Source organism: Diplotaxodon limnothrissa, linkage group LG20 (genome assembly GCF_057381915.1).
Source record: "Diplotaxodon limnothrissa isolate DT_005_m linkage group LG20, D_limnothrissa_male_GT1.1, whole genome shotgun sequence".
Classification (NCBI taxonomy): Eukaryota; Metazoa; Chordata; class Actinopteri; order Cichliformes; family Cichlidae; genus Diplotaxodon; species Diplotaxodon limnothrissa.
The window spans coordinates 31277140-31349228 of record NC_140615.1 but is presented as its reverse complement, the minus strand read 5'-3'; the positions used below and the strand labels follow the sequence as shown (position 1 = coordinate 31349228).

General features: G+C 39.2%; 4 protein-coding genes across 4 annotated transcripts; 2 read left to right on the top strand and 2 right to left on the bottom strand.

The window, feature by feature from the left end:
- Positions 1-6921: 6921 nt before the first annotated feature.
- Positions 6922-10322, bottom strand: LOC146611208 (uncharacterized). Its single transcript, XM_085345217.1, has 5 exons — positions 10282-10322; positions 9981-10134; positions 9805-9897; positions 8851-9012; positions 6922-7099 (listed from the first exon to the last, which is right to left on the bottom strand). Exons 1-5 carry the CDS (start codon positions 10320-10322, stop codon positions 6932-6934), a joined length of 618 nt encoding a protein of 205 aa, XP_085201343.1. The 3' UTR covers positions 6922-6931.
- An 11830-nt stretch (positions 10323-22152) lies between these two features.
- LOC146611207 (uncharacterized) lies at positions 22153-25933 on the top strand. Its single transcript, XM_085345215.1, has 6 exons — positions 22153-22192; positions 23649-24008; positions 24304-24408; positions 24960-25058; positions 25696-25733; positions 25814-25933. Exons 1-6 carry the CDS (start codon positions 22153-22155, stop codon positions 25931-25933), a joined length of 762 nt encoding a protein of 253 aa, XP_085201341.1.
- A 23616-nt stretch (positions 25934-49549) lies between these two features.
- On the top strand, positions 49550-59095 carry LOC146611206 (scavenger receptor cysteine-rich domain-containing protein DMBT1-like). Its single transcript, XM_085345592.1, has 12 exons — positions 49550-49553; positions 50214-50648; positions 50956-51289; positions 51392-51774; positions 52806-53141; positions 53458-53778; positions 54095-54415; positions 55355-55774; positions 56091-56411; positions 57295-57521; positions 57616-57714; positions 59048-59095. The coding sequence occupies exons 1-12, from the start codon at positions 49550-49552 to the stop codon at positions 59093-59095; spliced, it is 3249 nt and encodes a 1082-aa protein (XP_085201718.1).
- A 3261-nt stretch (positions 59096-62356) lies between these two features.
- Positions 62357-70705, bottom strand: LOC146611205 (rhamnose-binding lectin-like). Its single transcript, XM_085345591.1, has 15 exons — positions 70663-70705; positions 70287-70364; positions 69218-69262; positions 68989-69127; positions 68788-68886; positions 67822-67877; positions 67596-67734; positions 67396-67499; positions 67145-67189; positions 66918-67056; positions 66614-66809; positions 65052-65097; positions 64825-64963; positions 64520-64715; positions 62357-62470 (listed from the first exon to the last, which is right to left on the bottom strand). Exons 1-15 carry the CDS (start codon positions 70703-70705, stop codon positions 62357-62359), a joined length of 1578 nt encoding a protein of 525 aa, XP_085201717.1.
- Positions 70706-72089: the final 1384 nt, after the last annotated feature.

Here is a 72089-nt window from a genome sequence, read left to right as displayed (position 1 = left end):
ACCTTGTAACGCTAATGAGTCACATGACATTAGGGAAGGAAAAGGGCTATTTGGGCACAATTTGGACATTTTCCCTTAGGGCTGTACTCACTTTTGTTGCCAGGGTTTTAAGCAATAATGGCCATATGTTGAGTTATTTTGAGGTAACATCAAATTGACACTGTTATACAAGCTGTACACTGACTACTTTACATTGTATCAAAGTGTCATATCTTCAGTGTTGTCCCATGAAAAGTTATAACAAAATATTTACAAAAATGTATGGGCTGTACTCACTTTTGTGAGATACTGTAACTCATTCAAATAGTCAGGTGGCCCAGTAGTGCAGTGGTCAGCACTGTCACCTCAAAGGAAGTGATGCTCTTTCTACTGTCCTCATGACTGTGAAGTTATATTTAACTGATGTTTTTTCTATAGGTCAGAACAGACGGAGAAACCCCGACCACAACCAGACTGAGGCGAGCCATCTTCATTTCTTCTTCTTCTTCTTTTGTTTTTAGAAGAGCTTTATTTCTGATTTTGTATCAAATCCCTACTTCACCTTTAATTAAAGTTGCAGTAATCAGATTTTCTTTTAATTAATGGTGTATCAAATAGCTTTGTGTTGTGTTGACAATTATGAATCTTTTAGTACAATTTCATTTTTCTTTTTGTTTGTTTGCTGATGTGCCTTTTGAAACATGCTGGGAGTAGCTGTAAGGTGAAACTTGTGCTTTGAATGTGAAGATCTCAGTTTCCAGTGTGCATCACACATATTTCAGGTTTCACTACTTGTTACAGACAAATCCGGGTCTTCTTTGTAAACCACAACAGTGGCAATATGTTATCGATGAAAGGAATCACAAATCACATTTCTTTTTAAATCAAGATTGATTGTATTGTCTCTGTGACTCAGTGACTGTTACTGCATACAAGAGTTTATGATTTTGGAACTGAGAATAAAGTATCTCTGAGTCTGGATGCGGATTTTTTAGCAGTCCTGTTGTGCCTGCCTGATGCCAGCAGCTAGGACTGATTATGGCCAGGGTGTAAGGGATTCTTTATGATGTTCCTGGCTCTACTGAGGGAGTGGGATGTGGTAATGTCATCCTTTGTGGGTAGTGATAAGCCAATGATCTTTGCAGCAGATCGGATGTCGCCATGTAGGGTGTTTTTTGCCTGTGTGAAAAAAAGCATGGGTCATTACCACCAGAGGTTTGGGGTGAAACCACTGTGTGATATTGCCTCAGCTTATCATGGGATTTATTGAGGTGATGCGAGATGTGAGTAGAGGTTGAGGTGCCTGGGAAGGGATCTCAAGACTGACAATTGATGTCGTAAGCCACCCCCTCTGTTTAATAATGGTTCATCTGTGATCAGTGATGATGGACATAAATGGTCTCTTTCACTGCTCTTTCAAACCATTTGTCTTCTTGGACCAAAATGTGAACACTTGCATCCTTGAAAATCTGACCGTTTGTCTTTAGATGCAGATGTACAGCTGAGTCTTGTCCTGTCGAGGTGGCTTGTCTTTGTTGTGCCGTGCATTTATGGGCTCGCTGTTTGGTTTCTACAGGAAGTAAGGCAGTGGGCTTGGTTTCGAGGAGCAGTGGTGCAGAGTGACATGGAAAAAATTGGGGATGGAGTCTAACTCTCTATGTCTAGTTAGCTAAGTATTTTACCAACATGCAGATGATGGTGGTGAGGTCCGGATGCATTGTGCTGGTGAAAATGTCTGGGAGGATGGTGGTGAATTCTGCAATTTTCCTCAATTACTTAAAGCTAAGGCATGTCATCAGTTTCTGTTTGAATGTGTCACAGTTTTATCAAATCTGTATATTTTCCCCTAGGTTACACTTTATGAGAATTGTTCTCCAGTCCCGACGCCAGACGATCCGATCTATCAGAGCCTTGATCCAGCCAGCAGGGACCTGGATCAAATCTACTCTTCACTCACACATAACAACACAAATGATACTGTCCACATCTGAATATGGATTTTATACCATAAAGGTTGATTTTGCAACCAGAGAAACAAAAACTCATACTATGGATTGTGACTTCAAACTCATCCTTTTTCTTTCCTTTAATGAAAAAAATATATAAAGATTTGAATGTGCCAGTGAGTTTCTTTTGTTTTTTTCTTGTAATGTACAAAATCCTCAGTTAACCTAAAAGCACCACCTGGTGGTGATGCAACAGTACTCACAAATATTGTGTTGTATGCTTTCAAACTGAACTCTTATGTTTCAAAGTATTGATGAACAGCAATTTGTTTGTCTTCAGCAGTGATGGTTCGATACTTTGGTGTCACAGTTCAATATTTTTTCGATACAAAAAAATGTTCATGCCTTTTAATTTTGTCATCTATTAAAATTATAAATATATATTTTAATTCAAAAGTACAGTTTTTAAATTAAATGTTGCTGAAACAACAAAATAATAAAAATAAATAAATAAATCTTTCTGATCAAGAAATCACTCATCTTTGGGAACGAGAGTTTATTACAGAGAAATGGCTCTTTCCAAAATAAAAGCTATACTATACGCTTCTTCTGGGATATATTCCCAGCAGCATATTAAACATATCAGGTCCCCATAAGGAGAATCACGTGCTAACGGCTGTCTAAATGACTCGGGTAAAGTTTGTAGCATGCTTGCTTGTTGTTTTTGTCTGCTTCCACTTGTCTTTGCACTAGGATGATGTCGGCGTAAATGTGCAGTCATATTCGTTGTGTTCCCACTAGTGCTGTCAGCGTTAATCTTGTTAAAATGACGCGGAAAATCTCCGTTAACAAGTTACCTCGGATCACTCCGTGCGTGGGGCGTCAACACGTTAACGAGCTAACTGCGCTAACGCACTAGTTCCCACCAATTGAGCATTGTGTGGCACATCCGACATACTGTTTTACTTTTGTCCATGACGCGCTTACCATCAGGGTCATGTTTCACATGAAAACCAAGATGGTTCCAAACCCCAGATCTGAATGAGGGTGGGGGAGGTTCAATTTCGGGTATCGTTGAGGCAGTTGCCATGTTGCAACGAGCTTAACTTCTTCTTCTTCTTCTTTTTTTTTTTTTAAAAAGAAGCTTAACTTCTGTCTTGCTAGCTTGTGCTGCGCTCAGTGGATCTGCACTCGACAGTGCAGCCTAGGCGGAGTAGTCGAACGCAGATCCACTGAGCGCTCAACACAGACAGAAGAAAAATTGATAAAATAAATTAAAAATTGTGTATTGCTCAATACATATGTGTACCGAACCGAAAGCACTGTATCGAATGGTTCAATATCGATACGAGTATTGTTGCACCCCTAGTAATCACGATCACTTTCTAGCACGACACCTGGAGCTAAGGGGTCAAAACAATCGCATGAGTGCTGCTGTTTGACTGAGGAAGAATAAAGTAGTGGTGGTAAGCCAATCACATGACCACTTAAAGACAAAGCAACAAGGTGATATATACCAGTTTTTAAATTGTGTTGATAGGCTACGTAAAACCAGAGTCATGATAAACAATATATAGGCAGCATTTTTTTCCTGAATAGTTTAGTCATGTTTACTGTCTAAGGACAGCGCTAGCAAGCACTCTCTGCTCATGAGTAACCCCCCCCCCCCCCAAAAAAAAACAACAAAAAAACCCGGGAAGTTTTAGGAGTGAGAGAGAGAGAGAGAGAGAGAGCAGAAAAAGAGAGAGAGAGGGAGTTTTGAGATGTGAGAGATTTGTGACGTCTAGCGTGTTTGGAGTGTGTACACTCAAAAAAATAAGTCATTGGATGAACTCAATTGGACTGATGGCAGGTTTTCCACGTAATACATCTATTTTGGTCCAACCTAATCTACATACATCATGACAATTCAATTAAATTGAGTCAGTAGAACACAATTTCGTAAATACTGCTAAAATGAAAAAAAGTACATTAAAATGATGTGAAAGGTTTTGGTTGGTCCAACTCAATACAATGTCATTCACTTGAGCTAGATTTTCATTGCATTGAAATCATTATTTTGAGTTCAACTAAATCATAATTTTCATTACCAGAAAACTAATTTAATTATTAAAATAATGACAAAATGAATTTGTTTTTACAACTCAGGTTTATTCACTTGAATTAAAAGCAGAAACAGAATATTTTGTAAATAAACATACATGTCACATGGTCAAATCAACCTTAACAAAAATCAAAGTGCTCACAAAAAAGTGCTGACGTACATTTGTAATGAATGTCAAATCTGAATAGCACACACCTCTGTACTACTAGGCAATACTGAAAACAAACTGGAATCTGTAAAATCAGATTTCACTTCAGAATCATTGTATATATTTATAGTGACACTTGCAAATTCACAATGATAACCTACTAAACATTGCAATTCACACCATAGTATGGCAGTCACTGAAGATTTGAAACAACCCAACAATACATAAATACACACATATATACATATACATATATATATATATATATATATATATATATATATATATATATATTAGGGGTGCAACGATACACAAAATTCACGGTTCGGTTCGGTTCGATACTTTGGTGTCATGGTTCGATATTTTTTCGATACAAAAAAAAATGTTCATGCCTTTTTAATTTGTCATTTATTAAAATTATAAATATATATTTTAACACAAAAGTACAGTTTTTAAATTTAACCCTAACCCTTGTGCGTGTTGTTTTTTAGCTCGTCATATTGCAGCCACAGAAATTCTTTTGTCCATGAAACCATAAAGCTGCACTTTCTTTTTGCCTTATAGTCTGATTTGTCATAACTTCTCCGTTTTGTGGTAAGCTTTTCTTTGGCTGTCACTTCTTCACCCTGACCTGTCTTATTTGGCTCAGCAGAACTAAAATATATATCTGTCTGTGAAGGTTCTCAATCATCCAGGTCATCGTAGTGAAATATATATCCTGCCGCACTCACATAAGCTCAGCGATTCTCTGCGCGATCAACCTCTCACATGTTTAAGCTGCAGGAGATTTCACTTGTCATGTTTGCATAGTAAGCTAACAATTAATAAGACGATGTCAGAGGAATTGGTGCACAAATTATCATCACTCACAGATCAGTGCTGTCGCTCTCTATACACAGTTCGCGCGATTGCAAAGTGAAAGCAAAAAAACAAGCGCAAATTCAAACACGATTTCAATATGTCACATATTGACAGTGGCTCACCCAATGACATAATTACCCAGCTACATTTCTGAAAGAATGCAAAAGCATTGACATATATTTTTCCTTCCTACAATAGCCCGACAGGCAGGGGAGAGATAGCCCCGGGACGTCGGGCTAGCGATATTGCGAGCCCTGTATCTGATTGAGGAATCACTCATCTTTGGAAAAGAGAGTTTATTACAGAGAAATGTCTCTTTCCAAAATAAAAGCTATACTATCCGTTTCTTCTGGGCTATATTCTCAGCAGCATATTAAACATATCAGGTCTCCATAAGGAGAATCCTGTGCTAACAGCTGTCTAAATGACTCGGCTAAAGTTTGTAGCATGCATGCTTGTTTTTGTCTTTGCACTAGGATGATGTCGGTGTAAATGTGCAGTCATATTCGTTGTGTTCCCACTAGTGCTTTCAGGTTAATCTCGTTGAAATAACCTTAACGGCACAACACGGCAAATCTCCGTTAACGAGCTACCCTATACAGAGGGGCTAGACGGCCAACACGTTAACGAGCTAACTGCGCTAACACACTAGCTCCCACCCATGTAATTGAGCATTGCATGGCACATCCAACATACTGTTTTACTTTAGTCCATGACTCGCTTACCTTCAGGGTCATACGTCACATGAAAACCAAAATAATTCCAAACGCCAGATCTGAATGAGGGTGGGGAGGTCCACTTCTGTCTCGCTAGCTTGCCCTGCGCTCTTCCTTCTGACCATCCTGTCTGTGTTGAGTGCTCAGTGAATCTGCGTTCGACTACTCCGCCTAGGCTGCACTCTCGAGCCTAGGCGGAGTAGTCAAATGCAGATTCACTGAGCGCTCAACACAGACAGCATCGTCAGAAGGAAAGTTGATAAAATAAATTACAAATTTTGTATTGTTCTTTTTTTTTCTCCCCTTTGGTTTTCTTTCTTTCTCTCCCCCTCTTTCTTTCATTCTTTCCCCCTGTCCTATCCCACAGTCATGTCTGTCCCGTTTGCAACTGAAAATAAAATAAATTCATAATTATAATAAAGGTCAATCAAATGGACCAATATGATGATCCACTTAAAATAAATCCTCTTGGCATCTTTCTTGGCCTCAAGACAACAATTCTGATGGCTATAGATCCAAACGGGACACAAAAAAAAAAAAAAAAAAAAAAAAATTGAAAAAACAAAAATTGAAAAAAATTGTATTGTTCGATACATATGCGTACCGAACCGAAAGCACTGTATCGAACGGTTCAATATCGATACGAATATCGTTGCACCCCTAATATATATATATATATATATATATATATATATATATATATATATATATATATATGTGTGTGTGTGTGTGTGTGTGTGTGTGTGTGTGTGTGTGTTTTCATGACGAACATTTTTCTGTTACCAAGGGGGAGGTATTTTAATAAAAAAAAAAATCTTTCAACTTTACTTCTCCAATGTTTACATGTAAACATTTACAAGCTTATAAGAACGGGAAGACCAACTTTAAAACACTGGAAGACACAAAACTTGTCAACATTTTTCTATTACCTTTGCAAATCCCAAAATCAATCAAAAAGAAAATGGTGGTTACAACCATGAAACTTTTTCTGAGCTAAATCCCCAGTCCTTTCATCCATCTATAGTAGTACAGATTAAAGGTCACATCACTCACAACCGAACAGCAGACAAAAATAGACAACTTCCATTTGGCCAAAAAAAAGAAAGAAAAAAAGGTCACAGTTTGAACAAAAGATATAAAAAGGCCAAAATCAACTTTTGTGCTGGGTCTTGTTTGCCTAAGCAAACATCTTCATTTTCATTTGCTGCATCTTTGTACTGAGCCTTTGTCCATCCAGATTCATCAAAATCTTCTGACAGAACTCAAAAGTGTACTTGTAGTCATTTGGATAGCTCAGATCAAGTGCAGAAATCAGTCCAAAGAGGACGATGAATAGGGTTGCCAACTCCCTGAAAAATAAATAAGGGACACCTCGTGGCCAGGGCCGGGCGACCCAATTGTCTTCACCCTTCCCAGTGTGGTGAATTTTCTAGCTCTTTTTTTGTGTGTGAAATTATTTTTTTAACCATTTGACTTGAATTTGATTTAAGTAGATGTGTATTCTTTGTGATATGAACACATGTGAAACAAATGATCATTTAGCCATTTATTTTTAGCTCAAAATGACAACATTAACACGATAAAACAGGTCTCCTTCTTAAACAGAAGCCTGTCATGCTTAACTTTTGAGAATATAAGTAAATCTTTCTTTAAAAGAACTCTGTCCTGCTTAACTTAAAATAATAGAAAACAATAGAAAGAAAAACATTCTTGTAACAGTGCACATTTAGTGCATTTAGTACAATTGGCTTCAGTTGAGGTATTATTTCAGCTTTTCTAATGCTAATCAGCTGCTCCTGTTTGTAAACCCACTTGCTCCCATGATTACGCATCATAACTCATCATCATTATTCATCTATGTATTACTTTTATGTATTAGTCATCTATTTGTTGTAATCATCTATTCTTGCAGTTGTTTATTACACAAAATAAGTTATATTATCACACTTCTGGCCACATAGCGCTGATATTCACTGCACATGCCCATATTAACTTTTTCCAGCCAGGTGTTTTCCTTTTCCCATTCTTCCCTTTCTCTGAGGGGAACAAACATTGCTGCTCTAATGCTGGGCTTACACTGTGCAGTTTTAGGCCCATTTTGAGCCGATTTTTGAGTGATCGGACCGATTTTGGCCTTCATCGTGCATCGTGTAGTATACGTGGGGTAAAGAGACGTGATTAACACCTCACGACCAGCTCCCGATCATCAATCGCTTGTGAGGGTCTCACCACAGCCGCTCACACTGCTCGCGCGCAAACACGTAAACGTTGGTGTAAAAGATGGAGCAGCACGGCTGTGCAGCCTGTGATCTGGACACAAGCGATGGAGGCACAACTTGTAGAACTTTGGAAAGCTCATCCGAGCCTTTTCGATGTGGCATCACAAAATTATCACGACCACAACAACCGTGAAAATAGTTGGATTTACATTGCTGCTCAGTCACAGCTGCCCGATCAATGTTTTTCATTAGCAATTTAGCAAAGTTGATGGTGGTGGTGTGTGTGTCTGTGTGAGTGTAAGACGGAGAGAGAGAGCGACAGATTTTCTGTTATAACCTTCATTTTATGGAGGCACAGTGTGAGCACTCAGGTCGCATCAGAGCATCGGGCGGTATAGTGTGAGACCTGCATCGTGACCTACCAACTGCGAGTCAATCGTGCAGTTTGAGCAGGAGCTGAATAACGTGACTGAAAAAAATTGCACAGTGTCTGCCCAGCTTTAGGTTTACTGTCGTCCGAGACTTGCACCGCAGTGTCGGCGTTTGTTTCCCTGTTGGCCATGCTTCTTGTTGTGGTCATTTGTTGTCTTCCGGTATTTTCTCCGTAAGCGACCTTTCCTCGACCAATGAGATGAGTGGTAATCTGAATTGTCATACTCGTAAGTGTGCTGTCAGCTCATTGGTCACAAAGCAGGAGAGGGGCTGGGAATTATGTTTTCAAACAAAGCGTTAATTCCATTAAAAGTTATAGACTACTTTTGATTCTCACTGTATTACGGGACAAAGTGCGTCCCTTATTAGCTCAATACGGGACGTGTACTTTTGTTTCGAAATACGGGACGATTCCGTATTTTAAGGGACGGTTGGCAACCCTAACGATGAATGCCATGATGACACTACCGAGGTTGTTCATAACTGTAGTACCTTCAATGACAACTCCAACATCCTCTGGCTCCTGAATCCCTTCTCTTCTGATGGTGTAAATGCCCATGACAGTTGCTGCAGTGGACCTCAACCGTTCATCCTCAGTGGAGGAGGTCTGAAAAACAGGTTGTTTCAGGTTTAAGGGCTCTGTCACTTGGTAGGGGACATATTATGCAAAACTCAGCTTTTGTATCCTTTTGTGCTGAAACATAGGTCTCTACCGCCTCTATAAACACTCCAAACATAAATAAAACCCGTCAATCTGTTTCCTATCAATAGTTTGGGTTCAGGTATTATGTACCTCCCTTTGGGAGGGGCTTGATATAGAGCAGCAGCTCCTCCAGTGTCTATCAGTGTGTGTGTGTGTGTGTGTGGGCTGGGTCAATTTCCCTTATTTCATCACAATTGGGAACCTTTTGAAACAGCTTGTTTTATGCACATTATTCCTGAAACCAGGAGATTGCTGTAATGGCAGTGACACTAGTTAGTGTCTTGATGCAATCTGCTGTGTTCCTTATAATGAAGACTTTTTACTAATTGGCATAATAAACTGAACTCCATTGGAGTGTTTACTTTCTGAAGTGCCTTGAGATGACTGTTGTTGTGATATACCGCTATATAAATAAACTGAATTGAAACACTGACAGAAAATGGATGAATGTTTTGTCCACATTTACTGTGTTTATAGAGGCAGTAGATACCTACATGGCAGCACCAAAAGAATGAACAATTGAATTTTTGCTGAAACTGTCCCCTTAAAAAGTGCTCTCCAGTGCAAGTTTCAACAATGACTATTAAGAATAATACATATTTCACAATTATATTGTCTCTTTTGAATATATGAGGATTTTGTGTGCGATGAACCTAACTCAAATTGAATCTAGAAAAGAAAGTGTGATAAGCGTACCAGATACTCCTTGAACAGTAGGTCTGGATCTTCATTAAAGTAGATCACCAGGCTTTTAAGAGTATGCTCCCTCTTTATGTCGATGTCATCATACTAATGCAAGGGTGGAAAAAAAGGGTGAAAAAAATGGAATTGATTGATTGCATTTAATTGATGGGTTTATCATTAGTACCAACCAAACTACTGATCGCCATGATATCCTTGATCTTTTGGCCCTTTGCTCCTTTGCTCCCCTGAAAAATTTGCATCAGCTTGTCTGTTAAATTGTCCAGCTGAGCCAAGAACTTCGCCTGCAGGGGTTTTGTAGTGATCTGCAGGAACTCTGCACCTGGAAATAAAACATACATAAATATAATAAACTAGAAGTTTAAATACAGACTGCTGAATCAACACACTGAAAGTTGCTAAACATTTGAACCATCAGTGAAGTTTGTCAAGACCTAAACTGTTTTTAGCTGAGTTTAGGAATATATCGCCACCTGTTGCTTTGGCATGTTCCTAGCAGCATTTTCCTTCATTTTTGCGTTTACCTGTGGACGGGATTATTTTTTAAAACGAAAACGGAAAATCTCAGTTTTCAAAAATACCTGTGTAAGTGTGGACGTAGCCGAAATCTTTTATAATAATAAATAGGTTTGAACGTCATGGGAGTGCGCATTGTGCTGCCTGCAGTTACTCTTCCGGCCACATGGTTCGCTTTTGGTAGCACCCTCAGTAAACTATGTAGTGCTTTTAAAGACACCTCAAAACGATACTTTCTACTAGAAAATGGCATATAATAATAAACACAGAATACCATATTTTTATGTGGCCCGGTCATGGGGAAAAGGACAGGACACAGGAAATACTCTTTTGTGGGCTTTTTTATTCTCCGACTGTACTCGGAGGAGCACAGTTTTAATTCTGTAGTTTTGAGTGAAACGGCAAAATTTAACTATTCCACTGGCTCAGCCTAAACTGCCTTTCAGGGTCTGAGACAACAGTAACTATCATATGTACATGTTAAATCCAAACAGTATAGACAACAGTAGTGACCTGTCAAGAAACAAATACAACAAAAAAAGAGAAAACAAAACAAATAAACACATTGTTTACATCCCACAACTTCGCAGGTCAACTGGCAATAAAGTGCACTGTAAACTCTCTTTTAAACATACATTTCTATGGGAGAACATCATGAACTCACTTCGGTTTCTCCACACAGCTACTGTGCTAGGACAAGTACACACGCAGGAATCACACAGCAAGTAATCTCCCCTCTGAATCAAACAGAAACATACAGAGTTATGCAAAGTGAGTAAAAGTACAAACTTAACAACTTTGAAATCTGTTAGGACACTGTAACTACTCACGCCAACCCGCTCTTCAGTCCCTTTCACAGCACGTGACCATTAAACATGCACCCGTCGCGCGTTAAGAACTGTACAGAAATGGTCACAAACATGGAGTCATTGCTAAAGAAACTTAGCTAATTACAGTCTACTACAACACTGGTGACAATATTTTGCAGTATGCTACACTTTTTAGCACATTTACCTCGTGTGTAGCTAGCCACAGAATCTTTTGCAGTCTCTAACTCTCCAGTGCTCCCGCTCACAGCGCTCAGTGTGACACAAACTTGAGTGCATGCGTGCTCTGGCTTACGGCGGCTCTTAAAGGGACAGTATACCCCCAAAACGCGAGGTCTAGTCATCACCATGACAACCCTACAACAGACCTCCGGTAGACAGGCAACCAGTCAAAAACACAATTCCCTCTTTTTAAACCCTTTCCATGCGTAGTATTAGTTCACTTGGCTACATTCTCCCCTGCTACGAGTCAACGTCCTCGGTGACCCCCTGCTCATCCACCATTCCCCTGAGTTTGGTGGTGTAGAGAACCATACCGGCTAACACCTGGGAGAGTACATCTGGACTGAAGGATACTGCATTGCATGCTGACCTAGGTAGATTAAATGGGTTTGTGTGGACCCCTGCAGTTTCTCTCCTACTCCTGCGTGTAGCAGGTGTGGGTGGACCGGCCTCCGCTTTCTCTTTCTTTCCTTTCCTAGGAGCTGGAACAGGTTTTGCCACCGGTTCTTCACTGGAGAATCCAATGCTTCCTGGCCCAGGTGGAAGGTAAGCTGCTGGCTCCACCTCGAGGTCATCAGGGTTGTCGCTGCTCTCTTGCCCTAGCAGATCCTCACCCATATTTTCAGTTCCATTCTCCAATTGGTTTCCAGGCTCGTTGACCGTCGGAACCAAGTTCCCAGGTCCCTGAGCCACTGGCAGCTCCATTGGGTACTGGACCTCCTCCATCAAGGCAAACTCTGGATGCTCAAGCTCCGTATCAGACACTTGGTGCTCATCTGCAGAACTGACTTCCTGGTCACGTAGCCTTGGGTTGGGTGCAGGTATAGACCCCACGCATGGCCTCAAGTTAGATCTGTGGACTCTTTTCACCGGCCCTCCTTCCAGTGGCACTACTGTGTATGTTGTCCCTTGGATATCAACCACTTTGTACACAGGGGCTGCCCAGGCATCTTGAATTTTATTCCTTCCTGGTGGTCGGTAACGGAGATACACAAACTGTCCGATGTCAACAGGTGGACAGAACACCTTTCCTTGCTGCTGAACCACTCTCTCTGCAGCCTTCCGTTCGGCAAATTCTCTGGCTCTGGCATGTGCATCCTGGAGACGCTCCTGGTGCACTGCTAACCAGTCCAGTTTGTCATCCTTCACTTCCTCCCGGCCCAACAATGCATCAACGGGTAGATGTGGGTGGACCCCAAACAGCAGGTAATGGGGAGAATACCCTGTCGTTGAGTGCGGCGTGACATTGTAAGCATACACCAGCTCTGACAGATGCTCGGGCCAGCGCCGCTTCTTCTCAGGGGGAAGCGTACGCAAGAGGTTGTGTAAAGTCCTGTTGAACCTCTCACAATGTGGGTTACCCTGAGGGTGGTGGGGTGTTGTACGCGTTTTCTTCACTCCATACAGTTTGCATAGCTCAGCAATCACTGCGCTTTCAAAATTCCTGCCCTGGTCTGAGTGCAGGCGCTCTGGTACCCCATACTTCAGGAACCACTCTTTCAGGATAACCTTAGCTGTGGTATCTGCTTTTTGATCTCGTGTGGCAAATGCCTGACTGAACTTGGTGAACACGTCAGTCATTACAAGAACGTTTTCACGACCATCTGTAGCCCGCTCAAGGGTGGTATAATCAACAGCAACAACTTCAAGTGGGCGGGTAGCCAAAAATGGAGCGTGGGGTGCCTGAACTTTGGGTTGAGGCATCTTTGTTAACACACACCTCTGACATTTCTTCACCCAGTGCTCAACATCTTCAAACATGCCTCCCCAGAAACATCTTTGTTTCAACAATCCCAGTGTGCGTTCGATTCCCTGGTGTCCCATGTGATCATGCACACTCCTGAGCACTTTTTCTTTAAGACAGGCAGGTAGTAGCAGCTGATGGCACTGTCCAAGGTGAGCATCTTCAATTACACGGTATAGCAGTCCATCCTTTTCTCTGATCCGAGGCCACTGCTTCAGTAGAGAACGTACCGGTTTAGACAGACCCCCTCTCTCTCTGTAGGTGGGTCTCTTCTGTCTGCTCCAAAACTCTCTCAAGACACCAATTGTTGGGTCTGACACTTGGAAGCGATAGAGTTCTGCATTGGAATAACCAGGCATCGTTGGGGTGTTGCCCAGCACAGCCTCACTGACTGCTTCCCCATCTGGTTCGGAGGCCTGCAGCAGTCTGATCCTACAAGCCTCAACTCCAGCCATGACAAGATCTGAGCCTAGACTTGTACCTGCCCTTAGCACATTACATATGGCTATAGAGCCATCATATTCTGCATCCTCACTGTCAGGTTCTGCCGTGTCAACTGTTGGTTGCCGAGAGAGGGCATCAGCGGCAGTGTTGCAATGGCCAGGGCGATACTTAACATCGAAGTCAAACACAGACAGCTGAGCTACCCACCTCTGTTGAATGGCTCCTAAATTAGCAGTGGGCAGGTGGCACAAGGGATTGTTATCCGTTATGATTGTGAACTTGGACCCCAGCAGATAACTCCTAAATTTTTCGGTGACTGCCCACTTTAACGCTAGGAGTTCGAGCTTCATGCTGCTAAAGTTTTGATCATTCTTCTCAGCCCCTCTGAGCCTCCTACTAGCATAAGCTATGACTTTATTCCTTCCCCCCTGCTTCTGAGACAGGACAGCGCCTAATCCAAGACTGCTAGCATCCGTTTCCAGCGTGAAAGGGAGACTGAAGTCAGCATAGCCTAGAACAGGGGCACTAGTCAACTTTCCCTTAAGCAACTCAAAAGCTTGTAAGCATTGCGGTGTCCAGGCTGAAGCAAAAAGCTGTTTAGCCCTGACAGGACTTATCTCCTTAACACAGACATTCACCACATCATGGAGTGGCCCCGCAGTTTGGGAAAAGCCCTCAATGAATCTCCTATAGTAGCTGCAAAATCCTAAAAAGGACCTTAGCTCTTTCACAGTACTAGGGATGGGCCATTTTGCCACAGCGCTTATCTTGTCAGGATCTGTGCTTATTCCCTGAGCCGACACTTCATGACCGAGAAACTTGACCTTGGGCTGGAGGAAATGGCACTTCTCAACCTTAACCTTCAGCCCCGTATCCCTCAGCCTTTTGAAAACAGTCTCCAGTCTCACAATGTGATCCTGGAATGTTGATGAAAACACAAGCAGATCATCCAAGTAGATCAATACAATCTGAAAGACCAAATCACTCATTGTGGCCTGCATAAGACGTTGAAACGTCGCGGGGGCATTACATAACCCAAAAGGCATCCTTAAGTATTCATACAGGCCAAATGGTGTGGTAAAGGCTGTTTTGTCTCTGTCTTTCTCATGTACCGCTACCTGATGGTAGCCACTGGCAAGATCTATGGTTGAGAAGAACTCTGCACCACTCAAGGCATCCAGGCTCTCCTCAATGCGAGGGAGTGGAAACGCATCACGCCTGGTCTTCGCGTTTAGTCTGCGGTAGTCTACACACAGTCTAAGACTCCCATCTGACTTGCGTACCAGAACAACTGGTGAAGCACAGGAACTCGAACTCTCCTGAATCACCCCCTTTCTCAACAGTTCAGAAATGTGCTCCCTGACCTCTTTGTACTGATTTGGTGGAATGCGCCTGTATGGCTGAGAAACAGGGGCTTCATCTACAACAGGAATTTCATGCTTCACACGATCAGTGTACCCCAAATCCTCATCATGAAGTGCAAAAACATCCGCATACCTTTTCAAAAGAGTTCTGACCTCGGCCTGTTGTCCTGGTGTGCCACCTATGTGTAATCTTCCCAATAAGTCCTGTACGCAGCTGTTGGCCCCCTGACAGTCCTTTTGGTTAAGAGTCACCTCCTCGTGGTTGGCAGATATGCGCTCAAATTTCACCTCGCATGGGTCACCCTCAATGCAGCGGCCAGGACTAATAATGCCTAGTCTAGCCTTAGGTGGAAGCCAGACATCCTCTTGTGAGATGTTCATCACCTGTACTGGGAATACCAGGCTGTTAGTTGACACTAGAGTTGGGATCACCAATAAGCCACCTGGGAGCTGAACATTCCCTGGTTCAACCAATGCGCTACCAAACTGCTTGCCATGGCCCCTTGCATAGACAGTGGTCAGGGATGAGGCAGGCACCCGCACTTTGTGTTTGCTTGCAACACGGGCAGTAGACACCTTTTCCACAAGCTCAGCAGCTTGTACGCAGTGGCAGGCCTTCCTCCAGCTGGACTCCAGCTCTCCCCCTAGAGTGGTGTCAAACTCTGAGAGTACTAACTGTCTACATCGTTTTGCAATGTTCATCCCTATAATGCCATGGGGTGACAAATCCAACCATTTGGGATTGTCTCTTTCTGTTTTATCATCTTTGATTATAAGAAAACCACATTCAGGTATAGTGAGCCCCATGACCTGTACATCTAACTCTACATAGCCTAAATAGGGCAGCGGCAACTGGTTGGCTGCTGTGATTTTAAGCCACTTGGCAGTACAGTGCATATCTTCATCCTCTCCCTGGAGATGATTTCTGAAAAAGCTTTCTGTCAAAGTGCTTACATTACTTCCTGTGTCAAGCAGACATCTAAGGGATACACCACCTATCTGGATATCTACTTCAGGGCACTGACCAACAGCATGTTCTAGAAAATGTTCCTTGGTTAGAGCTTCCTTTGAGCCTTCTGATTTGCCTCGCATTGCCCGGCTCATAGCAATGGAGGGTTCCCGTTTCCCGTTAGCGAGGAACTGGACATGGTTGCAGACTGGCTCGTAGGTTGTTGGGGTGCATTACAGTGTCTGGCCATATGTCCCACCCCTTCACATCGGAGACAAATAGGCTGACCCTCTCTAGTGTACTTAGGCTTGGGCTTAGCTTTAACACCTCTACTGTCTTCAGAACTGGCAGTCTGTGTTGTGAGCTCCCTCACTGCATTAGTTAACTCCCCTATGGCTTTACCCTGTTGTGTGATTATTTTAACCATCTCTTGCAGAGCCATGGTAAAGTCTGTCTGTACATCACTGGTGGAGGTTGTCTTTTCACAGCTTTCATCTGGCCTGTCACTCACTATATTTCTATGTCTGGCTACATTAGTGCTGCGTGGACGATCTTCCATAGTCCACATGATTGCCTCCTCTCTAACATCAAAGAGACTACACTCAGGCTTGTCCCTAGTGAGCCTACGTAGTTCACGCCGAAGATTTGGGGCATGCACACCTTCAATGAATTGATCCCGAAGTGCCAGCTGTGTGTTGGGTACTACATTAGGGGACTGCTGTATTGCAGCATTGAGCAACTGAGAGAGTGCATGTGAATAATCTCGCAGGTCTTCCCCATCTAGTTGGCGGCGTGCATAGAAAGCATGCAAGAGCTGTGGTGTGGTGCGCTTCTCTCTAAATGCCTCCCTCAAATATGAAAAGAGATCACTCGGTTGCTTCACCTGGCCTGCCATACGTAACTTAACTTCCTCTAGGGCAGACCCTTTCAGCTGTGAGAGGATAAAGTCGGTTTGATCCTCTCCACGCAGACCCCTAGTTCTTATTGCTCTTTCCACCTCTTCTATGAATTCATCAACAGTGTAAGCATCTTTAGCTGGTTCCCCACTAAAAGGTACAATCACCTTTTCTCTTGGAATGTACACGACAGATCTGGTTGGAACATTACCCATGTTAGCAATACTAGACATAACAGCATCATGTTTCCTACTCAGTTCGTTAATCTTTGTTTGTAGCTCCACCAACGGGTTACCTGCACTGTCAAACAACGAGGCAGCTTGACTGTCTTCAGTGGGGATAGCTCCGGCCCCTGAAGGACCTTCCCCTTCGTCCTCTTGCGACATACTGCAATGTCTCTGAGTCTTTACTGCAGCAGATTCCCACAGTCACTTGTAGATGAGATTCAACAGTCCAAAATCTGTGTCAGGCGCCCTCCTCGTCCAATGGCTGAAGCAGGCTCCTGTTGTACCAACTGCCACTGCACCGAACCACCCCAGGACGTCCACACTGCGATTGCCGCCCTCTGGGAAGGACTGGGATCTTCTAAGCCACTACTGTTGTCTATAAAGCCCCACTCACTGTGTCTCTCTATACTGAAACTCAAAACTAACCTGAGAATCCCACTTCTGACACCAAACTATGTGGCCCGGTCATGGGGAAAAGGACAGGACACAGGAAATACTCTTTTGTGGGCTTTTTTATTCTCCGACTGTACTCGGAGGAGCACAGTTTTAATTCTGTAGTTTTGAGTGAAACGGCAAAATTTAACTATTCCACTGGCTCAGCCTAAACTGCCTTTCAGGGTCTGAGACAACAGTAACTATCATATGTACATGTTAAATCCAAACAGTATAGACAACAGTAGTGACCTGTCAAGAAACAAATACAACAAAAAAAGAGAAAACAAAACAAATAAACACATTGTTTACATCCCACAACTTCGCAGGTCAACTGGCAATAAAGTGCACTGTAAACTCTCTTTTAAACATACATTTCTATGGGAGAACATCATGAACTCACTTCGGTTTCTCCACACAGCTACTGTGCTAGGACAAGTACACACGCAGGAATCACACAGCAAGTAATCTCCCCTCTGAATCAAACAGAAACATACAGAGTTATGCAAAGTGAGTAAAAGTACAAACTTAACAACTTTGAAATCTGTTAGGACACTGTAACTACTCACGCCAACCCGCTCTTCAGTCCCTTTCACAGCACGTGACCATTAAACATGCACCCGTCGCGCGTTAAGAACTGTACAGAAATGGTCACAAACATGGAGTCATTGCTAAAGAAACTTAGCTAATTACAGTCTACTACAACACTGGTGACAATATTTTGCAGTATGCTACACTTTTTAGCACATTTACCTCGTGTGTAGCTAGCCACAGAATCTTTTGCAGTCTCTAACTCTCCAGTGCTCCCGCTCACAGCGCTCAGTGTGACACAAACTTGAGTGCATGCGTGCTCTGGCTTACGGCGGCTCTTAAAGGGACAGTATACCCCCAAAACGCGAGGTCTAGTCATCACCATGACAACCCTACAACAGACCTCCGGTAGACAGGCAACCAGTCAAAAACACAATTCCCTCTTTTTAAACCCTTTCCATGCGTAGTATTAGTTCACTTGGCTACATTTAGATTATAAAAAGAAAACAGTAAGAAAGAAGTTAGCTATAGGACATCATCTTTCATTGAGCACAATGGCTAGCTGCTAATAAGCTAGCACACGCTCCGACTTAAAAGTTGGCAGCTACACAATTTCTCCTCTAAAACAAGGCACTTTTGAAAAGACCTGGCTATATTGTCAAAAAAAATAGTATTCAAGCAGAGAAGAGAATGGTAGCACCACCAAAAGTTCAAAAAACAACTGTTACTTCTATGATAAATAGCATTGCCATAGATTTAGCTGATAAAGAAATACACAATTGGATATATGAAAAATATATGTAGTTTTATCCAAAAAGTACAGAGAGGCCAAGAGCAGCTGCATTCATTTAGGTGATCCTGAAAGAGCGCAAAATTTTCAAAGAAGGCGGACCATTGTGTAACTCAGTAACTTTGTGTTCTTGTGACAAAGACTGCTTTGAGAGAAAATAATTTAGGTTCACCACACGAATAATAATTGCAGTAACGCTGGAGTGCTACATTTGCGTTGAATGAGATTAAAAATAATGTTTAAGCTTAAAGAGGGGCTTGAATTTATTTCTTTGAGTTTACAAATACTTAAGTGCAAAAATGTACTCCTCCTACCCCCAGTGCCCCAACAAACTCATTCATTTTGTGTTCAGAATCAGCCTCTGCTGGTTTTGAATAATTTTAGGTTTACACAAAGAAAATCAAATTAATTTGGTATTTTTTAATTGCATTTGTGAACAACTAACATAATTTGCATGTGTTCTTTGAAAGGAGGACCTGAATCTGTTTTTTGAGTGTACTTAATGTGTTGTCTTGTGTAGTTAGTGTGTAGTGTTGTGGATAGTTTTGTGTTGTGTGTCAGAACAATGGGGCGACTGCTGTCTCCAGGTAGAAACCTGCTGCTGTCAGACCTGCACGTATCAGGCTTTGATATTCTCCTTTATAGTGGACAGAAATTGTGTTTTTGGAGTGGCACAAATAATTTGTGTGTCTTATTGAATGCAGAACAGCTGATTGTTCTGTAAATAGTTTGAAATGGTTATTTAAAAAAAGGGTAAAAGGTAAATGAATAACTTTGTTGTTTGCAAAACTTGTGCATATGATTTTAAAATTGACAATTTGTATTTGCATTTAAAGTTATGAAATATGATTCAATAAACATGTTTGTGGTTGTTACGATAAAAAATATAACTTTTTCTACTCTGATTTTATGTTTTTTTTGTCTGATTTTAGATCAGTTGTGTTAATACAGTATGTCAAAATGAAAACACAACTCTTTATTCAGACACACAAGGTTGCGCTGAAAAGGATGATACCAAACAAGGCAAATAAACTGTTTTTAAAGGTGAAATGTGGAGGGAAAATCAAAAGTAGTTAAAAATGGCCCCTGGACCCCAGAGGCTTAAACATTTTAAACATTTTTTTAAAGTAACGCAATAGTTACTTTTCAAGTAATTAATTACTTTTAGAATATTGTAACTCAGTTACTAACTCAGTTACTTTTTTGAAGAAGTAACTAGTAACTATAATTAATTACTTTTTCAAAGTAACTTGCCCAACACTGGTCTTCAGCGACTCTGGCAACATAATAAACTGCATAGTAGTAAGTTTAAGGACTTCAAAGTTTTAAAACACCATTAAAATTTAACTGAAATCAAATATAAAATACAATATTGTATTTGGGTCTAGAGACCCTTGAAGCTAATAATGAAGGTGAATTGAACTTTCTTTAAAGGATCAGAGATCAAGCTACATTTTTTAGAAGAACAGTTAGTGAGCACTTAAAAAAGTGCATGTGTGACTGAGTGTGAATGGGTGAATGTGGCATGTTGCATAAAGAGCTTTGAGCGCTCCAGGAGAGTAAAAAAGTGCTATATATGAATCAGTCCATTAACAATATAACCACCCCCACCCAAAATCGGGTAACAAGCCCCAAGAGTGATGGAAGAAGGAGCTTTGAGTGTGAGAGGAACTGACCTGCAAGATGGGATCACGGTGAAGCTTGAAACCAAGCTACTGCATGGTTACCAAGATTACTTGAAGTACTCTCTGAAGATCTACTAGATGTAGACTAGATATAAATGTAGCACTACTTTATTCTCTCATCTGAATCCTCGGTGGTGTTTAATAGTTTGAGAGTAAGTAAAGAATAAATAACAAAATTAAAAATTAGTCTACATGCAAACTGGATGTAAGTTTAGCAAGTACAAACAAGTACTCTGTTTTAGTGTCATGTATTTGTGCTTAGAGAACAAACAAAATATTTGGAACCAACAGGAAAAAATAAAGTTTCCTCGAAGGCTATATATTTCTTACTGATAATCATGGGAAAGTGGTAGAAAATAGACACAATTGTCTACTAGCATCTATTGTCCAGCACATTTCCCTGATTAGACATTAATGTCTATGATGTCCACCTTACTCCTAACCATATTTTCCCACCGGAAAACTTTACACCCTCCTGCTGTACACACACAGAGGCCTGAGGGATCTTCCAGGAATGGAGATGCTTTTTCCAATGATCCAATCAGTCAGTTCGTGACGATTTAATATCTGTGGATTTCTAATCTGGAACATAACCTGCTACGCAACATGTTTGGCACAGTTGAGACCAAAAGAGCTGAATAAATCACTTATTACATTTTCAGAGGCAAATATGGAAGCTGGTGAAACCATCACAGGTAAGATCCACCTGCACAACCTTGGGACAACCTAAGGCATGTTGCAACCACAAGTGCTTGACTTCAATGCCACTGTGGGTATTCACAATGTGTGACACTAATATATGTTTTTGTGCAGTGTGCAGGAACACGGGACATGGTCCAACACAAAGTGAAAGTACAAAAAGAAAAGCATGCTAAAAAAAAAAAAAAAACAGGCAAGTATGGAAGACTGGTTTGCTCATGACAGGTAAGATCTCCTTGCAGAACAAAGGCACATGCAGTCATGAGTACTTACCTGCGAGTGTTAAGCACAGCGTACAATCTCATGTTCTTGCAAAAGAACACACAAGACAAGATTTTGACTGTAATTCAGCTGAATAGTGTTTGGGGAAGTTGTTAAGATGGTTCCTAGTTTAGAGACATTAGAAACTGCACATGCTCATCTTAAACTTCACCTGGACAACTTGGCAGACTCTGAAATCCTTCTAGTCTCTGTGTCTCAGTATTGTAGGTCATCTCTCATGTGACAGTTTAAACTGCCACCTCTCCTTCCTTGTTCATCTGTGTGTAACCTCGTTGACTTTCTCTGCCACCAAACCTACACATACTTTTTCTAATGTGCCAACATAGTTAACCTTTAGATTCAACTTAAGGTTTCTTCCGGTGTCAAATTTCTGAGCGGTAAAAACCCTGTGTGAGTAGTAAATTATCATGGTTTTGTTACAAAAGACAATATCACTGTTTGTGGTTAACCTCACAATTTTGCACAAATATCAGCTAAAATCAGGACTGAAACAAAACCAATGAGGGGCAATGAACAAACATTGCAACAGCTGAAGCATGCACTGAAATGCACTTTTACTTACACTAGTTCTGGTTTGTTTTACATTCAAAACAAAGGATTAAATTTTTGTCTGTAGTTAATGAAACCTTTTCATAAAATTGGACTAAATCATTCTTGCAAAACAGGAAGTCGAATGTTCCTTTTTTCTAAGTAAAGAAGGAAGAGAGGAAGCAGTTACTCATCACAGCCTCGATATGAAACTGTGTCACAGTTTGGTCTGTTTCATCTTCATTCGTGAGTAAATTTTCTTATTTAACTTGTTTTATCACTTTTATTATTATTTTATTTCTATGTGGTGTTAACGAATTCATTTTGCAACTTGCTGAACAGTTTAAATGGTTTATTCTGTTTTGCTCATTATTGTCACCTCTCGCTTACAAGTTATTGGTTTCTGTGGTTAAACACGTGGTTAAGAGTTGGGAAAAGGTCACTTCCACACATAGCTCACCAACAACACAATTTAACTGCTTAAAAATATAAATGTATGGAGAAAATAAGTTCTTAGCACAAAAATATTTTTTTATAGATATATTTTTAGTTTCACAATAGATCTCTCGTTAGACATTGGCCTTCTAATCATAGTTTCATCTTTGTTGAATTACCCAAATGTTTTTCTTTTTTTAAAAGATCAATTTTTCGTTGCCTTTTCTGGTATAAAGAGTTAGAAGTGCAGACTGGTGTTGCGTCAGACTTACTGCTTTAGCAAATACGCAGGATATTAAAAAAAATAATCTTAGAGAGTCGTTTCCATTGTTTTTGTCAGCGCTCTGTGTGCGGGGAGGTGGAGATGTGGATCCAAGTGCAGGACTCTGAGATGGAAAGATAACTGAAAACCACAGCTTTATTGCTGGCACCAACAAAACAGAAACCAAACATGAAACCACTAACTAGAAAACACAGGCAGGATCTGACGGTAGGACACGACACCGAGCATGGGAAAACACAGGGCTTAAATACACAGGGTAGTAATGAGGGAATGGGCAACAGAAGGGAGACACAGCTGGGGGAGATCAGGGCTAACGCGACGGGGGAGCTAAGCTGCACACACTAACATAAGACAAAGACTTTCACAATAAGACAGGAAACAAGAATTACTAAACCAGATGCAGACATGACACTGAGAGACAGACTAGACACTGAACAGAAACTGCAACACACATGAGAACCCAAAACCTAAGAACTGATCCCTCACCAAGAATAACAGAAACAGGTCTATAATGATAATAATAAACAAAGCACCAGAACAGCAGAAAACAATCCATAATGCAAAAATAAACCAAAACATAATAAACTCAAAACACTAGGTCCAACGGACCCAGAACCGTGACAGTTTTAAAAAGCACAACATGAACGTGTTAACGGCAATCTTCAGATGTTAAACAACAAATCCACAACCTCCATTTCACATTCAAAGAAAGCAAAAGAAGATTTAATCAGAAACACAAAAAGTCCAGCTTTCAAGCTTTTTTAAAATAAGGTTCTGAGTTTTCATCAGCCGATGGTTTGTGTTGATGTCAGGAAGAATCATGGAGCTGTGTTTGCAAATTCAAAATCAATAAAAATGTAGTGAATTTAACTGAAACTGAAAATGTTCGATCTGCTTAAATAATTTTTGGTCTTCAATTTAATTTATAAAGGTGTTTTAAATTATTTTGGGCATGTCGTAATTACTGATTGTTTGCATTTTCAGAAGCACTTCAGGATGGAAACGCTGATCTTGCTACTGCTGAAATTCACATCCATGCAGAAAGGGAGGGAGGAAACATCACAGTTGGCTGTTCATTTTCTTTGTCTGGAAGCTTGAGGCTCTTCTGTAAGGAAAAATGTGAACAAGGAAAAATTCTCATTGAAACAACAGAGGACACAGCTCAACGAGGCAGATACAGCATTGAATATAAAGAAGGAAGCTTTCTAGGAACTAAGACAATTATGTATGCGAGCATCACAAAGCTGGAAGTGTCTGACTCGGGAGTGTACAGGTGCTCTTTGGGGAGAATGGGTGTAGATTTTTTTGATTCAAACTATGAATTTCAGATCTCTGTCAAAGAAGGTGAGTTTCTGCTGAATGTCATGAAAATGTTTGTTCATACCTGTCCAAATACTTACTGACACCTTATTCAAATAACCTTTGTATATTATATCAACTGTAAAAATGCAGTTTTATCAGTTCTGCTGTGAAGCCCAAACTATTACTTTCTTGTACGTGTTTCACTAAAAGAATATTAATGAACCTCCAGTGAACCTGTCAGTTAACTAGCTGCATTATTCATTATTGATAGCTTCAAGTGTTTCAATGCTAAATTTAATTCTGAAACCTTTTTCAACATAAACATTTGTCACATCAGCCTCCACACCAACAATGAAGATGACACCAGAGAGTTCAATCTCCACTGCTACATCATCCTCCACTGAAGCTTTCCAACACTTTCCCACCCAACCTGCAAGTTCAGGTACATTTATATTTGCATGTATGTAGATGGGTCTATTTAAATTATGCATGAGTTTATTAGAATGTGTCACATACCCACAAAGGAATAATTGTGTTAGAAGTAAGAATACATTAAATTGAAATAACATACAAGTAGAAAAAGTGCAGTACTTCTAATCTTCTAATCTTTCTATTTTTACAATTGTGAGTACAGCAGTTATAGCACACAAAAAGCCTCATTTGAACTGTAGGTATTAATGAATACTTTAATTAAAATGAGGAAGCACAGCAGTAGATAATCATGCCTAAAACCAAAAAAAACTTCTCTTTATAGTTTTCATCTTAAGGTGGACATGTAGGAGCAACTATGCTTTAAGTAATATTAAGTGAACACTTCTCTCTACCTAATGAGCTGTTGTATGTGTTGGTGCTGAATGGATAAGGAAAATACCTGCTTACTGTGAACATGCAAGCACATGAATTCACATAACACTGTGGCTAAATGAACTGGCCCACGGCCACATGCTGTATTTAAACTAAATAAACTAAGTCTGTTCTGTTCAACTCCTGTAGATCTGCTGCTATACACGGGTCTGTTTGTGATTGTCCTGATCGCCTTCTTATCAGCAGCTTTGCTGATTTTCTGCAAGAGGAGAGCCACTAAACCCATAAGTGAGCGTACAAAAAATGAATTTTAAAGCATTTTGTAATATTTTTAAAGGACTTTATTGATGCATTATCCTGTTTTGGAGACTATCCCCAACCTAGTTTTTGCAGTAAGATCTAGAAATATACTTTATGGAGACTATTTGCAAAAATAACTTTCAGTGGGACAGATTTGTATGTACCAAGTGTTTAGTGTAAGACTTTAAAGAACACTTTTTAAAAAATACTATTCATCTATGAAGCTATAATTTTCTTTTAAATTGTGTACACAGAAGTCAAACTTGTCTTCCATAGCACGCACACACACGCACGCACGCATGCACACACACACACACACACGCACACACGCACGCACGCACGCACGCACGCACGCACGCACGCACACTCTCTCTTCCCTGTATGTAACCAAAGCACCAGATGTTCATTTATAACTAAGAACAGTGACTGGTTACAGCAGTAATTACTTGTAGTTACTATTTAGTTAATAGTTACTAGTCATTTAGATATTTATGTCACTGACCTGAACTTATTTTAGTTCTTCAGATTTAGTTCCTCATATTTTACAGAGTTTGCTTCCTCAGGTTCTACGTATTGCAAGGTTTCCTCATGCAAGATGTTTATTTTCTGAACTTTATGTTTTCAGGACCTCCAGTAGAAAATGTGTACTCCAGCATCATAGATGTAAGTTTTAGGAAGTATGAGACATGACTTTCATTATTGCTAAGTTTGTATCAGTCAGGTGGTTTCTTCTCCTCCTTCAGGACAACCAGCTGTATGAAGAGATCAGAGAGGAGACATTTCCACCTCCTGTGGAAATGTCTACAGTTTACACCACTGCCACACGCCCCCAGCCAGATGGAGTTGAAAGCTCAGATGACTAAAGCATCGCCACTTAGAACTTAAAACGGTGTAAGTGGCGTGATCTTTCAGTTCAGTTCTTTATAGTGAATCAGGTAAAAATAGGAATAGTCATTTTTCAGTTCTCAGACACAAAGATGAAAGTTGTGAAATAATTTTTCCCAATAAACTGTTGACGGTTAAAGATATGAACGTTTCTTCTTTAACTGTAAACAGGGTGCACCAAGGTGGCACCGGCCACCACCTCAAAATTTGCAGGCCTTCCTGCCAAAACTGTCCTGTGATGGTAATAAGTTAAATAAAGTTGAGCACAGGAGAGACAAAAACACCCTACAATGAGTTGAAACATTAAATCGTTATTTAAAGCAAATTATTATAGATTTCAAAATCTTATTTGATTTTCATATTTACCCATTTTCAGTGATATCGACTTTAATAGCAGGAAATTAAGTTGACAGCGATCGTTGCTCAAGAGTTGGCAGTTCGTCTTGTAATTGGAAGGTTGCCGGTTTGAGCCCCGGCTCAGACAGTCTCGGTCATTGTGTCCTTGGGCAAGACACTTCACCTACCGCCTGCTGGTGATGGCCAGAGGGGCCGATGGCGTGATATGGCAGCCTTGCCTCTGTCAGTCTGCCTCAGGGCAGCTGTGGCTACAACTGTAGCTGCCTCCACCAGTGTATGAATGTGAGAGTGAATGAATAGTGGTATTGTAAAGCGCTTTGAGGGGTCCCGAAAAGCGCTATATAAATGCAATCCATTATTATTATATAATTCTTTTCTTTCACTCATTTTTGCCATATTTTTCAAGTAACCTGTATTTGACAACAGCATAATACAACTGGAAATTCTTTATTTGGTGGCCCCCATATGGCTGCCCCTATGAAAGAATTGTGGAGCTGCCTGTTGAGGAGAAAAGTGTATTGGAGAGGGAAAAGTCTTTTAAATTTGTATTTTACAATAAATTTGGATTCAAATTTATATTAAAAAAAACTATTTTTAATTTATGGGATTAAGGATTTCAAAGATTGTTCAGATTTTATGTCAATAATATGTTGGACGGTTCAGGACTAAGCATATATGTTGATACTAATATATATATAAAAAGAATCAAGCTATTCAAACCTTTCTATATAAACACAGTAGAGTGATACCAACTTAACCTTCCCTTTTCTGTTAGTTGCTATGCTTTTCTGATGGATCTCTGTCACCCAGGTAATTATGATACTCAGATTTGCTGGTAATGTACACACACTCTGGATCCAGTTTATTAGGTACAGCTAATCATAACTATTTTTTTTTCATAAATGCTATCTTTTGATCAGAGCAGTAATTGGACTGTTTTTGCAATTGTTGATGAGCCAGTGGAATGAAATGAATCCAGTTGTGTAATGACTGATCCATGTCATCATCTTTTGCTTCACCTTATCATTACTGATCTGCGTTTCATGTATTCTGCCATTTCTTCTTAAATATGTATTCTTTTCTTAGGTGCTCTCTAAGCGAAGTGCTCTGCCGTGTTCACAAATGAAGATTTGACGTACCACAGCATCAATCCAGGGACCGGAACGAAACCTACGCTACACTCACAGAGATATCAAATCTAAATTACATATTGTCTGTGTGTGCCAGCTCATGCATGCTTTAAAACAACTCTAATGACATGATGAATGAGATGGATAGGAAAGATATACTAAGGAATAAAGCTAAAAGGAAACATATGAGTTAAAATGGTTAAGTTGTTGTGATAACTACTCACGAATGAACCAGCTAATGTAAAGTATAGTAATATAATTATTATTTGAGACTATGATGTTCAAAAAAATCAAAGGAAAGGAAATGAACTTATAAACTTGTATTATAAACTTATAATTTATCTATGGACATATAGGAAGGACCAAATAAAAAATATGTAACTAAAACAAGTCAACAACAAAGGAAATAAAATTTGTTTTATTCTAAAAGTAACTAAAAACACATTTGTCTGCATCTTAGTGCTCTATGTAACATTCACACTCCACTGACTGCATCAGGAGCAACTTAAGGCTCAGTACCTTGCCCAAAGATACTTCAGCATGTAGTCAGCATGACTGAAGAAGCTGGGAATTGAACCACCAAACTCCCAATTATTAGATATTTGATTATTGCTCTACATCCTGAGCTGCAGGCACCCAGATGCTTCCCGGCAGAAGAAACTTAGTAAGAAACAAATGTCATCATGATTTATTTGTGTGCATGGCACCACAAGAGGGTGCTCACTAACTTTTCTTTGATATGCCAGGTGATTTCAAATGCAATGTTTCCAGTAGGTTAACAAACACCACACACAATTTCTTTCTGTGTGGTTTGGACCATAGACCATCTTTGTGCTAGCTAAAGGTCCAAAAAAAGTAATAACTTTACTCTTAAAGGCAAAATATATCAGAAAAAAGACACACAGGTGGGAAGATGAGAGATCGTCAAAGGTAACAAAAGCTCAGCAAGTGACATTTGATGCTCTGGAAATTTAATGTATTGTTCTGAATTAATTTAGATTCTTTTCAACTTGACCACACATGCTTTATATTAAGGTTTCTTTCAAACTGAGAAATGTCTTTGAAAACAAATTAAAAGATAATAATGTCATGATGTTCAGAGTTTATTATGCAATATGTGCTAGTTGGGCTGGTTTGCAGAGGCGGGCTATGTTGTACTGGTGAATGACAGACTGCGATATCCACAATCACTGCCATGTTAGGTCCTGATAGCAGAAAGAGACATTATAAAAGGAAGACATGGCACTGAAAGAATTCTGAATTGGAATTTGTGGTAGATTTTTGTAACCAAATAAATGGTTGTAGATACAATACAATTTATACAGCACGTTTAAAACCAGGGGGTACCCCAAAGTGCTTCACAGTAAGGAATGACGGTAAATGATTACACTGGAAAGCCTCAGTTACATACTGTATAGGGCCTGAAAATGTACTCTACCAATTGGTTGAGCAAAACTCTAAAAGGTTAAGAATTGTATTCATGTCTATAAATCTGTGAAGAAATATTTGCTTCTCACTGACAATCTTTTAAGTAGACTACCTGTTAGGTTTAGACAAAAAAAACAAAACAACTTTCATTCTTAGCAAAACACCACAAAACCTCAAATTGTTTGTCACATGCAGATTTGAACAGTATTGTTATGACTATTGGTAGTAGTGTTATGACTCTGACTGTCATTCTTCGCAGCTTCAGTGAGTTCAAAACTGAAATCCACCGTGCGACCTTTGCCAGCTTTTACATTTTTCTCATCGGCCTCCACAACAAAAATGACCATGACAACACCACCAGCAACAACAGCAACGCCAGCAACAATATAAACAACACCAACATCACTACCACCAACAACAACAACAACACAGAATGAATGGCATGAATGGCACATCTGTTGAAGAAGGATTTTTATTTTTTAGAGAAGAATAAGGGGAAAGAAAGGTCTAGAACTACATATATGAATATGTCTTTTTAAGTAAAATCCATAATAGGTCAAAGTATAGTAAGTAATAGAAGTACTGAATTATCAGGGACCTATCAGAAAAACATACATTATATTCTAGGACTTTAACATGATTTAATCTAGTAAATATGTGATTTAAATGATTGTAACTTATGATTATCATTTTGTATTTAATTGTATTTTTTATAATGTTTGTTTTTTTTTAATTGATTTTTATTGACAGTTGCAGCAGCTTTTCAGCTGCCTGCCTCTGCTACATGCCATACACAGTTAAGTCATCAGATCAGGGTCAGCCTCCCCTGACACCAAACCCGGAACCCACTGCTCCACCTCTGTCCTGCAGCTGAGCTGCAAACCACAACCTGCCAAAGTAGCATTTTCTTCTCCAGTCATAATTCTTTCATTTCCTGAAATGTAGTTCTTTACTGGAACATACACACACCAGAGCTCAACAGGAAGAAAAATGCTGAATATCTATACTGTCGTGGATTGGGAAATGTGTTAGGAATAAAATGTTGCCACACCATTTCAAGGAAATGAAACTCAGAAATTAAAAGCAAAACAAAAAAAATTGGCAGGTTTTTGACACATAGTCCATTCATTGCAGCATTACAAATTGTTTTTATGGCCCCCATCGGCTCGTACGCATAACTGTATGTCAGGGCATGCTTTTAATGAGACAATGAATGATGTCCTATAGCAGGGGTCACCAACCTTTTTGAAAGTGAGAGCTACTTCTTGGGTACCGATTAATGTGAAGGGCTACCAGTTTGACACACACTTCTCAAATAACAAATTTCCTCAGTTTAACTTAATTATGTGTTATCATTAATAATTAATGATATTCATCTATGTACGGACACTAATTATGTTAATTATTTTTCACCATAATTATAAAGAATGCAAGTAGGAAACAAGGTAGGAAACATAAATATCAATATGCAACGCTTTATTTCTATATATCTCTGCAAGTATTTACATTTTGAAGTGATCACTTCTACAACATTTTCACTTACCACTAACAAATTTTAACAAATCATGCACTGTTACATACATTATTTTTTGTATGTATGTAACATACAAAAAATCAACTTTCAAATTTTACAGAACTTTTCACCAAATTGGCAGCATTTTAAAGCAAATTGTCACATGTTACACTTAACAAACACATTTGTTTTTCAATAATTAAATTCAACTTTGACATGACACTGTAATGTTGCCACTGAGAACATCTAATATGGCTTTCTTTGTCTGTTAGTGGGAAACCTGGCATTGCATGCTGTTCACCAGTGTGTTGTAATCTGGGGTATAACTTGACACTGCAACTCTGAGTGAGTCTTGCAGATGTGCATCGGAGAGGCATGTTCTGTGTTTGTTCTTGATGAAGTTCATGTCAGAAAAGGCTGATTCACAAAGATAGGTTGAACCAAACAGGCTGGCAACCTTCATAGCTGCTGTACACACACCACTGTACTTTTCTGTGTCAACAAAGCACCAAAAGTTTGGTGCACCCAGATAGGCTTTGAGGTGGACGTCATTTTGCAATGTTACAATTTCGATTTCCACCTGTCCAGCATCCAAGCTGAACATTGAACTTAGTTGCTCAGCATGTCACAATGCATGTTGTGTCCACATTCATGAAAGGATTGGAAACAAATGAGACACATGGCTCAAGCTGATCAAGGTCACAAAACCTGTTCTCAAACTCTTGACCAAGTCGGTTTATGACTTGAGTGTACTTTTCTGCAACTTTGTCAAAAGTCTCAGATGCAGAAGCATTGTCTTTCAGCACCATCTGCACAGAGGGAAAGTGCAGCACCTTTTTTCTCTGTAAATGCACAGAGAAAATGTTCATCTGGGCTTTAAATCCATTTAAAGCACTTATCATGTCAGCAACAGTCTTACTTTTGCCTTGCAGCTCACAGTTCAAATGGTTCAGTTTCCCAGTAATGTCTGTTAAAAACGCAAGGTCAAGTGTCCACTCAGTGTCCTCCAGCAGAGATGTGTCTTCCCCTTTGGATTGCATGAACTCCCTGATTTCACCCAAAAGTGACAAAAAACGAAGCAAAATCCGTCCCCTGCTGAGCCATCGGATTTCCGTATGTAGTAGCAGGTCACCATATTCAGCTGACAGCTCCTCCAATACTTGAATATCCAATACTGTCAATAAGGCCTCTGCAATGTTCTGAAGACAGTTAAACTTCTCAAGTAGTGATGTCCAGCAGGTGAAAATGCAAGCTCCATGAACACGCACAGCTGTGGATTCCAGCTGCGTTCGCAGTTCTAAAAACTTAAACCCCCACAGAGTCGAGCTTTTCAGTTCAATCAGCTGCATTTCAATGTTATCCAGTTAATGCGAGACAAATCCAGCTGCTCATTAAAGCTTTCTGGTTTGATCAGAAAATAAAAAATTGGTCCATACGTCTGAAAGTCCCAAAAATGCATTGTGAATTCTGTCTCGAGTCTACGGATGTATCCGTGTATTTCCGTGGTGCTGATGCTGCGCTGAACAGACAGCTCTCTGAGGCATTTGAAGTGTTGGAATGTGGAAATTTCAGCATCGCTTGAAAAAACTACCAGCTTGCAACGTCCCTCTCGCCAGTAGGTTAAGTTATTTTTAGCCAATTACAAGTTGAATCTGGTAGCTGGCCATTTATTTTTTAATGCACTTTCTCAGATTAATTCACTGCGTGTCTGGAATGGGGCAAAAAAATCAGCCCGGCCATTTTGACTAGAGGCCGGCCCGCCAGGTATTATAGGAAAAGCCATAAAACCTTCTAATGAAAACAAACGTTGTTGTGACAGTGATGTACACTGTCTTGTTGTTATATGTATGATTTCTATACATTTTATGTCAGATAAAAACTTTGGTTGTGAGATTCAGATAATTATTTATTAAAAGCGAGACATTTTAAATGACAATAAGAAAGAAAAGTATTTCTTTGTGCCCCCCTTTCCCTGTTAATGCCCTACCTGGCCCCCTGTCAAAACTTTGCTAGACCCGCCCCTGCACAGTTACCAGCTGTCAGCTGCTTAGAAAATGATATTGCTGTTATTTGTCTCTCAGAAACAGTTCATAACTTCCCTTCAACTCATTCATGTCACCTAAAAGGTAAATCTGTTTCTCCATCACCTGCTCAGCTCTGATGATTCAGTAAGGACATCTCCTGGTTTCATCTTCATGTTTCCCTCTCAAAACATATCCAAATCGATATCATGACCAGCAGCTTTTACAGCTGTGGCTCCAGCAAGCATCAGCTGATACTAGAAATTAATATTAAATAAATTCTAACAACAGCTGATCAAGCTTAAACGTGTTGCTGTTGTTTAGCGCAACATCCGCTGGTTTCTTCTTTCAGTTCATTTCATTTAAAACACAATAAATTATTTATATATTTGATAATTTCCAAGTTTAATTAATTAATGACACATTTAATTAATAATTTCATGTCATATGTAATTCTTCATATTGGCACTCCTACTAGCTAGTGACCATTTTTAATATTTTCTTAGCTGAGAATATAAAGCCTATTTGCAAAAATGTTACTGTCACGGCTGGGGCAGCAGTCATGTGGAGATGGGAAGGAGGATCCAAGTAGCAGACAGCGGCGGTGATGTGAATGAGTTCATTTACAGTGCACAAAACGTAACAAAAGCAAGGGCTGAACTAAACATAAACCTAAACTGGGAGAACTAATAAACAAAACTGAAAACATAAGGACACCGGAGGACACACGGGAAAGGCACGGAGAAAGCAGGGCAGAGAGACGTGGAGGTGATCAAAGTACACAGATTAATATTGAGTTACACAGACGACGCGACGTCGTTATTTGAACCTGTGTTGATTTTGTAAGTTTGCTCACTAACGAAGAAATGATCAGTATAATTTCAATGGTAGGTTTATTTGAAGAGTGAGAGACCAAACAATAACAAAAAAACGTATTTCAAAAAAGTTATAAATTGCATTTTCATGAATGAAATAAGTATTTGATCCCTTTTCAAAACGTGCTTTAGTACTTGGTGTCAAGACCTTTAGCAATCACAGAGACTACTGACATGTCTTGTAGTTGGCCACACATTTTGCACACATCTCAGGGGGAATTTTGTCCCACTCGTCTTTGCAGAACCTCTCCAAGTCATTAATGTTTTAGGGCTGATGTTTGGCGACTCAAACCTGCAGCTCCCTTTTTCTATGGGATTAAGGTCTAGAGACTGACTGGACTACTCCAAGACCTTTTTCTCAATCCAATCCTTGGGCCAGTTTTTGTTGCCTTGTTGTGTGTTTTGGATCATTGTCAAATGATCTAAAACTGGATCAGTTTTGGATCATTGTAGACTGAGGTATTGGATGGATTTATTTGTTGCTGTTACGGCCCTGGGCTTTGGAGAGAGTGAGACTACCCTTTTGTTTATGCAAATCTAAGTATGCCAGGACTCGTGAATGACTAGCTGCTGGGAGTCCTGTGCCAGCCTTCTTTTATGCAGATCACAGTGTGCCAGACCTCGCGGACGATTGGCTGCCTGGAGATCCCATGACCACTCCATGACCAATTGACTGGCTGATTGTCTGCACCTGGGAGTATAAAAGGCTGAAGATCCTTCACACTATAGGGAATGGCTGCTCTGAAGTGAACATGCAGTGGCCTCCTCGTCTGCTTTGCATGTGAAGCTTGTTTGTTAAATCTGATTGCTGTGTTGCTCTTTGTTTAAACCTGGTATACAGCTGAACTTAGTTTCATTAGTTTTGTGATGCTGGCTTGCCTTAGTTAACCCTTAGCTTTTACTCTTGCCTGTTCTTTTCATTGTGTAATTGTTTCCCCGGTGGTCTGTTGAACAGCCCCGTCAGTTTTTAGTTTAATGTTTGTAATAAAACCCCTTCAGATTTCGTGAGAGGGCTTGTGTATGTTTCTCCCCTCCTGTCGCCTAGCAGAGGGGGTCGTAACCAGTGTTGGTCAAGTTACTTGAAAAAAGTAATCAGTAACTAATTACTGATTACTTCCCCAAAAAAGTAATCCCGTTACTACCATGCGGCCCAAACCAGACCAGCAATAAAGTGGTGTGATCAGAACTTTAATGCTAAATGGAAAGATATTGAAATAAAAGTACAGGATGTCCCAGTCCAGACATTTCTTGGAAATGAGCAACTTAAGAAAACCTTACAGCATTTCCTTGATCCTATAACACACTCTAGAGATATGGTTTGGCCTAGTTAAACAAAGTAAGTTGGAAAGGGAGGTTAAGATGTTAAACTGGGCTGCCTATGTTGCTGATGTTATACCAAGTGCTCACGACTCAGGATTCAGGAAGTGGGAACAAAAAGGAATAACAGCGATTTGTACAGTAATGAAAGATGGCCATTTGATGAGTTTCCAAGATTTAAAAGATCGGTATAGTCTAGAGAAAACTGATTTTTACCGGTACCTGCAACTCAGAGACTACTTTTCAAAGGAAGTACGAAGTTCGCGTACGTCTTATGGCATCCTGAATTGCGTAATTAAATCATACAGGGGCCTCCAATTCAAGGAAATTTCTGTACTATATAAAAATCTAAGGGAGAACACAGCAACATCAACTGAACACATAAAAAAGAAATGGGAGCAGGAAATAAAAACTGATATCTCAAATGAGGAATGGTTAGATATGTGTGAAACCCAGAACACAACGACTAACTCAAGATGCTGGAGAGAATTTGGATGGAAACATCTTACTCGATTCTTTATTACACCAAAAATCGAAAGTAAACAGACTCAAGACAGTTTGCCATGCTGGAGAAGATGTGGTAACATGGAAGCACACCATACGCACGTGTTTTGGGATTGCCTGAAACTGCATAATTTTTGGAAGAACGTGACTCTTGTAATAGGCAATATCTTGGGCTATCAATTACCACACAATTTTAAAACTGTATATCTTGGGAATATTAGAGAGTATGTTATGTACGATGACTTGTATTTGACAAAAATCCTATTGATAGCTGCAAAGAAAGCTATAACAAGAAACTGGTACAAACTGGATCCGCCTTCTTCAAAAGACTGGTTAAATATTGTTGAAGAAATCTATGCAATGGAAAAAATGACTTACATTCTCAGATTAAAGGAAGATATTTTCGTTGCTAAGTGGGAGAAGTGGACATTTTATGGCACCAAGGAAAATTAAAGAAAGAACAAAACATTTAAGGTCTATAACTCTGTATGTTTAATGATGCATGCCCGTATAAAAGTATATAAGCTGGAGTATGTATGCTGCGGAGTAAAGGCAGGCATGCATATGGCAGTTGATTAGAATTGGCACCCACACCTTTTGTTCGCTTTAGTTCTGTTTGTTTTGACTGTGTGCTTGCATGGTTATTTCTCCTGTAATGCAATACATGTCTATGTTTAGACTGTGACAAAACTATCAATAAAAATTACAGTGTCAAAAAAAAAAAAAGTAATCCCGTTACTTTACTGATTACTTATTTTCAAAAGCAATTAAGATAAGATAACCTTTAACCTTTATTAGTCCCACACGTGGGAAATTTGTTTTGTCACAGCAGGAAGTGGACAGTGCAAAAGTTATGAGGCAAAAATTAGAATACAATAAGAATAAATACAGTACACAACTGTACAGAATAGAATAAAATAAAATAAAATACTATATACAGTAGAATAAAATAAAATAAATATACAATAAGATAAAAATAGAATACAAATACAAATACTATATACACAACCCGTTCTCACTCCCAAAGCGTAACATTTTACGCTAGGTGACAAATCGTCACCATATTACGTTTTCGGCTACCCACCACGTTCCTAAATGACGACCTCGGAAAAAGAGGAAATATGAGAACCGTCTGGACTGAACCTACACATGTTCACTCTTATTCTTCAAATCGCTTAGAAACACGCTATTTAACATCATTAAAGTCCTGGTTAAGGTCAGGAATAAGGTTATGGTCAGGGCTAGGGATAAGGTTAGGTTTAGGGCTGGAATACAGGGCTGGAACGTCTACTCCCGCGGGAGCGTCATTGCACTGGATTCCAGCCATAACCCGCCGCGTACCATAAGAACGCCGAAGGTCTCCTTTCGCGTTCCTCAGGAACGCCGCGGGACGTGACAAAACGTCGACATGTTACGCCTCGGGAGTGAGAACGCTCTGATATACAACTGAGTAAAAATACAACGATGACAGAAAGGATTATTGCACTTAGTATTATTGCATATGTATGGATGTGTGTGCTTGATCAGTTAAAGTCTTTATTATGGAGTCTGACAGCAGTGGGGAGGAAAGACCTGCGAAATCTCTCCGTCCCACACCGTGGGTGCCGCAGTCTCCCACTGAAGGAGCTGCTCAGTGCTGTCACAGTCTGCTGCATGGGGTGGGAGATGTTGTCCATCAGGGATGACAGCTTAGCCGCCGTTTTCCTGTCACTCACCACCTCCACTGGGTCCAGAGGGCATCCTAGAACAGAGCTGGCCCTTCGGATCACCCTGTTCAGTCTCTTCCTGTCCCCAGCAGAGATGCTGCCGCCCCAGCAGACCACGCCATAAAAGATAGCAGAAGCCACAACAGAGTCATAGAATTTCTTCAGGAGTGGGCCCTCCACTCCAAATTAATTACTTAGTTACCGAGTTACTTAATTACTTTTTAAAAACACGATTTACAACCTGAATAGGTGATAAAGCGATAGATCTGTCAGCCCAATTCTACTTTTTCTGCATAATCCATCATACAAAATGTAATCAAATGGAAAAGTCTCTTTTTAAAACTTGTTTTATTAGTTTTAATCTTTTAACTTTATGCATCAAGCAAAATCTAATTATATGCAACATTCACTGACTGGAAGAAATTTGTTTAATATTTAAACCTATTTTCTGCACATTCCAGCATATAAAAAATAATATATGTATGTATTAAATATATATATATATATATATATATATATATATATATATATATATATATATATATATATATATATATATATTTGTGTTTACACTCACTCTTTCAAATAGATGCAAGTAAAACACAGCAGAAAATAAAGTCAAAGACTAGCAGTCCTTTTGCTCTATTTTCACCTGTAAAGCAGGGGTAGGGTAGGCGGTGGTTTACCCTGGTGCAGGTGTCAGTGGAAGAATCCGTGAGTTTCTCTGTGAGTTTCCCATTACGTCGTAGCGCACTCGGTGCTTGCTTGGAAGTTTAAGGGGTTTTTTTTTACTGTAAAAAGAAGTTTTCTTCCCACGCACAACGGACGCTAATGTTTTTGTCACTTTTTATGGAATCAAACTGAAAGTAAGGTCAGTACTTCCACGCTTTAAACGCTGAGAGTATGCATGCTCATACTCTCTCCATACTTGATATATTATCCACTGTTGATCTGCACACAGCTGTTGTCACGAATGTCGCACTCGCTTACATCACTGTCATAAGACATTCTCGCAAAAAAATCACGGTTTTAGTAACGCAGTAACGCAGCGTTCCTACGGGAAAGTAACGGTAATCTAATTACCGTTTTTGCAATAGTAACCCCTTACTTTACTTGTTACTTGAAAAAAGTAATCGAATTACAGTAACACGTTACAAGTAACGCGTTACTCCCCATCTCTGGTCGTAACAGTTGCTTAGTCAACTTTAACTATAAATAGTGAGGTCTGTAGTTCTTCTAAATCAGAGAATTTTCTATGAACTTTAGTGTTGTTTTTCTGGTGAAAAAGGAACTGGTTAATGGAATTCAGACATGCAGTCAAGCATCAGGCCACGTCTTGTCTGAGCCACATTTGTCAACACTGCATTACCACACTGACTTTAAAGAGGAAGACTAAGTGATGATTGGTGGAAACTGAACTGTCTGGGAGAGTCTGGTGTTGTTCAAGACACGTTCAGTATGTACAACCTACTGGACTCTAATGTTCCTATAACTGAAAATATCATTCAGGTTGCCTGACTAAAACCTGTGAAAGATCTTTTAGTGCCTTATGTTGCCTCCACAGATGGTTCAGAAGGATCTGAGCCTTCACCTGACACATGTGAAGTACCTGATTCTAGAAACTGATCCCCGTTTCCTGAAAGTACATATTTTTTAGCATGTAGAAATTATACCTGACCCAATACCTCAATGAATAATAATTCAGCCATTTAAAAAGAGGAATCCAACGTAAGAACAAACTCAGACCTTCTCAAAAGTCTAAACTGTTTTTCTTTTTCATGCACCTGCAGCGGCCAAGTTGCAATACTTGCTATTAGAATGACTTTGACTACTGCTGGATCCCATGGGAAAATATGACACGATGATAAAAAAGCAATACATGTGAAAAGTAACAAAGTACAGATACTTCATCAGTTCCCACAGTAACAGGTATCTTTTGTGAAGTATTTATTTTTCTAACAACATTAAACTCTTTACATTGTTAAGAAAACTCTGTACTTTCTACTCCTTACATTTTCAAACAGACTTGTTACTTTAGGTTCAATGGTATCATTAATAGCTTTTATACTCAGGGGGTTAAAGTGGGAAGGTTTGGCACAACACTGCAACGAGTGCAGATCTCCATAACTTGTAGCAGCTGTAGTTCTGTATGCAGCTACAGAAGAATAGTGAGCATAAAGGAAGTAATATTTTTTAACTGTTGGATATTTTCAAATACAACATAGCTCAACAAACATCAGCAAACACATAAACTGTTTGTGTGCATTTGTTGCACAGTGTATTGCTAGCTAAGGTATAGCTACTGTATTTCACAGGGGAGATAATTGATTACCAGATAACTTTAGTCAGAGATAAAGATGCAAGAAAGGCAGGAGTGGAAGAAGAGAGGTTATATTTAAATAAGTGCTGCTCAGTGAGACTTGATAAATTGCATATTTAGTTACATATTTAGTTGCATGAAAATGTTAATTTTGTGCAGGGTAAAGAGGGCAGCTTACAGTACTGTGGTGAATTCACAGTAAAAGAGGATTGTATTGGACTGGTGCACAGTGGCTGTGCTGCTCATGGTCACTGTTTTGTTACATCAAGTGTAGCAGAGATGAATTTGCATGTAAGCGGATGATGCCAATTCACTGAGTTCAATCTTTATAAAGACAATACATATTGTACTGTTAGTGTAGGAAATGGAATTTAGCTCAGATACCTGTGAAAACATCTGCTGACATTTTGTTGAATTCAGTTGTTAAAAACTTTGTACACAAAGTAAATCTATGGGAGTTCACATTACAAATTAATTTGAGTTGTGATTCTTTTCTCCAAGCTGAGCCACATCATCCGATCATAGCATTGATTTCGAGTTTCCCTATTCAGGTTGTTCATTTTCTCTTGTCCAACAGAGTAGCCAATGTATGGGCAGAAATCTGTGCCATCAGCAACTGAATTTGAATAAGTTAAATTTGAATTTGAATTGCTCAGACTGAATCTGAATTGTAACTTGAATAAATGCTTTTGAAAACTGAATTTGAATTAGTCTAATTTGAAATTGAATTTATGGTTTGAAAATGATCATCACTAAATTGAAATTGAATTTTATATTTTGAAAATGAATTGATTTGCTTTGAAACTGCATTTTATCCTTTAAAAATTCAGCTCTTGAATAATTTCAGTTTCACTTCTCACCATTCAATTTCAGTTCCAAAATTCAGTTTTTTGGAACTTACATCCGGTTCCGGTTCAAGCGCAGATTAATAGAACTACGTTTTACTAGCGGACCGAAAGTGTTACCGACGGGAATCTACAGCGTCTTTAGCTGAATTAAGACTTCAGAAGTCATTCGTCATGTCGAATGACCAGCGGATGAACTCTCAGGTTGGTAATAAATGTATTACATGTATAAGAACAAGCGTCATGTTAACAAATGATAGCCGTACAGTAACTGTTATGCTTATTGTAGCTGTTAGCTAAAAACGCTAATTTAGTTGTCATCTTGTACCCTCTCAGAGTACCCCCTCTGTATGCTTGCAGAGACCCCTACAGTAGGGAAACATGCAAAACGGTGCCCAAACCTTTGTATTTTAGCTTTATTTATGTCTTACACAGCATCCCAACTCTTTAGCTAACTTAATAACTTTAGCTAAAGTGAATAGTTAGTCTAATTCATTAGTGCAGCATTACTGGATCATCTCTGTTTGAAGTGATATAATATGATATACAACTATCACTGAAACAGCAAACTTTGTAAATAAGCAAACAACACTTCTCATTCTCTAAACGTTTGGCCACAGCTGTAGATTACACTATCAGTGCTTGTTCACTCTTAACAATAATTACATTTCTAAATTTACTTTGTGCATTTACAGGAAAACAATATCTAATATTTTATCTAAATGACTGCTTTGTCTTTGAAAAGGGTGAAGAGCCTGAGGCCGGTGACAGTCCAGTTCTACTCTAAGTACATCCTTACAGTGGCTCACAGGACAAGGCCACATTCCTGTCCTGCCAGAAGAGAAGAGAAGCTTCAGAGTCTTCATGCAGTTCAACCACACCTGTCATATTCCATATGACAGGGGTCTCAAACTCCAGTCCTCAAGGGCCAGTGTCATGCAACTTTTCCATGCCCTCGAGGACTGGAGTTTTAGACCCCTGCCGTATGGTGTTTATGTTGTTTTCTACCCCACAGTTACAGCATGTCTGACTGCCTGTTCAGCATATGCAAAAATATATGAGTTTAAGCATGTGATGACTAAGGCCTTCCATTATGGTGTTTGTCATCACATGTCACAGACATCTGGATGATCATTTGGAATAAACAAAAAACTAAAAACTTGTTACTTCATCTTATCTTTATTATTGTTCTTATTTTACACTTTTCATTGTTAGGCATTAGGTTTATTTGTAGTAGTCCTTTCCAACTTCTTTCCCTCTTCCATGTTACTGTGGCAGCTTGTCAGCATCTATTTGGGGTTGGGAGTGGAACAGAAAGTAAGGAAATCCAAAGTGCCATTAAAACCAGGAGAGGTTCTTATATTTCAGAAGAAGGGATTAATTCAAAAGACCTCAATGCCATATTTTATTTAGGAACCCTAGAGAGCACTTTGCAAAATAACACATTCTTATAATTTCACCCTCAGATGAGCCAAGCTACGACTGTCAGGGAAGGTGATGTAGGTACAGAGCATATGAGAGTGGTTAAGTTTGTCTCTTGTCTAGATGAAGGCACAAGAGGGATGGATGGCAAGGCGTAGAGATTCAGTATCTTCAGTCTTCAGTGGACACTCCATTTCTGGCACAAAACACCTGTAAAAGATGGTCGATTTAAGAGGTGACCCGACAACTTCAGCCTGTCAAACATATTAATGGAGCAGTATGTTTAAAAAAAAAAAATCTAATTAAGTAGAATTATTATGGTAGTTAAACACAGTGATAGTTGTATATCATATTATATCACTTCAAACAGGTGATCCAGTAGCTGCACTAATGAATTAGACTAACTATTCACTTTAGCTAAAGTTATTAAGTTAGCTAAAGTTATTAAGTTAGCTAAAGAGTTGTGATGCTGTGTAAGACATAAATAAAGCTAAAATACAAAAGGTTTGGACACCGTTTTGCATGTTTCCCTACTGTAGGGGTCTCTGCAAGCATACAGAGGGGGTACTCTGAGAGGGGACAAGATGACAACTTTGGAATTCTACTAGAAACAGTCGATCATATTTGTTTGTCAAAGCTGAATTCAGGGCAAACTACGCTAAATTACGCTAAATTAGCGTTTTTAGCTAGCAGCTACAATAAGCATAAAAGTTACCTTACGGCTATCATTTGTTAACATGACGCTTGTTCTTATACATGTAATACATTTATTACCAACCTGAGAGTTTATCCGCTGGTCATTCGACATGACGAATGACTTCTGAATGTCATGGTCCTGGGTCGTGTGACCCAGTGTGTTATGCTTAACCTATTTTGATGTTTATTGTTTGCTTAGGTTCTTTAAGGTAGTCCAGTCCTTTTTGTAATTATGTTACCCTTGCATTACGTCTCCCTTGCCCTTCGTGTGTTTATGTCTGTGTGTCTTGTACTGTCAAGTTCATGCTGTCAGTTATGTCACCTCCCCCTGTACTACGTCTCCCCGGTTCATGTCTCATGTTTCCTGTTTTACTTTGAAGGCCTGCATTCACTGTCTGTGTATTCAGCTCACTCCTCCTGTCCTGTCGTTAAGTTCATGTGTGTCAGCTGCGTTCCCATGTGTGGCCACTTCCCCTGATCATCCCTCATGTGTATTTAGTCTCTGTGTTTCTTACAGTCTGTGTCGCGTCGTCTGTGTTCCCACCCTCCGTGTTTCCATGCCTGGTCTGTTGTCTTCCAAGCCATAGCCTCACCATAGTTTGTTTCCAGTTTAGGTTTTTGTTTAGCCACGCCATCCCTGCTGTATTTGCACACCTTGTTTTCAGCCATATTAAAGGCTCGCCTTCTGTTAAAGCTCACTCCCGTCTGTTCACTTGTGTACGCACCTGGGTCCATTACACGCATTCTCCACTCGGTCCGTCACAGCGGACCGTGACACTGAAGTCTTAATTCAGCTAAAGACGGTGTAGATTCCCGTCGGTAACACTTTCGGTCCGCTAGTAAAACGTAGTTCTATTAATCTGCGCTTGAACCGGAACCGGATGTAAGTTCCAAAAAACTGAATTTTGGAACTGAAATTGAATTGTAGAACTGAAACTGAATGGTGAGAAGTGAAACTGAAATTATTCAAGAGCTGAATTTTTAAAGGATAAAATGCAGTTTCAAAGCAAATCAATTCATTTTCAAAATATAAAATGCCATTTCAATTTAGTGATGATCATTTTCAAACCATAAATTCAATTTCAAATTAGACTAATTCAAATTCGGTTTTCAAAAGCATTTATTCAAGTTACAATTCAGATTCAGTCTGAGCAATTCAAATTCAAATTTAACTTATTCAAATTCAGTTTCTGATGGCACAGATTTCTGCCCATACCAATGTTTCTTCTTCCCCTGAAACACTTGTAATAATAACTATCATCACATTATCATTATACGAATTATCATCTGGCTTTTTTGTCTCTTAAAGTTCCTTGCAGGCTTTAGTGCCTTTCAGATTTCCATTTGTTCTTTTTACTTTTTTCCCACACAATGCTTTCATCAAAATTTTTTCAGTTATAACAAAAAAATAAATAAAAATCATAATAAAAGAGCACACTACACATTTCAAAGTCAAGTACTGAGTAGTCAAAGAGCCAGATACAAATACTGTACTTGTTTATACTGACAAAAAAAACAAAAAAGTTATAAGAAATGCATTAATGATGCTATTGTGTCTCTGTTTCTGTGTAAATCAGCGCTCCTCTGAGCCTGGCTGCTGTGGTCAGCTTGAAATCCAGTAATTTTTTCACTGGTGCATAAAAGTGTAAAGCCTTAATACCTAGTGCAGGGGTGTCTAACTCCAGTCCTCAAGGGCCGGTGTCCTGCAGGTTTTAGATCACACCACGGGTCAACACACCTGAATCAAATGATTAGTTCATTAACAGGCTTCTGGAGAACTTCAAGACATATTGAGGACGTAATTTAGCCACTCAAATCAGCTGTTTTGGATCAAAGACACATCTAAAACCTGCAGGAGACTGGCCCTTGAGGCCTGGAGCCGAACACCCCTGACGCTAGTGTGTCATATTTGATACGTGTGTTTTTGTCAGTTTTTCAGACTTCAGCATCATCAGTGGGATCCCCTCCCCTCCAAAAAACAAACAAACAAATTTAAGTAAATTGCACAATACAGTTTGCAAGTACCTTGATCTAGTGGGCTAAATATGCACATTCAGCCCGTCCTCTCCCACAGCAAGGCACATATCTACCTGCTTCTTTACACATAATATTATGCAAAATGAATTACAGAGGAAGAAGAGAGAGAATAAAAATATGTTTAGTATCTTTCATTTCATTTCATTAGTTTTATTGTTGCTGTTCACACTTATCAACTTTGATTCAATCAAAAAATCAGATCAGCTAAATTTACCATGCAATACACACAGCAGTAGTCAAAGTTCACATCTATTCCATAGATGAAAGTAAAAAGCGGAAGTGAAAAGTGTTTAATAGTTGCACACCAAACACAGAGACAAGATATTGAAAGCAGATTTACTGACTTGGTCATTGGTTCAGAAGCAGTCTCTAAGACTCATAATTTGAAGTCAGTAGGTGGCCGCAGCTTGTTTTCTTGGCACACTTTAGGTATTTGATAACTAATGAGTCGGCCTGAGAGCTCTTCCTGATCCTGTGCATCCCTTTATGTCCTCAGTTTTGAATCTTTGAATTCGACATTGGTGCAAAACTTCTCTCTGTGTGCCTGTCCACAGCTTGGTATATCTTTTAATCACTGCTGTTTTGGACAGAAAATGGACAGGAAGTGTTTTCACTGTTTGACATGTTGAAACTACAGTACTGCAAGATGATAAATTAATATTTTGCAATTCAATACAACACAAACAGCCTGTTTTCAGTAGCGACTAAATGAGGGAAAACAAAGAATATTTAAGTTTTGAGGGATAACTTGAAAAGATATAACTTTAATTCATACACAGTTATTCTTTGACAGTGCAGTTGGTAAACCCTTAAGCAGAGGGGAGGAGTCAGGAGGAGGGGGACATAAGAACAAGAGAAGTAAGAAGTTCCTGGTTTGCAAGTAAAAAAGAAAAGAAGCAACATTAACCCATCAGTGACTCAAGATGAAAGTCTATCACATTTTGATCTGCTTCATCCTCCTAAGTGAGTAAATTCTCATCTCTAATATTCAGTGTTACTTGTCTTTTCTTTTCTCATGAATTAATCCTTAAACTTTGTTAATTTTTAAACACTAACTGCTTCAGCAGTTCATGTATTCAGCCTTTCTTCATTTTATTTATTCGGCGTTGAAAATAGGTCAGCAGTGAACCACGACATACACCACTTCCAAGTACATTAAAAGTAAAAGATAACTTAATATAAATAAATATAAACCTGCCAGGAGTAAGTTCATATCATTTCTTTTAGCACAACTGCTATGTGCTACTTATGGTGTGTTCTTTCATCCCTGTTTCATCCCCAGAAATTATTTTTCAGATCGCTGGTGTTTTTCCTCCAGTATAAAAAGAAAAACTCAGAACAATTTCCACTGCTCAAAAAACTTTTAATTCGAGTATAGCATCAAGTTAATTAAAGCTCTGGCTTATTAATCTGGTTAGTTAAGTAGCAGTGGGGTATATTAATCAGTTTAAGCTGCTTTGACTTCTTCTATCTGCTGGTGCTACATACCATGCAGGGGTCTGTCCTTTCATGATGGTTCTTCTCCTTGTGCCTCTTCTCTACAGTATGAGGAGTAACGGAATACATGTACTGCCGTTACGTATTTAAAATACAAAATATGAGTAACTGTCTTCTGTTACAGTTACCATTTAGAAGGGTGGTATTCAGAATACAGTTACTTTGTTGTAATAAATGGATTACACGGCGGTCTTTTCCTGTTTCATATATTAGGCTATGCCCATTCTATTTTTGGTAATTCCACATCGTTGGAAACCCAAACCAAACACGCATTAAGAGGCTCTAAGGCCTGTGTCTCAATCTGACAGCCCATGTCACCCCTACTTGCGGCCCGCATAATGACGTGAAGAAATATTTAAAAAAGTTATTCCAAAAATGATTTAATATGAAGCAATAGGCAGAGCGTTACAGGCATAGCCCTAAAGAATCTAGCTACGAGCTGGACACGGAACCAGACACGGAACTCGACGTATTAGCCAGAGGTCCCTTTATGGTTTTACGGCTTTACGGTTCGGATCCTCAAACCTGTTTTATATAGTTTTCTATGCGAGATCGCTGCAAAAAAGTGGAGCCTTACCCAATGTCCACCCTACTGTTACTCATTTTATATTAAGATTTAAAAATTTTGTTGTCACGGCAGGGTGCGCCAGTGTGAAGATGAGACCCAAAAGTACCGTGACATTAGTTAGTATTGATATGGCGAATAACCTTAAGTAATAGTAATAAATCACCCTGCAATAATACATTTGTGTAATTGTAAAAAGCATGATAATATATGAACTAATCCAAAGTATTCAGAATACGTTACTCTCATTGAGTAACGTAACGGAATACGTTACAAAATACATTTTGGGGCATGTATTCTGTAATCTGTAGTGGAATACATTTTAAAAGTAACCTTCCCAACACTGCTGAGGTATTCATTAAGCACAAGGTTGGTTATGGCCATCTTCCTGATGTTCTCGTGGATATTTGTTGTCTTATCCTGAACAGCGGTTCTGACACTCACCAGTCCTTGGCCTCCTTCCTTCCGTCTTGGGGTGAAACTGTCATGATCCTGGGTCTTTTGACCCAGCGTTTTAAGTTTGAGTTTATTTTGTTCATTAGGTTATCTAAGTTCATTTGGTTATTAGACTCCTTGTGTTTTCTTCCCCTGTATTTAAGTTTCCCCTCAACCTTCGTGTTTCATGCTGCGTGTCTTATGTTATCAAGTTTGTATTATCATGTCTGTCTCATGTTTCCTGTTTTATTTTGAAGGAGTCGTGTGTTCTTTGTTCATTGTATTTAGTTTCACTTCCCTTGTCCTGTCATTAGGCTCATGTCAGTCAGCTGTTCCTCCATGTGTTCCCACTTCCCCTAATCACCTGCTGTGTATTTAAGTCCTCTGTTTTCAGTGTGTGATTGTCAGGTTGTCTGTTGTCCACGCCATGTTTCCTATGCCATGCCATGCTTCCAAGTTTCTTGTCTAGGTTTTTCTTATTGTTTGTTTAGATTCCCCAGTTTAGGTTTGTGTTAATTTTGCTTCAGTTTGCCTTGCCCTTTGTTTGTACCTTTTCTACCAGCCATATTAAACGGCTCGCCTTTTGTTAACATTTCAAGTTCTGTTCCCTGTTCCTTGGAGTCTGCGTTTTGGGTCCTTTTCTCAATTCATACAGTCTGCCCTTGCCAGACTGTGACAGAAACCCTCCATCCATGATCTAGAACCTTTCTTATCTTGATGTCAGTGGCTTCTATCTCCTCCTTTGGCCAGATTGTTATCCTAGCAGGGTATGTGGTCACGGGCAGGATATAGGTATTGATTGCCCGAATCTTGTTCTTTCTATTACAGCTGACTTCTCAGGACTTGCCTGACCCTCCGCAGGTATTTGGTGGTTGCAGCTTACCTGCGGCCTCTTTGTGGTTCCTATTTTCCTGTGGGGATTCCTAGATACATGTTGCCAATGTTACCATCTAGTAGTACAATCCCCTCAGTTCTGACTACCTTACAACTACACTTCTCCAATCCGAATTGCATTCCAATTTCGTTGCTGTGTATCCTGGTGGTGCTCTGTCTACCAGTAGCTGGTGCTTTGCTCCTCTGGTATTCTTCCCAATTCCTTTATGTGTCTTTTTGAGGAATGTGCCTGTTCATCTTAGCCGCTGTGATGCCTGACAGGAGCTTCCATCTGGTACTGAGGCAGGTTCTGGCGGACCCTTGGGGATCAAGACTGTCAGGCCTTCAGTTAGCCATTCTTGGTGTCTCTTATTAACTAGCAGCTGGTTCATTTGTACTGCGAGACGCTCATGGAGTGCAAGCAGATTCTTCAGCCAGTAATTGTGAATCATGTCGGGGCCTGGTGATGTCCAATTCTTCATTCTGGAGACACTTTCTTGGATGTCTGCCAATGTGATGGTTACTGGACCATGCTCGGGTCCAGTAATGGCAGTGCTCATGAGCTTTGCAGTTATGTGTTGTGCGCTTATCACATATGCACCTCCAGTATTGCTATGTCTCTAGCCTTGGTGGTGTTGTTCTTATATTCCCGTGCCACTACGACTACACCTTGGATGGTTCTGTGGAGAACAACTGGTTTATTCTCCTGCCTTCTGTTTTTCTGGTATACCTCTTTGCTCGGCAGTTTCACAGCGTGCTGTACTTGTTAGGCACCTTCTTCATTCTACCTTTCTGCAGTCTAGTCTCCTTCTCCATGGAGGGTACTGCTCCTTGTGGCTGATCACTCACTGATCACTGCTGCTTTGGTCAACTGGTTAGTCTTGGTAATTGTGGCAGCGCTGCATTCACATCATCTAGTAGATCCTCAGGGGGTACTTCACGTAGCCTTGGTAATAGGCTACGGAGGGTCCAGGTTTCAAGTTTTGCCATGATGCCATCTTTCAGGTCAGTTCCTCTCACAATGCGTCGTCTTCCATCGCACTTGGGGCTTGGTACCCAAACTCGGGTGGGGGTGATGATGATATCTCCTCCCTGACCTGTCGTCCTGGTGCCGCTTGCCGTAGCATTGTGTTGTACCTCATCAATCTCTAGCCATGAGAGCAGTACCTTCTTCCGAATTTTAGAACACTGAGCTACTAGTTGTTTCATCATCAATCTGGATGCTGGGTATCGAAGATTCCATAGGTCCCTTGTCCTATTCATGTAACCCCTTCTGCTGGGGTTACTTGCGCAGTAGCATTCCAACAGCGCCCAATTTTCATCTCTTGCGCACTTATACCATCTTCTTCTAGTAGCCCACTTCTCATCAGTGTGTCCTGGTTACTCTGTCTCTCGCTCATTCTTGGTTAGCATGCGGGGGTCTAGCCTAGGGACGCTTACAGGATACAGTAGCCCACGACTCCCATTCCAAAGGCATGTAGTCTTACCACTACACTATCCAGCTGCAACACAACAAAAATAAATAAATAAATACCCAATTTCAAATGTTTAAACAAGTTCAAAAGCCTAATTTAACAAGTGTAGAAAAAGCTGAAGAAGATGTCATCACAAACAAACTCAAATCCTAATTTCTTCTTCACAACCTTTTAACATAATCATTATCAGTAGATGGTTTGTGTAGGGAAGGATCACAAAGTTTTGATTTTTGCAAATTCAAATAATTAAGTGAAAATATAGCAAGTTTAACAACTAATTTTAAAACTTTATCACAATAAAATAAAGTAAATATTCAATTAAAGTATAAATATTATATTTTAATGTGTATTTAACAGGACAGTAACTACTGATTGCTTATCTTTTTAACAGATCTTCAGGATGGAATCACTTGTCTTGCCAATCCAGAAACTCCCAACCATACAGAAATGGATGGACGAAACACCACAGGTGGATATTGGGCTGTAGCACAGAACTCAGGGCCCAATATACAAGCATTCCCTGAGTGCCCATTCCTTTCTTTATTGATATCTTTTATGCATCTTCTGCTTTTGGGGGAATGGGTAAAATTCACTTCCTCTTGTTTGTGTTCATTATTATTATTATTATTATTATTATTATTATTATTATTATTATGATATTTGGCTGAATTTTAGCAATTTTCTGGTACTTTACTTTTACAGATTTCTACTTGAGATTTTATAAAATGATCTGCGGTCAGTTCAACACCTTGGAAAATTTAAATTGTTCATCTTACGATTTTTAATTTATTTATTTATTTTTTGCCAGAAAACCTTGGAATCTATGTTGTTAAATCTGTCCCAGGCTTCACACACTCTTGTACTCCAAATTGCCACCAATGCACCATCATAATGTGAAAGTGCGTGATAGTCAGAAATGTGCTTAAAGCAAAGAATAAAAGTGAGATGTATAAACTCAAACAGGTGTGGATCCTGTGCTCCAGTATTTTGCAAAATGTGCAGTCCTTGGAAAGGCAATTGCTGCAATTGCTATTTTGGTGATATTCGGTGCGTAATTTGATAATTCATACAACCAATATCATGCTTGCAAGAGGCAAAGCATGACATAAACCCTATGGACCAGAGTGTCTATTACTGCGTAATACTGGTCAAAATAAAATAAACTGTTTATAAAAAATATGGTTCAAGCATCATTGCTGCACTACTATTATTTATTTGTATTTCTTTTTTAATGTCAAACAGAAGTGAACTCAACAGATCTGGGCTTTGGTTTATCCACAACTACTTCAAGACCACAGACCTCTCCATCTGTTCCGGTTAATGTCACTGGTTCAACAGCAGTGGACAACAGCACAGGAGTTGAGGGGGAGGTCCGCTTGGTAAATAGGGGTTACGGCTCCTGCTCTGGCAGGGTCGAGATCTTCCACAGTGGGCAGTGGGGGACAGTGTGTGATGATTCCTGGGGCCTGGAGGATGCTCGGGTGGTATGTAGGCAGCTGGGCTGTGGTAGGGTCCTGTCCATACCAACTAATGCACAAATTGGACAAGGCACAGGAACCATCTGGATGGATGAGGTGTCATGCACAGGGAGGGAATCCAAGCTTTCTGAGTGTCGCCACTCAGGGTTTGGATCTCACAACTGCCGCCACAGTGAAGATACTGGTGTCATCTGTCAAGGTAAATTTGAGAAGGTGGCAAGCCTGAGGTTCGACCTGTTTGACTGTATGTCCCTGATATAATTTCAACTGGTCACTGGTTTTCAGTGACCAACTATTATACAATTATTTTTACTTTACACTACAATATTTTACCTACAGGCTCTTTGACATTGAATACTACCATTTTGTTAAACATTCAAGTGGAAGGAAAGTATAGTTTAAACTGGGTAGTTTGCAGTGTTGTTTTACAGTATACAGTGCCTTATCACAAAAATTATTATTGAGTCCCAGATTTTATATTTTGTATGTATTTCTTTTTAACACAGAAATTCAAGAAAATGTTCGCTTGGTTAATGGAGGAAACGGCTCCTGCTCTGGCAGGGTGGAGATCTTCCACAGTGGGCAATGGGGGACAGTGTGTGATGATTCTTGGGGCCTGGAGGATGCTCAGGTGGTATGTAGGCAGCTGGGTTGTGGTAGGGTCCTCTCTGCACCAACTAATACACAATTTGGACAAGGCACAGGGCCTATCTGGATGGATGAGGTTGGATGCACAGGAGGGGAAATCAACCTATTCGAGTGTCATCACTCAGGGTTTGGATCTCATGACTGCAGCCACAAAGAAGATGCCGGTGTCATCTGTGAAGGTAAATTTGAGAAGTAGGATTCACTTAGGTGTCCACCTGTTGGACCTTTTGTCCCCGATAAAATTTTAACTGAGAGGTTTTAAGCCAAAAACAATTACTGTAAAAAAAAAAAAAGTGTTTTGTTGACACTAAATTTTGTTAATGTCACTGGTTCAACAGCAGTGGACAACAGCACAGCAGTTGAGGGGGAGGTCCGCCTGGTAAATGGCATTTATGGCTCCTGCTCTGGCAGGGTGGAGATCTTCCACAGAGGCCAGTGGGGGACAGTGTGTGATGATTCTTGGGGCCAGGAGGATGCTCAGGTGGTATGTAGGCAGCTGGGCTGTGGTAGGGTCCTCTCAGCACCAACTAAAGCACGATTTGGACAAGGCACAGGGCCCATCTGGATGGATGATGTGCATTGCACAGGCTGGCAATCCAACCTGTTTGAGTGTCGACAGTCAGGGTTAGGATCTCATGACTGCAGCCACAGTGAAGACGCTGGTGTCATCTGTCAAGGTAAATTTGAGAAGGTGGCATCACGGAGGTTACAGTTTTTTTACTCTGTGTCTATGCTGTAAAGTTTATTATACAATAATAGAAATATTATGTTTTATTTACTTCAAACTGTGCTACCCACAGGTTTTGTTATATTAAATATTTTGTCATTAAACATCAATATTTGTCAATCGTTAGAGCGCCACCTAGATGTAAGAGAACATATCATGTTATATACTTTAGCATACTCCTCCTCAGAAGCTGACTACATCCATCTCAAATGTGGTCAGAAAAATGATCTTAAGCTTTTTTCTGAATGCAAAAATTATGGGTGTTCATATAATGATGTCCTCTAGTGGCAGACAATTCACCACAAAACATGAAGTTATTGTTAAGAGAGAAGGAAAACTTGAATATTCATAAAACTTGGTTGAAGCATCCATGATTCTGTTGGTTCTCCTGAAATATTTCATTGAAACAACCCAATCACTGCATTTTAGTTATAGTCATGAAATTCAGAGGCCTCGTTGATTATTGAAAAAGAAAAAAAAAATTTTTTTGTACAATAACGTAGACCCAAGAGGATGTACGCCATTATTAATTTAAGTTGATATTATACTGGTGGTTCCATTACTGCCTCTTTCATTAACAAATTCCCGCTGAATATTTAAAAAGATTAAGATAATCTTTAAATCGTTTCATCTAAAGACTTTTTATTTGAGTTATTGTTGTGGGGGTTTCTCTGTGAAAGTACAACAAACACAAATCCTTGTGTTTTACCATAGCACACAAAACTGTTGAAACTCAAATGTGTAATCTCAATGTTGTCTTCAAATTGATTCATTTTAAATTTTAATACACACTAACAAATTAATTTTAAAAAATATTGTCCTTAAACTGTTTTTAACAACATTCCTTCAGCACAGCTGCACTATTATTACTTATTTGTATTTTTTAATTGCAAACAGACCCTGGATTTCCTTATTCCACACCTGCGTCAAGAACACAGACCTCTCCAGCTTTTCGGGTTAATGTCACCGGTTCAACAGCAGTGGACAACAGCACAGGAGTTGAGGGGGAGGTCCGCCTGGTAAATAGCATTCATGGCTCCTGCTCTGGCAGGGTGGAGATCTTCCACAGAGGCCAGTGGGGGACAGTGTGTGATGATTCTTGGGGCCAGGAGGATGCTCAGGTGGTATGTAGGCAGCTGGGCTGTGGTAGGGTCATCTCTGCATCAACTAATGCACGATTTGGTGCAGGCACAGGGCGCATATGGATGGATGATGTGCATTGCACAGGCTGGGAATCCAACCTATTTGAGTGTCGACACTCAGGGTTAGGATCTCACAACTGTGGCCACAATGAAGACGCCGGTGTCATCTGTCAAGGTAAATTTGAGAAGTAGGATTCACTTAGGTGTCCACCTGTTGGACCTTTGGTCCCCGATAAAATTTTAACTGAGAGGTTTTAAGCCACAAACAATTACTGTAAAAAAAAAAGTGTTTTGTTGACACTAAATTTTGTTACCTACAGGCTCTTTGACATTAAATACTTCCATTCTGTTAAAGATTTAAAAATGAAGGAAAGTGTTAGTTAAACTGGGTGAATTGCAATGTTGATCTGCAGTTTACAGTGAATCATCCCAAAATAATTATTGAGTCCTTGCATTTCTTTATTTTTTGTATGTAATCCCTTTTATCACAGAAACTCAAGGGAATGTTCGCTTGGTTAATGGCAATTATGGCTCCTGCTCTGGCAGGGTGGAGATCCTCCACAGAGGCCAGTGGGGGACAGTGTGTGATGATTCTTGGGGCCAGGAAGATGCTCAGGTGGTATGTAGGCAGCTGGGCTGTGGTAGGGTCCTCTCTGCATCAACTAATGCACGATTTGGTGCAGGCACAGGGCCCATCTGGATGGATGAGGTTGGATGCACAGGCTGGGAATCCAACCTGTTTGAGTGTCGACACTCAGGGTTAGGATCTCACAACTGTGGCCACAATGAAGACGCCGGTGTCATCTGTCAAGGTAAATTTGAGAAGTAGGATTCACTTAGGTGTCCACCTGTTGGACCTTTGGTCCCCGATAAAATTTTAACTGAGAGGTTTTAAGCCACAAACAATTACTGTAAAAAAAATAGTGTTTTGTTGACACTAAATTTTGTTACCTACAGGCTCTTTGACATTAAATACTTCCATTCTGTTAAACATTTAAAAATGAAGGAAAGTGTTAGTTAAACTGGGTGAATTGCAATGTTGATCTGCAGTTTACAGTGAATCATCCCAAAATAATTATTGAGTCCTTGCATTTCTTTATTTTTTGTATGTAATCCCTTTTATCACAGAAACTCAAGGGAATGTTCGCTTGGTTAATGGCAATTATGGCTCCTGCTCTGGCAGGGTGGAGATCCTCCACAGAGGCCAGTGGGGGACAGTGTGTGATGATTCTTGGGGCCAGGAGGATGCTCAGGTGGTATGTAGGCAGCTGGGCTGTGGTAGGGTCCTCTCTGCACCAACTAAAGCACGATTTGGGCAAGGCACAGGGCCCATCTGGATGGATGAGGTTGGATGCACAGGCCGGGAATCCAACCTGTTTGAGTGTCGACACTCAGGGTTAGGATCTCACGACTGCAGCCACAGTGAAGATGCCGGTGTCATCTGTCAAGGTAAATTTGAGAAGGTGGCATCACTGAGGTTACATTTTTTTACTCTGTGTCTATGCTGCCAGGTTTATTATACAATAATAGAAATATTATGTTTTGTTTACATTAAAGTCTGCTACCCACAGGTTTTGTTATATTAATTTTTTTTCTCATTAAACATCAATATTTGTCAATCGTTAGAGCGCCACATAGCTGTAAGAGAACATATCATGTTATATACTTTAGCATACTCCTCAGAAGCTGACTACATCCATCTCAAATGTGGTCAGAAAAATGATCTTAAGCTTTTTTCTGAATGCAAAAATTATGGGTGTTTATATAATGATGTCCTCTAGTGGCAGACAATTCACCACAAAACATGAAGTTATTGTTAAGAGAGAAGGAAAACTTGAATATTCATAAAACTTGGTTGAAGCGTCCATGATTCTGTTGGTTCTCCTGAAATATTTCATTGAAACAACCCAATCACTGCATTTTAGTTATAGTCATGAAATTCAGAGGCCTCATTGATTATTGAAAAAGAAAAAAAATCTTTTTTGTACAATAACGTAGACCCAAGAGGATGTACGCCATTATTAATTTAAGTTGATATTATACTGGTGGTTCCATTACTGCCTCTTTCATTAACAAATTCCCGCTGAATATTTAAAAAGATTAAGATAATCTTTAAATCGTTTCATCTACAGACTTTTTATTTGAGTTATTGTTGTGGGGGTTTCTCTGTGAAAGTACAACAAATGTCCTTGTGTTTTACCATAGCACACAAAACTGTTGAAACTCAAATGTGTAATCTTAATGTTTTCTTCAAATTGATTCATTTTAAATTTTAATACACACTAACAAATTAATTTTAAAAAATATTGTCCTTAAACTGTTTTTAACAACATTCCTTCAGCACAGCTGCACTATTATTACTTATTTGTATTTTTTAATTGCAAACAGACCCTGGATTTCCTTATTCCACACCTGCATCAAGAACACAGACCTCTCCAGCTTTTCGGGTTAATGTCACCGGTTCAACAGCAGTGGACAACAGCACAGGAGTTGAGGGGGAGGTCCGCCTGGTAAATAGCATTCATGGCTCCTGCTCTGGCAGGGTGGAGATCCTCCACAGAGGCCAGTGGGGGACAGTGTGTGATGATTCTTGGGGCCAGGAAGATGCTCAGGTGGTATGTAGGCAGCTGGGCTGTGGTAGGGTCCTCTCTGCATCAACTAATGCACGATTTGGTGCAGGCACAGGGCGCATATGGATGGATGATGTGCATTGCACAGGCTGGGAATCCAACCTGTTTGAGTGTCGACACTCAGGGTTAGGATCTCACAACTGTGGCCACAATGAAGACGCCGGTGTCATCTGTCAAGGTAAATTTGAGAAGTAGGATTCACTTAGGTGTCCACCTGTTGGACCTTTTGTCCCCGATAAAATTTTAACTGAGAGGTTTTAAGCCACAAACAATTACTGTAAAAAAAATAGTGTTTTGTTGACACTAAATTTTGTTACCTACAGGCTCTTTGACATTAAATACTTCCATTCTGTTAAACATTTAAAAATGAAGGAAAGTGTTGGTTAAACTGGGTGAATTGCAATGTTGATCTGCAGTTTACAGTGAATCATCCCAAAATAATTATTGAGTCCTTGCATTTCTTTATTTTTTGTATGTATTTCTTTTTAACACAGAAATTCAGGTAAATGTTCGCTTGGTTAATGGAGGACATGGCTCCTGCTCTGGCAGGGTGGAGATCCTCCACAGAGGCCAGTGGGGGACAGTGTGTGATGATTCTTGGGGCCTGGAGGATGCTCAGGTGGTATGTAGGCAGCTGGGCTGTGGTAGGGTCCTCTCTGCACCAACTAAAGCACGATTTGGTGCAGGCACAGGGCCCATCTGGATGGATGATGTGTCATGCACAGGCAGGGAATCCAACCTGTTTGAGTGTCGACACTCAGGGTTAGGATCTCATGACTGCAGCCACAGTGAAGACGCTGGTGTCATCTGTCAAGGTAAATTTGAGAAGGTGGCATCACTGAGGTTACATTTTTTTACTCTGTGTCTATGCTGTAAAGTTTATTATACAATAATAGAAATACTATGTTTTGTTTACTTCAAACTGTGCTACCCACAGGTTTTGTTATATTAAATATTTTGTCATTAAACATCAATATTTGTCAATCGTTAGAGCGCCACCTAGATGTAAGAGAACATATCATGTTATATACTTTAGCATACTCCTCCTCAGAAGCTGACTACATCCATCTCAAATGTGGTCAGAAAAATTACCTTGATTTCATTTGAATGCAAAAAATAAGGGTTTTCATATAATCATGTCCTCTTGTGGCAGACAATTCACCATGAAACATGAAGCTATTTTTAAGGGAGAAGGAATATTCATAAAACTCTGTTGAAACTTCCATGATTCTGTTGGTTCTCCTGAAATATTTCATTGAAACAACCCAATCACTGCATTTTAGTTAAAATCATGAAATGTAGATGCATCATTTATTATTGAAAAACAAAAAAAATACTTCTTTGGCAGGACGTCCACCTATTAATTTAAGTTGATATTATACTGATGTTTCCATTATTGTCTCTTCAATTAAGAAAATCCTGCAGAACATTTAATGAAATCAAGATAATCTTTCATTCGTTTCATCTACAGACTTTTTATTTGAGACTTTTTATTTGAGCAGTACAGCAAATGTCTTTACTTTGAAACACCACATAAAACTGTTAAAACTCAAATGTGTAATGTCAAATTTGTCTCTGAATTGATACATTTTAAGTATGAATACACGCTAACAAATTAATTTTTAAAATGTTGTTCTCAAACTGTTTCACAGCTCTACAATTATTATTTACTTGTATTTCTTTTTTAATTGCAAACAGACCCTGGATTTCCTTATTCCACACCTGCTTCAAGAACACAGACCTCTCCAGCTTTTCCGGTTAATGTCACTGGTTCAACAGCAGTGGACAACAGCACAGGAGTTGAGGGGGAGGTCCGCCTGGTAAATAGGGGTTACGACTCCTGCTCTGGCAGGGTGGAGATCTTCCACAGTGGGCAGTGGGGGACAGTGTGTGATGATTCTTGGGGCCTGGAGGATGCTCAGGTGGTATGTAGGCAGCTGGGCTGTGGTAGGGTCCTCTCCATGCCAACTAATACACAATTTGGTGCTGGCACAGGGCCCATCTGGATGCATGATGTAGCATGCACGGGAAGAGAAGCCAACTTGCCTGAGTGCCACCACTCAGGGTATGGATCTCACGATTGCAGCCACAAAGAAGATGCTGGTGTCATCTGTGAAGGTAAATTTGAGCAGCTGGAGAGTTTATTTTACCAATATGGAAATATTATGTTTGATCTACATTAACCTCCTAAGACCTGAACTCTTCCACGGCATGCATTTTTAATTTCTCTTTGATATTTAGGCATATCGGGGCCCGATGAATGCAAAAATAAAGAATTAGCAGATTTTTATTATTTTTTTTACCTTATTTTTGTTTTTAAGAAAAGTAAGAGCCATATCTGAGGATATTCGTTTGAAATGTTGATAGAATACTAGCAGTATAATGTCCTTGTTCGTGGATATGTAAATGGCCCTTGCAGAGCAAAATTTAGTATTTTGGTCTAAATAACCCAAAAAGTGATGTTCGCATATGTGGATGCCAGGTCCTAGGAGGTTAAAGGTTTATCTACAAGTTTTATTGCATTAAATGTTTTTTCTTTCACAGCTCTTTTGTTCCTGCTTCTTTTACTGTTGTTATTTATATAAATTAATCTTGAGATGAAATTTACATCTCAGCTGCGATTTCCTCCTTTCAGGTTATTTTCAGCTCACTTTTCATTGAATCGTATCAGCTCCCCATCCCCAACATCAGTTTTAATGAGACTACTGAATTTAAGGTTATGGCTCTCTTCTCACTAAGTGAGTTTAGTCTGCAGAGTAGATTTCTTAAAAACAGTAATTAATTAAAATGCTACATTTTAATATGTAGTTGCTCTTTATAAGAAAACATCTCATATTCAAAATCTTTCTGCCATTTTCAAAATTTATATTGATGTTTTTTCTATGTAATTTTAACCAATAACTTTTATAAGTGACGTTATTTAATTGTCCCATTTTTTTCAGTCTCTCATACAGGTTTCTCTCCGCTTTTGGTTATTGTATCTGTGGTAGTGGCAGTTCTTCTGTTACTTCTTGTTCTTTTGCTCATCTACAAAAAGACGGCAACGGGCTATCGTGGTGAGTTCTGATCCAGCCTTATATGCTTTTTTAAAGAATTATTAATCAAAAGGATTTTATGTGGCTCCACAGTGTAGTGGTTTACACCATTGTTCAGCAAGGGAAAGGTTACTACTTCAACTCCAGCCGGAGTCACAAATCATTCTTGGGATTGTGTTGGGAATGGCATCTAGTGTAAAAACTGACAAATTAAACATGTGCAGCTTCCTGTTGTTGTGGCCCCTTCTGAACAAGAGGTCAGACAAAAGTAGTATTTCTTTTTTTAATTAAGTATTCTCGTGGAATCGTTTGACTGCTAACCTGCCCCACTTCTTTTCCAACAGGATAAGATCCGACCTAACACCACAAAAATGAGCAAAGCTATAACATAACACGTCTTTGTCTCTTTTCTATAGGTTTCTCTAGGTATAGAAGAAACTCAACCCAAAGCCAAACTGAGGTGATTCATTTATATTTGTTTAATTTCACTGTCATTTGTAGGCTCTTTATGCTGCACTGTGAAGAAATTAACACATTTCACTGGTTCATAAAAGGTTCAGAATTCTGAATTTTGTTGTTTTTTGCTTGTTTGTTTTTTCCCCAGATTGCTCTTACTGAAAAATATTCTACAGTCCTCCACACGTAAAGTCTCGACCAACTAGAGCGTTGATCCAGCCAGCAGGAACCAGGACCAAACCTACTGGACTCTACTGTCACACACACTAAATAGCAAATTATCATACATTCCTTCCGATGAATAGAAATGTGTTTGGGGGTTTCATGTCTTATCTAGAACCATGGTCAATTGTTCTGTAAGAACTAACCATGTCACTTCCCTTGCCCTTACTAGGCCAGACCAGTAACACTGACACTGGCCAGTCAGGCACATAAAACATACATAAAAGCAAGGATGAGTTGACTCAGAATCCATTTGTTAGGCTTGTCATTGTTATCCTCTCCACAGCATTAATAATGGCCATCAACAGTGGCCTGCGCAGAAACGAACATGGATGGATGGCTACAATAAGAGATACGAATAAACTTTATTATCCCACATGTGAAATTTAATTTGTACAAATAGTGCTGTGCATAGAAGTATTCACACAATAAAGCCAGCACCAAAATTCAATTAATAAATATGTTAATAATTCATTCATTCATCACTGATAGTTTCCCATAATTAAACTCCAGGAAACATTTAAGTACAGGATGATGTGGCTCCAGAGCTTTCAAAGTGCACTGAGTCCTTATGTGCAAAAGATGCTGGGATTGATGAGAGCTTTTAGCAGTTTGTTTTACAGTCCCTGAGGGTAAAAACTCAAGCTCTGAAAAAACTGGATAAGGGATGAATCATTAAAACTTTTAGGAGCCTGATAAACAACAATTTTGTAATATTTTGTTTGGTGAGACTAGTGCTCTTTGTTTCCTATCATTGTCATAGCACTTTTGACTTTACTGTAAGTAAGCCACACCAACTGCTATCCCATATCTAATCAAACTTTCAAGCATTGTATTATAAAAAAAATCCTTAGATCTCACTTCAAACATTTTGAGCCGTTGAAGAAAATTGAATCCGAGCTTATTTGTCAGTAAAAAAATAAATCTACATGTACTTCCCATATTCCCTTAGGGTGAAATGTTATTTCTTTAGTTTTATCAGTGTTCAAAATAAAACGATGATGATGACACCACTGCTGATGCACAGTCATTTGCGTGCAGAAGACTTAAAATAGTTTTATCATCAGAGAATTTGACAGCCAACTATTAGTGCAGTTATCACTATAGTGATTAGCATGCATGGTGAAAAGGAGAGGGGGAAGTCACAAAAATTGAATCATTTAACTTGTTGTCACCTGCTAGTCAAGAGGGATAAAAAACATTTGATAATTAAGGCACATTTAAGAGTTTTGGGCCTGCAGGTATGGACGAACAATCAAATGCAGAACTAAAATCAACAAATAGAATCTGATCATAGGCTTTTGGATCTTCTGAATGCTTCCTTTATTAAATGAATGATATTTATCATAGCATCCTTCACTGTTTACAAACTGATGCGGGTCTAGACTTGAAGATATCTTTGGTTTGATCATATTCAAAATAATTTTCTTAAAACACTTCATCACTACACATGTTAGTGGCAACATCCCTGAAGTCCTTGTTCTCAATAGGATGTGTTACAGACATGTTACCTCTGGTGTAAGAATGATTTTAGATATTCACCATAACTTGCAAACTGTGTGACGTTTGGGAAAAAAGGGCACCGTGCATCGGTTAATTCACCGAGCAGCGTTTCAATAAAGAAGCAGACATCAGTCACAAACATTTCTGAGAACCAACTGAAATGGCTTCAAATTAATTTTCACACTATCAGAATCACCAAGTAAGTCTCTACTTTTTATTGATGCAATCTCTAACTTTTTTAGTGACGTGGTTTAATATTTGGGAAATTAATAGCCTCTTTTTTCAGGATTATATTGTTCTTACAACAATTTATATAGTCTATTGTTGGATCTGTAGCCTCATCTAACACCATACTATAGAATAAACTCCAGTATGTGCATATGAAACAACCCATCAAAGTCCCTGCACTGTCCTGAGTCCATACAACACTGCAACACAGTTGTATTTTAGCACAGATTTATACAGCATACCTGCTCCTCAACATATGAACATAAGAAAGGCCAGTGGTAGACTCTCTCTCTACCACCCTTCATTCTTATTGTGAGTATAATTCATTTGCCAAAAAGAGATAAAATACACAGCTTACTAATTATACTTTATTCTTGAAAATGCTTCATGCTAGTCATACAATAATATAATTAAAGAAAATTAACCTGTCGTGGTGAAAGTAATGATAACTTAAAGACTATACTAAAAAGAGAAAGGTTCTTCACCCTCCATACACATGAAGCTTTCTTCAGTACAGCCTTATAAGCAGGCTTTCTCTTTAAGTAGGCTTCATCTCTACCTCTCCTGTGTTTTACAGATGGCTGTAAGCACTCATTGTTGTACCTCTCTCCTGACCTCCTCCATACATACAACATTTTTTGTTGTTTTTTGTGTAAACTGTCTTTTCAAGCCTTTTCAAGTAGTTTCCCTTCCTTAGGAATGGCTTCTCCACAGCCACCCTTCCACCCTGCCTCCTCTTGTTTGTTGAAACATGTGATTTTGCATAGTTTTTTTTAAGACACTTGGCATATTTCAGCTAATAGGTCTTTAGGAATCACCTCGTTGGCACAAAATTACTATTTACGTCTGCCAGACTGTGCTATTAGGAGCATTTTTATGCTTGACTAATACATAGATGAGTGCTAAGTGGCTTAACTAACAAAAAAATACCGGAGTACTTTAAAAGCAGTCAGATATTGAAACTGTGGACTGAACTGTGGCATCAAGACAGACACAACACTATCCAAGCGATTCTGTAAGAAATTTGATGGAAATAAAAACAGGGAATCTAATGGAGCTGTATGTTATCCATGTGATATCCTTTGAGTCTGTTTTTCTTTATCATGCTGACAGTATTTTGATTGTGTATACCGTCTAGATGTACAAGTGTTTTTGAATGTGACTGGCACCTACGTGTGTGACTTTACTGCATTTTCTTATCTTCATCAATAAATCAAACAAAATATGAAAATAAAATGAAAAAGAAAAACAGGTGAGACTGTTTGATGCTCAGGATGTATGTTTATTTGTGTTTATTTCCAATAAAATCATATTTGTTAACACGTTCCAGCAGTGATGTCATCGAGGCTTGACATGCTGGTGGAAGTGACATCAACAGAGGGGATGTGACATTCAGATGTTACACGATGTGTTGATGATATAATCTTTTCCTAGAAAAGAAACAAAAGATTTAAAGTTGCTTTTGAATTTATTTATTTTTTATTAAGCTTCAGTTCTTTATATCTTCTTTTACATTTTGCTTCTTGTTTTGATTGACATGCAATGGATGAGTATTTTTTTTTTTTAACTTTGAAGCCTTAGCTTAAACCTTAACTCATTTATTTTACTTATGTTTAGTTCTTCTAGCCCCCTGAATGTTCCTTCTGTCTCATCCAAGTGTTTGGGCCTCATTGTCAGTTGTATTTTGTATATCTCCTGCTCTACTTTAAAGTAGAGATGGCACAATACCACTTTTTTAAGTCCGATACCGATATTATAAATTTGGATATCTGCCGATACCGATATGAATCCGATATCGTGTGTTTTAATCAATAAAACTGTTTTTTTAATATATTGCTGCATTTTGTATAAGTTCATACTCAAGTTTAAATAAACAACAACACTAAAGCTATTCTGTTATACCTGTATGTAAAAAATACACTGCACCCAAAATATTTCATAGTTCAGCAATACTGATCAATCTAATAAACTTAAACCTGCTCCATCCTCCCTATTCTGGTATTTTAAAGAGTACTTAGCAGAAATATTAAGCAACCTAACTAATAGGGTTGCAAACTCCCAGCAAAAAAAATAGGGAACCACCCCCCACCCTCCACCTCATGATACTTAATTGACGTAATCAACTTTAATTTGATGCAGTGTGGGGGAAAATGCACAGAAATAAATTATTTTTCAAGAATAATTAAATAGATTCAACATCTTTCTTCAACAGAATTGCAGACTGCACAGATGGTATCTTCCCAAAGGAAAAAGTACTATAGCTTACCTAGGGTATATTAGACTTAACAGTTACTATATACAGTAATGGACTTCTATACATTTTACATAAGATTAAAACTTTGGGTGTAAGATTCAGATAATTATTTATTAAAAGCTAGACATTTTAAATGAGAATAAGAAAGAAAAGTATGTCTTTGTGCCCCCTTTTCCCTGTTCATGCCCTATCGGCCCCCCTGGCTAAACTTTGCTAGATCCGCCCCTGCACAGTTACCAGCCGTCAGCTGCGTAGAAAAAGATCCTGGTGTAGAAAGTAATATTAAATAAATTCTAACAACAGCTTATCAAGGTTAAACGTGCTGCGGTTGTTCAGCTGCTGGTTTCCTCTTTCTGGTGCAAAGTGGGCCAAAAACAAACAAGAGAGACGGACTCGCGACAGAAAAGCCGATCAGCTGATCATTAAGCAGTTTCATGATTGAAGTAGCAGCAGAAGAGGAAGTCGCTCCATATATCGGTTGTTAAGCTTAACGTGGGAATGATTTAAAAACATTCAGAGATGAACTTACAAAACAAACTCGGGATCTCGCAAAACTTTTGCGAGATCTCGAAAAACAAACTCGGGATCTCGAGTTTGTTTTGCGGGGAAAGCGGTGTTCCTTCCGGCTGTAGTAGGTCTCGACCTCCCGTTAGCTCGAAGCTAAAGGGAGGTCTCGACCTCCCGGTCGGCTTCGAGCGGGCGTCCGAAGAATGCGGCTAAAACTTTTGCGAGATCTCGCAAAAGTTTTGCGAGATCCCGAGTTTGTTTTGCGAGATCTTGCAAAACGTTTGCGAGATCCCGAGATAGTTTTGCGAGATCTCGCAAAAGTCCGTCTTAATTTTTTTTTCTCCCATGTCCCCTGCAGGGCTCCGTAATCTTTAAACTTTTAAAGTTCAAATAAAGTTTAGTTTGATTTTGCAGCACTACCTTGGTATACAAAGGGTAACTAAGCCTGATGTTCAACTTCAGCTTGTCAACACAATACTGATATTTTGAACAAGATGTATTAGCTGCAAATTCTCCAAAATCTCTTTGTAGAAAAGTAAAACAGTATAAGAAAGAATCTGTCCTATTGGTTATCATGATGTGAATGTCCATTATAAAGCCTCAGACACAGAGGTTTGACCCCACTCAGTGAAATCAACGAGGATGGTCCCTGAGACTGCTTTGGACGCTAGCAGAATTATTTTGGAGTTGTATGTGCATTACTGTTTAAGGCACTTACACTGGGTGTGTTGACCCTGGGTGATGTCCAAAACCTGCAGGACACCGGCCCTTGAGGTTTGGAGCTAGACACCCCTGGTTTAAGGTACTTACACTGACAAGTATAAACCACCTCCAGGTATTTGTAGGTGCCAACACAGGGGTCTCCAAATACAGAGTTGCTCGCTGAGATAGTACAGCTGTTTTTCCCATTACACCTTTGATTGCAGATAGAAAGTAAGTCAGCAAAGGGTTTTACACACTGCACGTTGTGTAGCCTGGTAAAAGAAAAAAACGTAAAACTAATCAAAGACAGTCAATCTGTACCTTTCAGCTACAACTTTGGTGCTCGTCTGACTTGAGCACTGGACAACTTGGAGCTGAGAGGCCGGACGTCCATCAGAGCATGTGGTTTTGTCACGGCGTCCATAATTAGCTCCGTGGATGACTAAAACCTGTCCTTTTTCTGAGGAAGAGATCATAGCATTAAACAATAACCATGTTTACATTTCAATAAATGAAATTCAACAAAGTTACAAAAAAGAAAACCTCACCACACTGAAGGTTTGCCTGAGATCCTTCACATGTTGCACTCTGAAACTGAGAGAAAAACACAAAACACATTAGAAAGATATTTTGGATTAAGTCCTAGCTGCGAATGCTCCACATTATATTGATGTTTGTTCATTTTTTAAAGAAAACGAGAATAAAAAGAGGATGTTCTGTAAAATGTCATGATTCAGTGGCTAAATGTCCATTATTAAGCCTCAGTCACAGAGGTTTGACTGGCGACAGAAAAGGCGATCAGCTGATCATTAATCAGTTTCACGATTGAAGTAGCAGCAGGAGAGGGAGGGAGAGAGAAGAGGCACTCGCTCCATATATCGGTTGTTAAGCTTAACGCGCGAATGCTTTACAAACATTCAGAGATGAACTTACACACTTGCTTTACTTCTCTCTGGGATCACTTCCTAGGAGATGAAATGCTGGTTTGGTAGCGAGGCTACAAATACACACAGCCGCTCTATCACGTGAGCACACTGCTCCGACGTGCTACGGTTATGAGCCGAGTTACGCCGTGTCGCAAGTTTTGTGAGGTGCTTTTCTGATATTTAATGGATCGGATTACATTTTTATTTCTCTCCGATATCCAGTAATTTATGTCAGCATTGGACCGATACTCTGTTCTCCATTAATTTCTCCATTCAAGTCCATTTTCAGTATTTATTTTCATGTTTCAATGTCTCCTTGATTTAGTACTGGTTGCTCATTGCCTTTTTTAGTTCTGTCTTTATTTGGGTTTTGATATGCTACTGTTTGGTTGTCCTCAGCTGTGTTAATTACATGCACCCATGTCTTGTTGCTCAGGGGTGTCTAATTCCCACTTAACCCTCTGTTTGCAAATTAAAACAACTAATTAAAAAAAAAACCTTGTGCCGGTTTAGCTCAGTGGGTGAGCAGGCAACCGTATTCCGTATGGCTGGAGAGCAGTAGGCCCAGGTTTGCATCTCTTCTCCTTTCTCATCCTGCTTTCACGTCTATCAACACCGTCTCTATCCACTAAAGGAAAAAAAAAAACCCGACTTTTTTGTGAATCTTCAAATCAGCTATTGAAGTTCATCTTTTTTTAAATTGTTTCATGTCCTGTAATCTGTATTTGAGTCTTTGAATCCATGTTTAAAATCTATTTTTCTGTCCAATGCCATATTTTTATTGCCTTTTTTTTTTTTTGCATTTCCACATTTTTTGTTTCTTGTTTGTTCATCTTTAAACTTTTAAAGTTCAAATAAAGTTTCGTTTGATTTTGCAGCACTGCCTTGGTATACAAAGGGTAACTTAGCCCAAAGTTCAACTTCAGCTTGTCAACACAATACACTGATATTTAGAACAAAATATATTAGCTGCAAATTCTCCAAACTCTCTTTGTACAAAAGTAAAATAGTATAAGAAAGAATCTGTCCTATTGGTTATCGTGATGTGAATGTCCATTATAAAGCCTCAGACACAGAGGTTTGACCCCACTCAGTGAAATCAACGAGGATGGTCCCTGAGACTGCTTTGGACACTAGCAGAATTATTTTGGAGTTGTATGTACATTACCGTTTAAGGCACTTACACTGGGTGTGTTGACCCTGGGTGATGTCCAAAACCTGCAGGACACCAGCCCTTGAGGTTTGGAGCTGGACACCCCTGGTTTAAGGTACTTACACTGACAAGTATAAACCACCTCCAGGTACTTGTAGGTGCCAAAACAGGGGTCTCCAAATACAGAGTTGCTCGACGAGATAGTACAGCTGTTTTTCCCATTACAACTTTGAATGCAGATAGAAAGTGAGTCAGCAAAGGGTTTTACACACTGCACGTTGTGTAGCCTGGTAAAAGAAAAAACGTAAAACTAAACAAAGACAGTCAATCTGTACCTTTCAGCTACAACACTGGTGCTCGTCTGACTTGAGCACTGGACATCTTGGAGCTGAGAGGCCGGACGTCCAGCAGAGCATGTGGTTTTGTCATGGCGTCCATAATCAGCTCCGTGGATAACTAAAACCTGTCCTTTTTCTGAGGAAGAGATCATAGCATTAAACAATAACCATGTTTACATTTCAATAAATGAAATTCAACAAAGTTACAAAAAAGAAAACCTCACCACACTGAAGGTTTGCCTGAGATCCTTCACATGTTACACTCTGGACTGAGAGAAAAACACAAAACACATTAGAAAGTGTAATAATTCATGTGCAGACTGATTATTAGTTCATGATTTAATTCGTAAGTTGAACTCTTTTGCATCCTTTTCCTCCTGTTTCATCGTTTCTGCATCCTGCAATCTGTCTTTGAATAAAATAAAAACGTAGTATGATTTTTTATACTTGTTTTCCTCTGTAATAAGGTACTTACACTGACAAGTATAATCCACCTCCAGGTACTTGGAGGTGCCAAAACAAGGGTTTCCAAACACAGAGTTGCTCGCTGAGATATTACAGCTGTTTTTCCCATTACAGCTTTGAATGGAGATAAAAAGTGAGTCAGCAGAAGTTTGACATACTGCATATCTGGGAGAAAATTAAAAGTTGAAAAAAGACAGTAACCATCTGTACCTTGCAGCTATTACTTCAATGCTCTCTGGACTTGAGCACTGGACATCTCTGAGCCTACAGTGAGGTTGTAAGTTAGAGCACGTGGTTTGGTCATGGCGTCCATAATCAGCTCTGTGAATGACTAAAATCTGCCCTTTCCCTGAGGACGAGATCACAGCGTTAAACTATAAACAAGTTTGCATTTCAATGAAATGTTTTCAATAAGTTACAAAAAAGAAAACCTCACCACACTGAAGGTTTGCCTCAGATTCTTCACATGTTACAGTCTGGACTGAGAGAAAAGCGTAAATCACATTCATTAAATCACAAACTTTAAAAATTAATGTGGAGAAAAATAGCTAAAATAGACAGAGACATTTCTCTTTCTAATCATTCTTCCATACATGGTAATTAAACTCATTCTCCGAATACTCCCCGGGGGATTTACACTTTCTTGACTCTTCTTCTGTCACTTGTTACTAGGCAAGCTCAAATGCAGTTAGAAGCTAAATGAATTCCTGGCCTTCGGCCTGGCCTATGTTTAAATCATATATGTCTGTAAGCGTGAATGCTGTTTTAACCTTCCATTGGTCCAAGTCACTTACATAATAGATCGGCTGGGACATCGCGCCCACCGAAGCTTAAGACCTTAAATAAACCGAACATCAACTCTTTTAATGAGCGCAACATAAAATGTGTGTATACAATGATTATAGCTGCACCTGTAATAAAAAGGTTAATATGATGCCAGTAGCTTTAATAAACATTTTAATGCAATATTAATGATGAAAGCTACATTGTAGCAGTAAAATAATTTCTTTATTCTCACACTAAATATTATTTCATGATCACAGATTTAATTTGTAAGTTTTGCAACATTTTCCTTCTTGGTTTGGATTTGATTTTGTGTTTTCCACCTCACATTTTTAAATTTTTGATTGTTCACCTTCTAGCTTTTAAAAGTGGAATAAAGTTGAGTTTGATTCTGGAGCACAATCTTGAAATCCAAAAATTAAATCGAAATGTGTATTTATGCACTAAGTGAAATCAAAAAGAATGGTCCTTTGGTCGCTAGCATGTGTACGTTACTGTTTAAGGTACAGAGGTTTGACTCCGCTGGATGAAATTAAAGTTGATGGTTCTTGTGAATATATTGTTTGCTAGCATTTTTTTGGAGTTGTATGTGCACTACTGTTTGAGGTACTTACACTGACAAGTATAATCCACCTCCAGGTACTTGTAGGTGCCCACACAGGGGTCTCCAAATACAGAGTTGCTCGCTGAGATAGTACAGCTGTTCTTCCCATTACAGCTTTGAATGCAGATAAAAAGTGAGTCAGCAGATGTTTAACATACTGCACATTGTGTAATCTGGAAAAAAAAGTAAAACTAAACAAAGACAACCAATCTGTACCTTTCAGCTACAACATTGGTGCTTGTCTGACTTGAGCACTGGACAACTTGGAGCTGAGAGGCCGGACGTCCAGCAGAGCATGTGGTTTTGTCACGGCGTCCATAATTAGCTCCGTGGATGACTAAAACCTGCCCTTCACCTGAGGGAGACATTAAACTATAACCATGTTTGCATTTCAAACAAATTAATTCAAAAATAAAAAGACAAACCAACAAAAAATAACCCTCACCACACTGCAGGTTTGCCTGAAATCCTTCGCATGTTACACTCTGGACTAAAAGAAGAGACATAAATTGTTTAATTTTCAGCAATTTTTTGAATTTCTCTGACAAAAAAGAAGTGACATAACACTTACAAATGTGATTTTAAGAGTTCAGTGCTAACAGTGGAGCTCAATGGCACAGACTAACATCTGTCTTTGATATCGAATCAGTATTTATTAGTAGATTAAATTTATTATTTTTTGTTATTTGGACAGAGGTGATGAACAAAACAAAACAAAACAAAACAAAACAAAAAAAGAAAGTTTAACCTTAAAAGTTGAAGCCAGTGCTAAAATCCTAAAACCTGCAGTTCCCTGAACATCCACCGGAGTCTCCCGCAGTGAGTCACTGCCATAATAAAAGGTCCACCTTTACATGGCAGCAGAAGTAAAACTGTTTTGGTCTCTATTACTGTTTATTTAAATAACAATTTTTTAAAACAATTATATGTGTGAGGTTAATTTTTTTTTAACAGACCAGTTTAAACGTTTAATGAAAGCATAAATTTTCCATTATTATGGGTGTTGCCTTTTTGGCTGATTGGTTCAATGGGACAGGTGACCCCTAGTAGGAGGAGTTTAAGTAACTCTGGGTCTTGTTTCCAAGTGAGGGAAAAGGGGAGAAGTAGTTGACACAGGGATTAATGCAGTGTCTACAGTTGTGTGAACTCTGCTGGTATGGGCTCAAATTTTGGTCAGTAATATTTTGTACTTGTAAATCAAATGTGTACTTGTGAACTGGGTTTTGTAACCTTGTGAACCAAAATATGTGAAAATTTTTATGTTTGTGTATCTATAGATGAGAATTTGTGTGTGTGTAAAAAGATTTGTGTTTGTAAAACTCTGCACTCAACTTCCCTGGCTGTGTGTGTGTTTGAACTTACGAGCACAAATTTGGACCCAACGTCTGAGCATCTCTGCTTAGACTCAAGCAACATGGACTTCTTTTGCTGGCTTAAGGCACTTCCATATTAGCTCCACTTTTCTAACCCAGGAGGTCTGTACATCTTTCATATACAGAGTATGCTTTTCTTACCGTGGCTCAAGCGGCAGATCTGGCTGTCACAGGGGGGCTTTCTTTGTGGGGACACGGTGGTCTCAGCTCTGGTATAGCCTGAAATTTAAAATAATGAGTCTTTGCTGTATTTATAAGTGCTGTATTGCTAATTTTATAGTCACAATTTAATAGTTTAGTTGTTCCTGCCTTTTTTAAGCAAATAAATATCCAAATAAACAATCCACCTATTTACTTACACAATAGTAAATAAATGTTATATATAGTAACTGAAAACCCAAAGTGCTTTACAGTAGAAAAGCGCTTTTGGTTTCTAGTATGTTTTTGCAACACTGCAATACATCTGCCGTTTTCAGTTCATCCTTTCGTGTCTGCGAGTCCTGCATTTGGGTCCTACATCCTGCCTGCCACACAGCGTATGACATGAGCATAATAACCATCTTGTGTTAACTGTCATTTACTGTCAGTTATTTGTATGGCACATTTCACAGAATACAAGTTGACACCCAATCACATCATTTGGTTGTAATTAAAAAACATTAAAGACGTGAATCTGATGACAGATTCACGTCTTAAATCAGGACAGGATCCATCAGCTGCAAATCGTTATCAGTATTAGTACTTGGTATCAGAATCCAGAATCCAGCGACAAAGGAGGTAAGGCCTGCTGTTGATTCAGGAAACACGCCCACATTTATTGGTGATAGTCACAGTTAACACAGGCAGCTTCCTGCGCAATTTCACGTAACAGCTTGATGCTTGTGTTTACACTCAGGGTTTCTTACATGGTTTAGAATTAACAGACAGGATGTAAATAAAAGGTCCCATGTAATCAGAGTGAAAGCACAAGTTCAGCAAATCTATTAGATCGGATCAAGGTGGCAATATAAAGTTAAAAACTGGCACATTAGGATAAAAGTGACTGAAACGTGTATTTACCTGAACTCATGAGTAAACATGTTACTCCCAGAACTGAAAATCAGAAAAGAAAAAAATACTATTATTGAGTTTGAATGATTTAAAATCCAACCTAAAAGTTGTTACAAGTAACTTGTAAATAATTAATAACCCATTTAATTAGATTTGAAAAGTTTGAAGTCTTTTATAAAGGAAGATTAGAAAGCACCTCATCTCAAGTACCTCTTAAAGATAAAAAGCTTAAGAAGAGTGACACTTAATCTTTCCCTCTGACTTTATGAAAAACTCTATATTTAAATAATCAGTCTGTTGTACTCACAGAACATCCTGCTGAGTCCAGAGAGCATGATGTTAGTGAAGAGCTGAGCAGATAAAACAGGGAACCTGTGTATTTCTACTGCTTGGCTAAGAAATATTATGTGCATGCAAGACAAACACACAATGCAAAAATGAAAATATTTGCTTTATCAGACGTCACAAATATTTTTTTAAAAAGTAATAATTGAAAGATTACATGTAACCATACTAAAATATGAACCATAAAAAACAAAAACTATAAAAACGTGAAGGAAAAGGAATAATCTAAGGCGCTTGGAAAGAAAAGCGACTGGATTTGTTTGAGTCGAGAAGAAACTCAAGAAACTCAAACAAGTCGAGTCGTTTTTCTTTCCAAGCTCCTTAGATTTCTGTGGCTTAGCTGACTGAAAACTTACACTGGCAAAAATGTATAGGTTGCTGTTAGTACTCTCATTGTGGTATTTTGGATGAACTTGAAAGCACTTCGGGTAGGTTTTCCAAAAACAATTTCATGCTTTTAACAGATGTATCAACTTGTTTTTCAACATCACTCCAAGACGCAAAGTTTTTTATTTTAGCAGTAATGTGTATACGAAAGAAGTCAGCTCT

Bases quoted from the DNA above. Each gene is read 5' to 3' on its own strand.
- LOC146611208 (XM_085345217.1), bottom strand. From the start codon at position 10,322: ATGAAGGAAAATGCTGCTAGGAACATGCCAAAGCAACAGGT. The intron at 10,135-10,281 runs GGCGATATATTC...TGTTTTATTTCC, and splicing joins AACATGCCAAAGCAACAGGT to AGGTGCAGAGTTCCTGCAGA. The intron at 7,100-8,850 runs GTTAGGGTTGCC...TTTTTCAGGGAG, and splicing joins GTGTCATCATGGCATTCATC to TTGGCAACCCTATTCATCGT.
- LOC146611205 (XM_085345591.1), bottom strand. From the start codon at position 70,705: ATGGTTATTATGCTCATGTCATACGCTGTGTGGCAGGCAGGAT. The intron at 65,098-66,613 runs GTAAGTGCCTTA...TTTTTCTCTCAG, and splicing joins CCAGGGTCAACACACCCAGT to TTTCAGAGTGCAACATGTGA. The intron at 64,716-64,824 runs GTACAGATTGAC...CTGCAATCAAAG, and splicing joins ACCAAAGTTGTAGCTGAAAG to GTGTAATGGGAAAAACAGCT.
- LOC146611207 (XM_085345215.1), top strand. From the start codon at position 22,153: ATGAAACTGTGTCACAGTTTGGTCTGTTTCATCTTCATTC. The intron at 22,193-23,648 runs GTGAGTAAATTT...TTGCATTTTCAG, and splicing joins GGTCTGTTTCATCTTCATTC to AAGCACTTCAGGATGGAAAC. The intron at 25,734-25,813 runs GTAAGTTTTAGG...CTCCTCCTTCAG, and splicing joins TGTACTCCAGCATCATAGAT to GACAACCAGCTGTATGAAGA.
- LOC146611206 (XM_085345592.1), top strand. The intron at 53,779-54,094 runs GTAAATTTGAGA...CTTTTATCACAG, and splicing joins CGCCGGTGTCATCTGTCAAG to AAACTCAAGGGAATGTTCGC. The intron at 57,715-59,047 runs GTAAATTTGAGC...TCTTTTCTATAG, and splicing joins TGCTGGTGTCATCTGTGAAG to GTTTCTCTAGGTATAGAAGA.